Raw genomic sequence first — 60,948 nt, 5'->3', positions numbered from 1 at the left:
AGACGGCAGGAGACAAATTAGGACTGACACACTGATGTGCTGATTGTGCTGACTGATGCTGATGATGTGAAGTGATAGAGAAGTGGGTTTCAGAGTCAAAGCTGCAGGGGAATTGTTAATGCTGAGGCTGCAAAAGAAAGGAGAAGAAATGTTCAGAGCGAGCAGCGGAAGTAGTGTGGAAAAAAAAGGAGAAGGAGGAAGTTACCAAATATAGACATCCTCTTGTTCTCCTTCAGCAGTGTTTATTAATCGCTCCCTTGTCAAAACATGTTTACACATTGCCCTGTAGGAAGCTCAATACTATAGGTGCTCTGATATATAGTCATCCGTCTTTTTACTTTTATTCGAACAGTGTTTTTCTGAAGCGCTCTCCATCTCTCAAGGGCAGAGAAAGGTTGGAAGGAGAGGGTCTCTAGCTTTAATAGAGGTGACGAGGGCAAGGCCATGATGTAGTAGGAGTGAAAAAGCAGGAGGTACTTTTAGCAAGGTACACACACAATCACACACACACACACAAACAAATCCACTCACAAAGCCAGTTAGCCTTGCTTCAACCGAAACAAGACTGCAACAATATTAGACTTTTTTTTCTTACTGAAATTGAATTTTTTTTTTGTTGTTCTTGATTAAGAATGATTTTGGGAAATGTTCAGTATCATCTTGTTGTTTAGCCTCTTATTGAGTCTCGTGGAGGAGGTCAAACTGAGCCTGGGTGCTCTTCAGTGGCCATGTCACTGTCAGACGACTTAAGTGCCAGTTATACCATTTTCCCTAGTTTCCTTGTTTAGTCTGTCAGTAAGCATGTTCCATGTTTTGTATCTGGGAAAGAAACAATAATTATATATGATATATTGGCTTATTTGTTATTTATTTTTACTGTAAACAAAAGAAAAAAGATGTTCTTGAAAGATGCATCATAAAGAAAGAATAAATTCATACCTGTTTTAACAAAAATTTTTCCATGTGGGCGTTTCAATCTATGTCTTGGCTCCTAACTAGCCAAACACCCAAAGCAATCAAAGCACATATACACACCTACCCACACATACATGTGGACACACAGACACAGTTGCCATTGTGTAAGTCCTCCAGGCAGTTGTCCAGCCTTCTCAACTACGAGCTATTCAGCTAAGAAAGGCAGAGAACAGGAAGAGTGGAGATGAAAACAGAGCACGAGCAGTATAAACTTCATCAGTATTCACCAGCATCTCAGGCGCCGGCACACAACACTGTTGCAAGATGCTGACATCAAACAAGGCAAAGCAACAGCAATAACAGTAATTAAATAATAATGATTATTAGATTGAGCCTTGCCTGCAGAAATAAGGTTAGTGTGAAAAAAAATTGTGAAACACTAACACAGCATCAGCTGCGCTATTAATAAATTCAATGTGGTGCTGAGCATGAGCCGTTGTTTCTGACATTATCCTAACACCTGTACTCCAAAGTGCTGTGGACACATGATCACGTCCTCTTACATGTAACGTGAACTGGCAATGAGTTGAAGGATAGGTTTCATTTATTTATTTCAGTATAATACTCACATGTTCATTGAAGGAGTTACAAGTTGCTGTAATTGTTCTCCCTGTCATGTCAAAGCATCAAACTGTTGTTGATATAGTTATGAGAGGATTCTTCTTTACCTGAAAAGGGGAAACTTTAGCTCACTAGTGGCTCTACAGGAAAAGTTAGGGGATCACCAAAGTCATTAGGATTCATCCTCTGGGGACTGTGAACAATCCTTTCAGTAGTTAGAGGACCAGCTCTAGAAAGAAAAGAGACGATCTCTAGAGCCAAACTGCTAACACGGCTAAAAGCTCAGCAGTTAAGTCTTATTTCCAGAAACAACATTCAGGTTCCTTTTTTTGGAGAACAGAAAACAAAGCTTTGATTTTTAAAAACAATTTGTTTTAGGTGCCAAAACAATAAAAAACAGGGATACATGCAACTCACTGGAGTTGCACGTATCCTCCGACACAGCCCTATTCAAGCCAAATTTTGCCAAAAAAATGGAGGTCATTAACAGCTGTGTCAGCTGTTCTACAGCTAAATTATTTAGCTGGGCTGTTTTTGTCCATTTCAAATGACTGCTTATGTTGATAATGAGCTCATTTGTGGCTTTTAATAAGAAGCATTTGTTGCGGTCATTGGACCTTTGTGTCCTGCAGAGTTACTGGGCAGGCAGGTAAATACACGGACACTGTTATTTTGTGGGTAAAAGAAGATTTATACTTTGCTCATGCACAATTTAGTAGGGGAGGCATGAAGCTTCAATAGAAAAAAATCTTTCAACAATTTGTTTATACCAGACATCATTCTGTGCAAACAGAGAGCTGTTACATTCAGAAGTCCCAGACTCACACTGCAAACACACACACACACACACACACACACACACACACACACACACACACACACACACACACACACACATAGAGATCACAATCTGTGGCACAGAGCTCACTCAGTGGAATCACAGCTTGCCATGCCTATATAAGGATGAAACAAGCACATCAGACAGCTCATCCTTCACGTTCTCATTGGTCTCCAAGCTTTTCTGTGGCAGAAAAATTCCATGACGCACCTTCTTCGTAGAGAACATGTAAACTGCGTGGGTCCGATTGGACGACGTCCATGTCACTCAACCACCAGACACAATAGGAATCACTGTGCATGAGGTTGGGAGGTAGGGCGTGAACATGCCTGTGGAAGCTGTGTGTTGAATAGATGAATATTAATGACTCCTAGTTTATTCATGTAAAGGGTAGGGGGTGGTTGGGGGTGGGGGGGGGACAGAGATGGGAGGAGGCTGGTTAGAGCGCGCTTGTTCAAGTGCGTCACTATCTTGTCACAACTTGCCTCCACCTGCTGGGCCCCCATCCCTCTCTCCTTCTCTCCCTCTCACTCACAGAAACACACACATTCGCAAACATGCAAACAATTTCTCACTTTCTCATGCACAGACGCAATTTGCCTGTTCTTTACGTTTTCCTGTTCTCAGTAGTTGAGTTTGTGCAATTTCTCGTCTAACGTCTCTTTCCCTTCTTGCCACCAGGTCTCTGTGCTTCAGCTTTCACACATTCCCTCTTTTTCTTACTCTTCCCTCTTCTTCTCACATCTCTTCACTTTTGTCTGTTCCCTTTTCTTTATCACATGTTAATGTCCACCATGAGCCAACAGGGTCCTCGGATTCATGGATCTTCTCTCACTCATTCATGAAGTTAAATAGAAATGTGTCACTTCTATTTTCCCATTTGTCTGTGCGTCACTAGCTCTGACTAAATTCTTTCTAAGCCCAGTTTTTGATTTCTTTTCAACCATGTTTTCATTTTTAGGTACTTAATTACTTTTAATTCACTTTGTCTGATTGAAATTGTTTCAAAAAAAAAAAAGTCCTTTGTACACACATCTTTTTCATTTTTTCCATGCTTAGAGATATGTGAATATGCCTTGAGATGAGAGGACTGGTTACATACTGTGTACAAGAACAAAGGGACACATGCAACGGGTGGATGTATTATGAGTAACATTATTATACCACTGCCAATAAACATGCATGAACATGTCAGAAAATAAGACCCTCTGTGTAAATACACTGATCAGCCACAACATTAAAACTAGCTGCCTGTTTTAATGTTGTGGCTGATTGGTGCAGATAGTGACTGTACGTATGTGTGTGTCTAACAGAAAGACTGGAAAAGGTGAAAAGCCACTGACGCCAATATGGGGTGAAAACAAAGCTCGCTGTTGACAGAATGAGATGAAAATGAGAATTTCTGTGAAAGAGAGGGACACAGAAAGATGGCAACAGAAGAGGTGTGACGTTTGAGTCATGTACTTGGATCTCTTCGCAGCCGAGAACATTTGGAAGGCTTAAGTGTGCACGCACACACACGTGCGAACTCACCCTCGTTGGCAGTGTTTGCCGTTGCTGGTACGCCTTGAGAGGGGCCCACTGGGAGACAGACGTTCCTCAACTCATCACACAAGTGGGATCCACGCACATGAATGCCTACACATGCACACACCTACAGGCATGCAAACAAAAGATATATTCTTACGTGCACTAGCGACACAGACTCACCACATTTTCTCAGCTAGGTGGCCCCAAAATACCTGCATGTTTTGACATAAACATTTGCATGTCAGTGTGTATTTTGTGTGTTTCTGAGGTGATGAATACGTCACAAACTCTTCTGTGATTCTGTTTCCCCCTTCAAATATATTTTTATAAAATTCCACCCGTTTACAGATGATGTACGCAAGACAAACACCTCACTCAGAGTACCAAACATACGCATATGCAAAGACTTACCAGCACAAACACACAGCAAACAGATGGACACACTCATATACAGTAGTCTCAGATGAATCCTGACATCGTCTGTCTGGTTGTCATTTAAAAGTGTGATGATAAAGAGAGAATAGAGCAGAGTAGAAAAAAATGTGAAGGAGAGAGGGCACAGACTAACTGAGTAGTAGAAAGGAGTGTGAAGGACTGGAAGCAAAATTAAAAGACAGAAGAGAAAGAAAACACTCAGCTGTCATTATGGCTTAAGACAGCAGTGGTCCTACATGCATGATTACATAAGAGGTATGTTACATCCCCTAGGGGAATAAGATAAGAGGACAATACAAAATTATTTATTTTTAGTTGTTGAAGTTGTGCCAAATAAATGAAACCAATTAAACAAAACCAGGCCTGACTGCCCCCTACCTCTGAAAACCAAATCCAAACAAAAGTCCTAGCTTCTCTAAAAAAGGTGACTTAATTAAAACCAATACATTTTCATTCAAATTTGCATATTGCATTCACGTCATTATGACGCATTGCTCCGCCCTACACACACGCTTTTCTGAGTAAAACAAAAGTATTGATATTGGTATTGGTATCAGTAGTACTGGCCCTGTATTTACTTAGTATGGGATCATAGATTTTGCAGTATGGCACACTCCTATTAGTTTCTATGTTTTGTTTCGTAATACATGGCCTGTGATATTATGGTCTGGCTCAATTATCACTGGCCAATCATTAGCCAATCAGAGATGACGACCCACCTGGTTGTTAGAGGAGTGGGACTTAAAAGGCGCAGGTGCAGGCCGGGACGCCGCTAGAAACAGGTGGACAGGGAGACGCTGGTTGTGAGTTTGTTTAAAACTGTGAACTACTGTTGTTCATCAGGTGAAGACCCAGGACTTTGAGTCAAAGTATAACCTGATAAAACCGGACGCTGAGCCGTGTTTTGGAGCTGGTTTCAGCTCGTGGTTCAGCTAAACCACCACGAATTACACCGAGTCCGCCATTACCGCGCCGGTTTGGAGGAGAGGAGAGCGCGTGTGCGCGGAACACAGACTTCCACCGAGTTTCTGAGTGAGTATGAAGACAGTGTGAGCACACTAAGGGAAACAGACCAGGTGTATCAGACCAGGTATATCAGCCCAGATGTATCAGCCTGTGAATCTCCGTATTTCAGATGCTGCAACAGAGGCCTTTCCACCATGTGAGCCACAGACGCCACTTTGTGCTCACGCCCGCGCACACAGCCTCAGTGCAAGTGTCTCCATCGCACCGCTCACCTTGGACAGGCGGTTTGGAAACGGCTTTCTGGATTTTCTACGAAAAGTGAGTACATACAACATTTCAGTCCACGATTTCAGAGTCACAGTTTACGGTGCCATGTTGCGCTGGTGCCACCTGGGGTTATGTTTTAACGTGGAGCTCACCTGGTTCTGTAGTAAATATTTCTTAAGTCTCTGTGGTTTGACATATTTAAATTCTGGACCGTGATGTGGTAAGATAAAGGCTGAATATGACACGCGGGACAGCGCAGCCGCACAGAGATAATTAGGCCTCAGCGGCCTCCTCCGTTCACGTTCGTAAACCCTAAGTTCACCTCCCTCGTGCTCAGGTTATCAGGGGTATGTGGAGAGAGAGAGAGAGAGAGAGAGAGAGAGAGAGAGAGAGAGAGAGAGAGTTTTTACCCACATAAACATTTATTAGTTATATTAGAGTCCAGAACTGCAGGTCAGTGCGCGCGGACTGTGGCTGTCTGGAGCGCACCTGCTTCTTTGGCTCACAGGTGCAGCAGCGGCCTGGGTGAAGGTGAACCTGAGGGCGGTGGTTCGCTCTGAGTGAAGCTCGCACGGTAAAATACCGTCATCAGTTTGATCAGTGTTGATTTTCCGTTTTACTCGTTGAGCAGAATTTAATGAATAAACAATATTTAAAGATTGCGAAACGCTGCTCAGTGAAGAGAACGTGCTGCTGATCTCTAAACCACCTGCAGTCAGTCTGAAAATCTTCATCTTTCAGCTGCACCACAGTCATCCTCACTCACACATCACAGTCTCCAATATGATCAATAACTATAACAGGAATGTTCCATAAGCTCAATCACAGCAGGAGAAATTATAATTCCCTGATCAGTGTGAGGTGTGTGTGTATAAAGCTTCACACAGATGGATTTATATTCAGTGAACTGATGTCCGCAGAGTGTGAGTGTTGGACAGGATCAGTCCACTCTGTGTCTTCACAGGTGAACTGGCTCTGACCTGCAGACTCAGACTGAGCTGTTTCTTCTTCCTCTTCTTCTTTCAGGTCCATAAACAGATCAGCATGAGAAGAAATCAACTAATTGTAAGTGAAGTTTTTATTCTGCTACTGGTGTGTGTGTGTGTGTGTGTGTGTCTCTTACGCACACACACGCACACACGCACACACGCACACATACACACATACACACACACACACACACACACACACACACACACACACACACACACACACACACACACACGGCCACTGTGCCAATCTGTCTCACCCTCTTTTCTTTCTGTCTCACATGCCACCATGCCATAATTATTTGTCCGCCCGACCGTTTGCCCGTCTGTCACTCTCTCTCCCTTGCACACTCACTTGCACTCTAACCCTAACCCTAACCCTTTCAGCATTGTAGCATCGATTTTGACAACGCTGGATGAAGAGGCTATACAAGGTATAAGTTTCAGTTCTTTGATGCTGGGATGTCTGGCCGCCGTGCCATAACTTTTCCTCCTACAGAATTTGTTCCTGTCCATCCAGTATGGCTGCCATCGGCTGTCTCTCTCTCTGTCGGTCGGGCGGTTGTTTGTTTGATTATTGTTTGTTTGATGATTGTTTATTTGATTATTGTTTGCTCGTCGATTTTGACTACGTTGGATGAAGAGGCTATACGAGGTATGCGACTTTCACTTTTTTGATGCTGGGATGTCTGGCCGCCGTGCCATAACTTTTCCTCCTACAGAATTTGTTCCTGTCCATCCTTCCAACCCGGCTGCTGTCCGTCCGTCTTCAATAGGTATGTGGTGTTTGCTCAGCCACCGTGCCATCACTTTACCTTGTCTCGGCTGCTGTGCCAGTCTCTATCCTTCTGTCTCTCTCTGTCTCACATACACACAGACTCACACTCACACCTCTGTCTCTATCCCTCCCTCTAAGCAGCCTGCTGATCTGGGGGCCCAGCATTGGGGCTGTTTAGGGCATGTTGCTCTCTGTATAATATGGTCGATTTTGGCCCCTCTCCATTAGCTTTATGTGGGCTGATTTGGGAACCCTGTGTTGGGTGTGATTTTGCGCCCCCCCCAAAAATGACAAAATGCTTCAAATACGATAAATTAACTTGAACTTGTGACCATAGTCAAAAGTGTGGAAGGACAAATAACACAGGCAGCTGTTTAAAAGAAAAAGGAAAAATAATCAGGCATTTTGATAAGTCAGACCTTCCTTTCAATTTTAGTTTAATGAGAATGAAAGAAATTTTTAGTTTTTATTTGTTTATTTAATTTTTCTTTTTTTTATGTCTCCACATGCGCTTCCCTGTAAATTCTTTCAATCTGTTGATTAACCTTGTTATTTCCTGGTGATAACTTCTCTAAGATCATCATTACTGATTAGGACCAAGACTTTGCTAATGACTTACCTGTATTTTGACTGGTCTAATTGGAATTATTGATAGAACATTGCTATTCTGATCTTGTTGTAAATGTGTTTCTGATTTTGGCTTTCTCAAGCAATTTTTCAGCCCATGGATGATGTTTTCTGAATGCATTTAAAATCTGTATTGGCATCTGAGATACATTGGTGATCACTTTTTTTTTCTTTTTCTAATAGTATTCAGCCTGTGTCCTGATCATAGTTTCACTGCTGTCCATCATCACCACCCAAATTTTGATAGAAGCTTTATTGTACAGGCAGGGTGAGTTGGACTTTGAGCTCAAACACTGACTCGTCTCGCTCTGCCAAGTTTCGTTTCAAGGGGAGACTGGAGTAGGACCTGTCTGGGTTGAAGTAGGTGCAGTGAGGAAAAGTTTAGCAATCGTTAGGTTTTTTTGGCATCGGCACAAAGGGAGGCCTCCCGACAGGGGAATCTTTCCCACCCCTGTGAAGCGCTACGCACGGTAAATCGTGGACAAGATTCACTGCAGTATCAAACGATATGGAGTTATTTGTGTCACGCTTAAGTGTAGGTGGGTTCGTACCTTTTTTTTTCTTCTTCTTCTTCTTTTTTTTTTTTTTTTTTAATTGCGTGGTGGGCAGGGTAAGTGAAGGAAGCCTGGCAGAGAGACGACTCATAGCTCAGACTGTAAAGATGCACCCAGTTTGGGTATATTTGCTTCATTTTCCATCTCGTGGTGATGATGAACGCAGTGACCACTGTGAAAACCTAATAGATGTGTTAAGTCTACCAGGTTGAACAATAATGATATTTTGCTCCTACTGAGCTATGTGCTCTTGACATATGTAAAATGAGACATTGTCATGGGCTGAATTGAAGAGAATGTCTTAAGGACAACAGGTTTTGTCTTGAAGTAGAACTGCTAATCTTTATAAACAAATGTGAACAGAGTGGCAGCCATTTCAGAAGGCAAACCTGAAAAGATGTTTACGGATGGTAGAGAAACCTTTCACTATGTTTTAGAAACCATGTCAAAGACGCTAGAGGGTAAGACACAGTCAAGGCCTCGTTCCAGTGCTTGAAGGAACAGAGTGAGGAAGACATGTTGAAGTTTGGACACACCATAAGTTCTGCTTAAATTATTGTGTAGCTGCTGTAGTTCGATTATGAGTGAACTGAGGCTTTATTCTGTGGCTGAACCTCCAGTGATGGTGTTCCTCTCTTTATCCATGCTGTTTACTTTTACATTGTCTGTTGCACACATTTCTCCCAAATTGTCAGTTTTCTGTCCTTTAGCACCTTTTCATATACTTGTTATTTATTTTAGTTTAGCTTTACATATTTATGTGTATGGGGTTTTTTTATTTTGTTTTCGTAGTTATTATTTTTCTTAAATTTCTTTCTTTGTCATTGTGAATTTATTTAACTTTGTCAGTTGGATGAAGAAAACCTTGTACTCTGTAGTGCTTGCTCATTTGGACTTTTCTGTCTCTGAGCCCAAGACATGGAGCTGTCAGCCTGTTGATAAGATTATTCTGCAAAAGTCTTCTCAGACTGTCTCCATGTACGTCAGGACATTGGACTTGCTAATTACTGCTGAGACTCTGTGGAAGGGTTTGCAACGATCACAAGACCATGGCGGAACATTCTGAGGCGGAGTTCCACAGGCAATACAGAACTGGAATGTGATGAAGTTTTGAGTTAATGTACTGATTGATAGATGACTTTGGAGACTCCCAGCAGACTTTCCACCCTGCAGGGATGGATGCACTGGACTGTTCCACCACAGTCTCTGAAAGTAGCAGACACCAGAGTCAGGGGAAATTAGTCAGAAGAAGTGAGAGAGCGGCAACCAAAGGTAAGATCTGAGGTCATGTTGAAGGTTTGCTTTAGTCTGTTTGCTTTTTACTTATTGCTAATGATTGTTTTTTTTTTTCTCTGAGTCATATGTCCAACCTTAAGGAAGGCTGGAGGGGGAATGTGGCCTGACCTGATCCACCCATACCTGGACATCGCCTAGATCTCCTCTCCTCACCTCACCTCTGAAGGACTGTTGCAGCCAACATCACACAAGTTTGCAAGCTGCTCTTCAAACTACAGGACACGAGCAGAAAGTGAGTCTGCTGCATCTAGGAGGTGGATGGACTGATTTTCGGCGTAGTGAAGCTCAAGTGCTGATTAAATACAGATTGTGACCATTTATTAACTCTGTTAGAGCCAAAGTTTTACCAGCTCTTCACTTTTGATGACTCAAAAGGAGACAGTCTTGCTTTAGTCTGTTTGCTTTTTACTTATTGCTAATGATTGTTTTTTTTCTCCATCTGTTCAAGTCATATGTCCAACCTTAAGGAAGGCTGGAAGGGGAATGTTGTGGCCTGACCTGATCCACCAAGGCCTGGACACCGCCTAGATCTCCGGACCTCACCTCTGAAGGACTGTTGTAGCCCACATCACACAAGTCTGCAAGCTGCTCTTCAAACTACAGGACACAACCAGGAAGTGAGTCTGCTGCATCTACGAGGTGGATGGGCTGATTTTCGGCGTAGTGAAGCTCAAGTGCTGATTAAATACAGACTGTGACCATTTATTAACTCTGTTGTTGGAACAGAAGTTTTACTAGTGCTTCACTTGTGATGCCTGAAGCTCATAGATCACGTGTTGTGAATGAATTTTCCAGCTGTTTTTGTTTTTTTTGTGATATTCAGAAACAAACACAATCTTCTTTCTATGTGTGTCAGAATCAGAGAAACTTTAGTAATCCCTGGAGGGAAATTCTTGAGTTACAGTCAAACTCCCAATAGAAAATGCAACATAGTGTGCAGAAGAGTTGACAGACAGGAGTAAGATATAAACATTTTTTTTTAGATAAATTATAAATAACAAATAGAATTAAAAAAGAACTATAATACCCACCCCTTAGAATATACATATTCCCCAATATGAGAAAAAAAATAAACACGTCTTCATATTTATATTTACATCAGAGGTCTACTGTTTATAGAAGTGATTACTGTTGAGGTAAAAAGGTAGAGTGTGAGCAAGGAGACTGATGACTGGTTTAAATGGAATTATTGATAGAACATTGCTGTTTTGATCTGATGAATTGGTCGTAAATGTGTTTCTGATTTTGGCTTTCTCAAACAGTTATTCAGTCCATGGATGATGTTTTATGAATGGATTTAAAATCTGTATTGGCATCTGAGATACATTTGTGACCACATTTCTTGATATTGAATAAAATCATTGATCAGTAAATGGTGGAGGTACACAGGCAGATCTTATGTAGATCGATTGGGGATCCTCCAAAATAAGAGTTGCTTTTTAATAGTATTCAGCCTGTGTCCTGATCATAGTTTCACTGCTGTCCATCATCACCACCCAAATTTTGACAGAAGCTTTATTGTACAGGCAGGGTGAGTTGGACTTTGAGGTCAAACACTGACTCGTCTCGCTCTGCCAAGTTTCATTCTAAGGGGAGACTGGAGTAGGACCTTTCTGGGTTGAAGTAGGTGCGGTGAGGAAAAGATTTGCGATTCTTACGTTTTTTTTGGCGTCGGCACAAAGGGAGGCCTCCCGACAGGGGAATCTTTCCCACCCCTGTAAAGCGCTACGCACGGTAAATCGTGGACAAGATTCACTGCAGTCGTGGGGTTATTTGGGTCAGGCTTTAGTGTAGGTGGGTTCATACCTTTTTTTTTTTTTGCATGGTGGACAGGGTAAGTGAAGGAAGCCTGGCAGAGAGATGACTCAGATAGCTCAGATGACTGTAAAGATGCACCCAGTTTGGGTATATTTGCTTCATTTTCCATCTCGTGGTGATGATGAACGCAGTGACCACTGTGAAAACCTAATAGATGTGTCAAGTTTATCAGGTTGAACAATAATGGTTAATTTGCTCCTACTGAGCTATGTGCTATTGACATACTTGAAATGAGACATTGTCATGGGCTGAATTGAAGAGAAGGTCTTAAGGAACCTGAACAGAGTGACAGCCATTTCAGAAGGCAAACCTGAAAGGATGTTTACAGATGGTAGAGAAACCTTTCACTATGTTTTAGAAACCACGTCAAAGACACTAGAGGGGAAGACACAGTTAAGGCCTCGTTTCAGTGCTTGAAGGAACAGAGTGAGGAAGACATGTTGAAGTTTGGACACACCATAAGTTCTGCTTAAATGATTCTGTAGCTTGATTATGAGTGAACTGAGGCTTTATTCTGTGGCTGAACCTCCAGTGATGGTGTTCCTCCCTTTATCCATGCTGTTTACTTTTACATTCTGTTGCACACATTTTTCCCAAATTTTCAGTTCTCTGTCTTTTAGCACCTTTTTCATATACTTGTCATGTTATTTATTTTAGTTTGACTTTACATATTTATATTTAAGTTTTTTTCTTTTGTTTTCATAGTTATCCTTTTTCTTAACTTTTTTGTTATTGTGAATGTATTCAACTTTGTAACTTGGATGGAGAAGACCTTGTACTCTGTAGTGCTTGATCATTTCTTTTGTCTTTTTTTTAATTTCTTACTTTACATTTGGACTTTTCTGTCTCTGAGCCCAAGACATGGAGCTGTCAACCTGTTGATGTGATTATTCTGCAAAAGGTGTAAAGTGCAGTAGGAGACAATAGTATCTTCTCAGACTGTCTCCATGTACGTCAGGACATTGGACTTGCTAATTGCTGCTGAGACTCTGTGGAAGGGTTTGCAACGATCACAAGACCACGGCGGAACATTCTGAGGCGGAGTTCCACAGGCGATACAGAACTGGAATGTGATTAAGTTTTGAGTTAATGTACTGATGGATAGATGACTTTGGAGACTTCCAGCAGACTTTCCACCCTGCAGGGATGGATGCACTGGACTGTTCCACCACAGTCTCTGAAAGTAGCAGACACCAGAGTCAGGGGAAATTAGTCAGAGGAAGTGAGAGAGCGGCAACCAAAGGTAAGATCTGAGGTCATGTTGAAGGTTTGCTTTAGTCTGTTTGCTTTTTACTTATTGCTAATGATTGTTTTTTTTCTCTGACTCATATGTCCAACCTTAAGGAAGGCTGGAGGGGGAATGTTGTGGCCTGACCTGATCCACCAAGGCCTGAACACTGCCTTGATCTCTCGACCTCACCTCTAAAGGACTGTTGCAGCCCACATCACACAAGTCTGCAAGATGCTCTTCAAAATACAGGACACAACCAGGAAGTGAGTCTGCTGCATCTAGGAGGTGGATGGACTGATTTTCTGCCTACTGAAGCTCAAGTGCTGATTAAAGACTGTGACCATTTATTAACTCTGTTGTTGGAACAGAAGTTTTACCAGCTCTTCACTTGTGATGCCTCAAGAGGACACAGTCTCAGGAAAGTGCAAACAAAACACAGCTGATTCTGTGATGTTGGCTTTCTCAAGCAGTTATTCAGCCCATGGATGATGTTGCATTTAATGCATTTAAAATCTGTATTGGTATCTGAGATACATTTGTGATCAATTTTTTTGATATTGAGTAAAATTGTTGTTAGATCAGGTACACGGGCAGGTCTGATGTAGATTGATTGGGGATCCTCCAAAGTTTGTTTTTTTTAATAGTATTCAGCCTGTGTCCTGAGCATAGTTGCACTGCTGTCCATCATCACCACCCAAAGTTTGATAAAAGCTTTGTTGTACAGGGAGGGTGAGTTGGACTTTGAGACACACTGGCTTGTCTCGCTCTGCCAAGTTTCGTTCCAAAGGGAGACTGGGTTGACGTAGGTGCGGCGAGGAAACGTTTTGCGAGTCTTACATTTTTTGGCGTCGGCACATAGGGAGGCCTCCCAACAGGGGAATCTTTCCCACCCCTGTAAAGCACTACGTGCGGTCAATCGCGATAAGATTCACTGCAGTATCAAGCAACGTGGGGTTATTTGAGTCAGGTTTAAGTGTCGGTGGGTTCGTACCTTTTTTTTTTTTTTATTGCATGGTGGACAGGGTAAGTGAAGGAAGCCTGGCAGAGAGACGACTCAGATAGCTCAGATGACTGTAAAGATGCACCCAGTTTGGGTATATTTGCTTCATTTTCCATCTAGTGGTGATGATGAACGCAGTGACATGTCAAGTTTACCAGGTTGAACAATAATGATTAATTTGCTCCTATTGAGCTACGTTCTATTGACATACTTGAAGTTGAACACCTGAATCCAAACCCTGGATAAACTGTCTGAACATGTGCTGTATCTGTGTTTTTTAAAAGAAATGGTATCTTCAAAAAAAAAAATTACAGGTTGAAGTCAAAGGATTTCTTTGTCCCTTTACTTGTATGTTTCTCATTTAATTTTGTCACTTGGATGAAGAAAATCTTGTACTTTATAGTGTCTAATTCTTTGTATTTGTCTTTTTTAGTGCTCACATTTTGGCAGTAATTTGGTGTCATTAACAGGATTCAGTTAGCCAGAACTTCTCCATTATATAGTGAATAAGATCAAACTGAGTCAATTCATATGACATAAGATGTGATACTAATATGATTTAGTGTTGTTGTAAGTAGTTATTGTTCATTCAGACTGTTGCTGACTCTGTCTTAAAACTGTATTTTTACCAAGTGTGTGATTTTGAATTGAATTGAATTGAATGAATTTCAAATCTGTATTGGCATCTGAATTATGTTTATGTTTAACAGAAGAAACCATAGCAAATTATTGTTTTAACTTTAGGTTCTTATGATATGGGATATTCTACTGTTTCCAAGGTTACCATTTTCAGTTTGTACTGTGAGGTCGGTATTAGCTGTAATTTTGCTCTCTCCTCATTGTTAGCGGACGCTCTGTGCCACCTCCAGTCTCTGGTTAGTCTGTGTTGAACTGCAATAAGTATGTTCATGATATAACTGAATGTTATGTAATTAGAGACCCAAAGTAATTTGTTCATATTTTATTGAATTTTATTTAAATGACACAGACAGACACACACTACTATTGACATTTCCCATCCTTTATCCTCCCTAACTCCTCTTAAGATCTCCTACTCATTGTTATCCATCTTTTCCTCCTTTTCCTAACCCCGCTGTGCCCCCTTCCCATCTATCTATCCTTTCTGTATCCTTACTCTACCCTCCCTTCCTTCTTTCCTTCCTACAGTGATTTTCCATACTAGCCCATTTTTATCATTCCTCCCCTTTGTGAATCGGACCCTTTTCTAGCCGTCCTATGCTCCTTCTTTTCTTCTTCTCCCACTCTCTCTTTTATCATTCTTTCATTTACAAAGGTCATGAATATATTTTGATTTCTGCTTTACAGTAATAGTACAGACAATGATTGGGACAGCACACCGCACCACTCTGGCGGTTTCCCACAGGGGAATTGTCTAGTTAATTTAGTCTTATTCTTTCTGTCTGTTCCTGTTCTTATATTCTTTTGCACTGTGTAAAGCACTTTGAATTTCATGTAAATGAAATGTTCTGTATAAACAAGTTTGCCTTGTCTTACCGTGGAATGTCTTTGTCCACACTTATAACAGAGACAGGGGGAAGAAGTGCGACCCATCTGTGTTGTGGTCATACATGATTCAAATTTCTAAATCTTCTTATCTGAGTCTGTTTGACAGCAAACAAGCACATTTCACAGAGCGTGGAAGGAAATGACTCCAGAGTCATTTCCAGTGTGTGCGGAGCACTGGACACTCTGCTGAGTCTTGAATAAGGATAAAAAATCTTTCAGCATTGGCACCGGTACTGTCATTAAGTGTGCACTAACATGCACATAGAATACAGTCACCCAGCCTTTTATTAGGAACACCCCTACACTTGCTTCTTCATGCAATCATCCAATCAGCCAATGATGTGGCAGCTTCAGTTAATGCTCACATCAAACACCAGAATGAGAAAATGGGATCTGAGTGACTTTGACTGTGAACTGATTGTTGGTTTGAGTGTTTGTGAAACTGCTGATTTCCTGGGATTTTCACTCTCAACACTTTGTAGAGTTTAACTGTGAATGTAGTCAAAAGCAAAAAGCATCCAGTGAGCAACAGCTCAGAGGAGGTGTGGCTCATGACGTCACCACATCATCTTCCTTTGATCCCCAGGCAACGGCTCTGGCGTCACTACAGCGGCAGCCAGATGATATAAATTAGAAGCCTTCCTTCACTGACTCAACATTTCTGAGAAGGAAGGGACAGCTCTGGTGGGGGTGAGTCGCCGGTTTCTCGGCTACCAACGTGTTTGCTGGAGGCATTCGGTTCATTTTGAGCGTCTGTGAGGTTCATATCCAGGAGAACTTAAATACAGACGTGACCCCCGGCCATCAGACGCTGTCCTCCTCTCTCTCTCCCTGAGAGAAAAAGAGAGAGTTTTTGCTCTCTCTTTCTCTCAGGGAGAGAGAGAGAGAAAGAGCTCCTCTCTCAGTGTTTTTCTCTCTCTCTCTCCCTGGGAGAGATAGAAAGAGTTTTGCTCTCTCTATCTCTCCCAGGGAGAGACAGAGAAAAACACTGAGAGAGAGAGTTTCTCTCTCTTTCTGTGTTTTCTCTCTGGGTCCTCGATCGTCTCTCTCTCAGGTAGAGAGCGCGAGTTGACGCCAGAGTTTCCCTTCTCTCTCCCTCGCTCCCTCGCTATCCAATAGATAGAAAGAGTTGCTCTGTCACTCTTTCTTTCTATTGGATAGAGAGGGAGCGAGAAGGAGAACATGGCCTTTTTCTCTCTTTCTCTGCTTCTCTCTATCTCAGTTTCTCTGCTGTTCTCTCTTTCTCTTCTTTCCACAGAAAGAGAGTTTTTTTCTCTCTCTTTCTGTGTGTGTGTGTGGGTTGGTGGTCCCACACACACACACAACACGCGCACTTTCAGGCCAGTGACATTTCTGAGGAGGAAGGGACAGCTCTGGTGGGGGTGAGTCGCCGGTGCCTCGGCTACCAACGTGTTTGCTGGAGGTGTCTGATGACCCCCGGCCATCAGACGCTGTCCTCCTCTCTCTCTCAGGTAGAGAGCGCGAGTTTCTATCCAATAGATAGAAAGAGAGTTTCTCTCTCTCTCTCTCTCTCTCTCTCTTTCTTTCTATTGGATAGAGAGGGAGCGAGAAGGAGAACATGGCCTTTTTCTTTCTTTCTCTGCTTCTCTCTATCTCAGTTTCTCTGTTCTCTCTTTCTCTTCTTTCCACAGCGAGAAAGAGAGAGTTTTTTTTCTCTCTCTCTTTCTCTCAGTTATTCTCTGTCTGAGAGAAAGAGAGAGTTTTCTCTCTCTCTTTCTGTGTGTGGGTGTGTCCCACACACACACACACGCACTTTGAGACCATTTTGACTTTGGACGGCGCTACATAAATAATAATAAATTGAATTGATGGTTTGAAAATAAAATTTCAAATGATTAAAATAAGAGTTATAATGATATCCTCCATGATCTCTGACCTTCATTTTCATACAGTAGTTCTATGAGTGTAACAAGAAAACATCTTCTTGAATCCACATCAGCAACTTGCCATTGAGGAAACATCAAAATTACAAATAGGTACGTTACAGGCCATGAATGAGGCAAAGTGGTAAATGCAGCTCCAAACATCACAATTGTAAGAATCCAGATGGGTAGAACTCTCTCTGAGAGAAAGAGCACTATGAGACCATTTTGATTTTGGAAGGCGTTATTATTATTATTAGTATTAGTATTAGTAATAATAATAATAATAATAATAATTGATGGTCTGAAAAAACTGGCATTAAAATAAGAGTTACAATGATATTCTCTATGATCTCTGCCCTTAATTTTCATAAATTAGTTCTTTAAGTGTAACTAGAAAACATCTTCAGCAACTTGCCATTAAGGAAACATTAAATTACTTAATTTTAATTCCTCATTCCTCTCCCCTCTGTGAATTGGACCCTTTTCTATCCGTCCTACACTCCCTCTCTTCTTCTCCCACCCTCTCTTTTATCATTCTTTCTTTTACAAAGGTCATGAATATATTTTGGTTTCTGCTTTACAGTAACAGTACAGACAATGTTTTTGTGTCTCAACAATTGAAGCATGTGTGAGCACAGTTGGGGCCACTTTGGAAACTGTGTACAAACCCATTTTACTTCTAGCCCAGTTGAGCCTGAAGTAAGGCCCAGTTAAATCTCTCTTCATGCCCATATGGGAACACACAGGTGGTGCCTACATGGGACTGACAGAACGGACCCACTTAAGCCACACCTAAAACCCAGTCAAAGCTCACTTCAAGCCCAGATGGGGACACACAGGTAGGGCTAACGTGGGTTTCATAGAAGTCACTGACTTGGGCCCCACCTAAAGCCCAATCACATCCTACTTCAAGATGCATAGGTGAGGCCTAAATAGGTGTCAGATAAATTGCCCAGTGGAGTCCCACTTCAAGCTTACATGGGCACACTTATGGGGCCTATATGAGTCTCCTTTAACTCACCCAATTGGGCCACACCTAAATCCCAGTCAGAACCCACTTCAAGCCCATATGGGAAAATACAGGCAGGGCCACCATGGAAACTGTGGACAAACCCACTTAGAACCCATACTGTAGCCCATTTGGGCCTCGCCTGAAGCACAGTCCAATTTTTATTGCCCAGTTGGGCCCCATTAAGGGTCCATTGTGATCCAACTTTGTGCCCATATGGGCAAACGTGGGGCCTAAATAGGTCTTCTGGGTCTTCTTTATTTGCAGCTCAAGTTTAACCCTTATGGGGCCCACATGGAAATGCTGGCTGGGATTCAACAAGGTAGTTATCACCTATTAAGCATTTCCTCCTTTCCTCCTTCTCTGTTTCACTGCAAAGGTCTCTTCACAGCTCACCTCACTCGTTTTTCATTATCACTTCATGCTGAACTCATAGTCAGTGAGCTCGTGGTGAACGTCATATGATTAGAATCAGCTCATTGAAATCTGAAGTCGTAGTTATTCTACCAGAAAATGTCATATTGTATCCTCAACAAGTAGTTGTACAGATCAGAGCTGTTTTAAAGTCCACTTCAAGTCTCCATAAGCAAACTGGAAACCGTAAAAAACAGCTCCACAGGTCATCTGGGCAAGCAGCTTATTGTGACCTGTAGTTACATTTTATTGTTGGGTGGCCTCTAATGGCTGCAGAAGGAGCAAAGGAGGAAGTCAGGTGACTTGTATATTGTTTGAAAGTGTGAGGACTGGGGAGGAGGTTGGGGTGGACCGACGAGCCAACAAAACACAGGACTTTGACACAAGAAACTGCTGTTTGTTTCCTGTTTGAAACCAATAGTTGTTGTCTCTTTTACCCTTGATCATTCCACAACCTTAACCCTGTTTATTATCGTAACCATGGCAATAAAAGTCGTCTAACCTTAAGAAACTACTTATTTTCACTCAAACCAGGATCTTTTTCTAAAGCTAACCAAATCATGATTATTCCACAACTTAAGTTGCGTGTTTGTTCTTTGTTGTTACCATGATGATGAAGGGTTATGAAGAGCTCTTTTGGGTTGGTAGGGACAAATCAACCATTATAATATACAGCCACCCAATGTATATATAGTACATATACACATACATATATCAGTTTCAGTGTCAGGTGTGGGTGTCATGGTGTGACTGTCAGCTTGGTGGTGACAGCAGTGATAGCACTCACATGAAACATGTTTACATTTTTTTTATTCAGTGGAAAGGTCCACATCATTTCCTTACTGAATATGAGTCTATTCTGCACTGTATTTATGTTTTTTTCATTTAATGTGAAAGAGATGACAGTGACGTAGCAACACACAAGGACAGTATTCATATTTTGATTTAAATGTTCTTAGGTCCTGATTGGTTCATGGAAATTTACTAAGCTCTTCTCCACTTCAAACCAGTGAGATGAACAAAGATGGAAAAAAAAAAACTAACACAAAAATCTGCTCTGTGAAATTTTAGCAGAAGAATTCTGTGTTCATAGAAGACTCCACTGCTCATAGAAAGACACTAATGGAAAAATGTCTTTTCTGGTACTTTAAGCTAATACACCTCCGAGATCACCTGACCTCTGGATTGACCAGGACGCCTATCATGAGCTTCAAAACAACAAAAAAAAAAACGCTTGCTTGTCATAGCAGGCTAAACATGGATAGACAGCCTCACTTAAGAAATTCTGAAGGATGGAATTGAACTCTATAACCATTTTAGGATCTGGAGGAAGCAGTGGTTTGTCCCACAGTGTAAATCCACAGTAAATTCGTTTGGCTAATGTTACTAAATGCCAGAGGCCAAAAAGCTCAGAGAAAATATTTCTGGAAACTAGGGGGGTGGGCATGTCCGATCTCTCTATCTCATATAATCATGATACAGCACCAATAAATTAGTCCTCCCACTCCTCTGTGTCCTAATTTCCCTCGCTGCCTCACTGATTAAAACTGTCACAGACTAACTACATCACAAGCTTTAACCATAACCTCTCCATGAAGCCGGCCCTCTACGGATCACTGCCCCCTTCTTTCTTTCTGTCCTCCAGTCCACGTTTTTCAGCCTCACATGGATCCTCTCCACCTGCTCTCTCCTAATCACACCTCTCTCCTGTATCCTGCAGCACAGAATGAAACTTTATGTTCATCCCAACATCTTCCCACCTCTTTGTTTCTCTCTTTCTCTCCAACTCCTCCTCTTTTCTTCTCCTCCTCTGTCATCCATGGGTACGTTCTGTGCTGTTCTACTGGTGATGACTGTCCATATCACTGAGGTGTCAGTTATACTCATCTTTCTGTTGCACTGTTGTTTCTTCATTTTGTCTCTTCACATCTTTGTCATTCTGGATAGACTGTGTATGTGAATAGGTGCTGCTGAGTAGGTGTTTGAAACTATTTAGGTCCGGTAATGGCACAAACCAGTCTCGATCATGAAGACTTTGTAGTGTTCATACAGTCATGTTACTCCTCCCAGAATAACAATCTTAAGTATATTTTTTAATTTTAGCTCATAACTTTAAATATCCTGTTTATATGTGTCTGTATTGCCTCATTCATTTATATCTTGCCTTGCAGAGTAAGTTAACAAACCTTGGTGTCACAGTACTGTACTGTCAGACTCATGGGTGGGTGTGAGTACAGGGGAAACAAAGCACAAATATGACCACAATCAACCACAACCATCAGTGGGAGTAGTTTTACTCTCAGTCAGAGAGGGTAGTAAAACGGCTCTTCAGCCTGAGGTTGTTGCTCTTTAATGTTTTTTTGTGTAAAGCACTTTGAATGGCTTGAGGTTGAAGGTTGAGGTTATGCATTGCTCTTAATTCTCGCAGTGTCTGTTTCCTCTACTGTACAGTCAGGGGGACCTGGACCCTGGTCAGAGCTAATCAGTGTGAAGACACTGATTTGTCTCTACTACAGTAGAGTGTCTACTAAACAATGCATATACAGTTAACGTTCTGATTTTCAGCTTTAGTCTGAAGGTTAAGTTTTTCTTAAGATGGGTGGTTTTGCCTTTGCTCTCTGTTGCTAACAGAACACCCAAGAGTGAGGAGCACTAGAGGAGCCACTATAGAAAGCCACAGGTGGTCTCTGGTGCTGGCCAGAAATTAATGAGCAGTTTCTACTCTTTCTACTCTTATGACTCAAGTTTACACTGGTATGTACTGCCTCCAGGAAATAGCTGTATGGCAGCACTGTGGAGAAATGACAGCTGAATGAGGTAAATATAAACCTGAGTAAGGTCATCATTTTTTTACTGTTATATTTGGTTGCAAACACAAATGTCTACAACACATAAACATCAAAGCAAACACTTGCTATCAGCTAACATCATTTCTATCAGTAAAAATCCCCACTTTAACCAGTTTGATTTCTGTTATTTCTAATCCAATGCACTGGAGTGAAAATAATAAAAACATCACTGTGTATTAAATTCTCTACTTTCTGATTGCTATGTAGATAAATTGACGGTGACTAATGCTCACCAGGAAGCAGAAGAAACAGCAGCAAACACATCTTGACCTGAGGCATGGCGGGGGAACGAGGAAATGACAGACCAGTTCAGAGGCCTTCACACTGTAGCCCACTCAGCACAAACTGAACAGCTTGGTCCTCCCGGGGTTTCGACTCAGTGCAGCGCATCGTAACAAACATAACAAGGGCAGTTGTTTCTCCGCTGTGTAAGTGAGAGAACTGCTGCTACTCTGAAGAAGCTGTGTTCCTGGCATCGATCCAGTTCTCTTTTTTCCTTGCCAGTGAGAGCTGAGAAATTAGCATAAATGACTGAAGTCTTAAACGGCTGCAGAGTTCACTACCTCCTGAATTCCCCCGGGATGTGGCTTTGTTTAGAATTTGGTTTTGGAGTTTGATCAGACAGACACTTTAACAACAACCTTTTTTTCCCCTGTATTTTTGTATTGCTTCAGTTGTATTGTTTTAGCTAAATAAAATTCTTCCCGTTTTTACAGCCCAGCACATTAGAATAGCCTGGACCAGGAGGCTACTGCACCTATTTTTGAGTTTTGACAAACTGTTCTGAAACAGTTTAATCTTCTTTTTCAAAGGCGTGGGTTGCTTAGTCAGATTTTGTTCACATAAATTATGGTGTGTTTACATCCTCTGTGGGAAGGTTTTATGGATGGCAGTACACAATTTGCATGGTTCAAATTTTACTGCATAAAGAAAATGTGTCTCCTGTAACAGCTTTAGCTGTGGATGTCTTTTGAGTTCACTGAGTCACCAGCTAAATTAGGTTAAAAACAAACTCCTGCCACTGCAGTTCTAGGATAAACAAATGAGAAAAAATATCTAAATGTGTCTGGGGGATCACTAGTTATGGATGATCAAAGTGTGGCAAATCAGTCAGAGGCTTAAATGACATCACAGCCTGACAGGAAACTCTCCCGGCTCTGAGAAATCTTCAGTTAGCCTGACCTTGGAATCAATACACACACACGATGAAAAGCAGAAAATATTTTCTCTGGCAAGAACCAAAGGATGATGTAACGACTAACAGAAAACTCTTCGAATCCCAGGTGCTACCACTTCTATCAGTTAGATACCGCGGCTGCATGATGAAGCAGCCTGTTAGGGATGAGCCTTGAATGGTTAATAGCTGGATAATTTACAGTACAAGACCATTTATCTAGTTCACTGCTGTCAGGAGAATAGTTTTTAGTCCTTCCTAAACTACTCTGTCATACCCATTGGTCTTGAATCTATTTTTAATCATGGATTTGCACATGCTAAGGAGAGTACAGTACAGAACTAGAAGCTTAATAAATCAGAATAGCTGTGATAGAAATGATGCTAATCATATCATAGGAAAAGTGAGTGGTAGTAAGTGGGAGGCAGCATGTGCTCATAGTATGTATATTGAAAAAGGGAATAAGAGATGAAGATGAAGAGAGTTTGCGTGGGTGCGTTTGTGTTTGTGGTTCTGTATTATTGAGCAAATATTTTAAAAACTATCCAAGGCTTACCTCATTAGTGAGTTCTGGTTTGACATTATTGAGAGATGTAACTCATATTTATTCATTTTCTTGTTTTATTATCAAATTATGTTTCTGCTTCAGCGGCGTCGGAAAGGAAGTGTTTGTCAGACTGAAGGAACGAGCTCCACTGTTCAGGTAGGTACAGGTAATGATCCCTGAAAAGTGCTCCTGTTGTCAAAGGTTTGGTGGTCCGTCCACTTTTTTTCTCTTATTCTCGTTTTAGGCTTTCATTCATGCCCTCCTCCGCTCCTACATATGTGTCAGTATCATTTCACATACATCACAATCAAAAGACGTCACAGCAGTTAAATATAGAATCCAACTGGTCCCACCCTCATGTCACATTTGGCATGCTTGGTCTTGTCTGATGTACACTGATTCTTTTTGATCTCCACAGACCCTTTGAGAGTTCTCGGACTAGAAGTGAGTCACTCTCCGCCAGTTTCCCTGCCTCCTCCCAGCCCCTCGCCTTCTGCCGTCACTGCCGCAGTCTGTTTTCATTCTGTGGAAATTATGATAGTGAAGTGACTGCATTACATTAATTAAATCCCTTTGTATTTCTCACGGATAAACTGTATCGACTGTGGGTCTTGAGCCAACATAGAGATGGGTGTTGTTTGTGTATTTTATTTACTGTCTCCATTCAAAGCCTGCTTCTGTCACTTGCCTGTTTACGTCTTGAGCAGTTTTCAGTTTAGTGCTGGATTAACAATTTCCCTGAATCATATAGATTTAGTTTCAGGCAGGATAATGAAGAGATTCCTATCAAACACGATATACGTTACGCAGAGACAAGAAAACACACTTTGAAGCGTAGCTTTCATTTGTCCTAGGACCACTGGCTGATGCCTACCTTGTCTTTCACTGAGAACAACTGTTCAGCAGCTTTTTTTGACATATGGAGACTGATAAGAGGGTGTGAGTTGTCTCCAAACATATGCTGGGACTCTTATCTGTAGGGAGCCTCATGGAGAAAAAACCGAGAGAAACTGAGAGAAAGACAATGAACAGCACAAGGGAGCACTATTGCTGAGAGAAGCTGGACTTCAGGGATTACCTCTGTGCTTGTGTCTTCTACAAGCCACATCACATACTTCTTTGTTTGATATGGAGAAAAAAGTACAGAAAAAGGTTGACAAAATACACAACAATGGACATAAATATGGACTTCAAACTATAGTTGTGCGTGAGTTTGAGCCAGAGGACAAAATAGAGGTACAGCGGATATTTTATGAAGGGCTGATGGAGATGGTACCAGACACTGCCTTCAGAGGCTTGAAACATCACCCTGAGAGTCTCCTGCTCTATACTGCTGTGACAGGTAAGAGAAGCTAGATGTTAGATGGAAAGTGGTAATATAAAGAACGCAGATCAGGAACCCTGTGACTGTGACCAACCAGTGGAGATCAGGAGATTGTATTTTCTTTTAAGACACACCTTTAAAACGTTTTAGTTAGACCATTTTTTTTGATTGCTGTAAAAACAGTATTAATTATGGTATTTTCCTTGTATGCAATATTTAATCACATTATACGTGTTTGTTCTGTTCTGTTTGTTCTCTTGCTGTTGGCCTCAACATTGTTCTGTAGCTAAGGATAGAATTGCAGCAAAGGTACCACAAATTCAGATTTTCTTAATGTTCACACATCTGTCCGTACCTTTCCTCCGGCAGTTCTGTGTTCTGTCATTACCATGTGTTGGTGGGTGCTAGGACTCCTCCCAGCAGTTGTGCTGTGTGGGCGCTACTTCTACAGCAGGCGGGTGATCCATGGTCACCTGGAACATGCTATGAGCAGAGACATGGGTGACTTGGAGGGCTTTTACATGAATTCACCAGGTACATGTTGCTTATTTAGTAATTTAATTTAAAATTCATTGGTGGTATGTACTGAAAAATGAGCAGCTCTTACATTTTCTAACTTACAGTGATGATACATTCTGTACCCAAGTAAAGTGTTTCTGATTCTTAATTCCCCTTGTATTTCCTGTTTAAATTAAGCAGGCCAATATATCAGAATGGACCACTGAACATAAGATAAGAATGAACGGTAACATAAACATTACCATGTAAAATTACCATGAATGTTGTGGTTTCAGCTGGAAGTCTTGTCATCTACATTTACAAGTCATCTACAGAAATGCTGGCAGATGATGTAGATGAGAACAAAATTAAAAATGAAATATGCTGTGACCTTACTTGGACAAGGAAGCTTTTGGGTTTTGTAAGAGGATTTTCCATTTTTTGTTGGTTCTATTATTCAACGAAGTTCTGATATACTTATGAAATACAACATCCAGACAGACAAGGATAGAACATTAAAGTCCTGGACTTATTCCATCATTGTCTCTGATGTCCACCAACCTTAAGTGAGATGGAGACAGATATTCAGTGACTTGTACTAAGAAATTTTACAACACAGTAACTAGGACATAGTGCATGTTCTTTGATTGAATGAAGAAAAGATGAATTGTTTTAAATGTAATGACTTGCCTTTCCCTGTTGTATTTTCACATCTTTCATTCTCCCTGTTCATGTTGTGCCTTTGCCCTACACCTCAGACTCTCGTCTGTGGGTAGCAGCGATAGAAGGCAAAGTGGTGGGTGTCGTAGCAGCAGTCGGCCAGCAGAAGTCAGGAGGTGCTGTCGAGCTGCAGCGGATGTGTGTTGACCGGAGCTGTCGGCGGTGTGGAGTTGGGGTTGCACTGGGAAGGAAAGTTCTGGAGTTTGCTGCCGCTCACAGATACTCATCTGTTGTGCTGGGAACCACAGCGTACACACCGGCCGCCCATCAGCTCTACCAGCGTCTGGGTTTCCGATGTGTGGGGGTCACCAATGGGTATGTCACACCTGGTGCGAGATGGTCCTTACTGGAAAGAATTTTCTACAGAGTCCGCCATCACCACTACAGACTGGATGTGCAAAAATAACATGTAATAATCACTTCAAATGGAAAACACAGACCTTAGTGACAGCACAAAGGTCACAAATTTTTGAGAACATCAGGGAAACGACAGAAATGGTTGTCTGTTCAAATACTTATGGTCTCTGTCTGTGTTTAAATAATCTTTTGTGACATGGAAATAAGGACTGTCCTCAAGATGGAGCCTTAGATGGTTGGAAGATGCAGACAACATGGTCTGTGCTCATGAATGAAGTTCAGTTTTATGTCACAGAGTTGTCTTTTTAGCCACAACGTGTAAAATACTACTCCAATAAGATTAAAACAAGCTCACTAGAGTTTATAAGAGGCCTTTTGACAGCAGACTCATGGGAAATTAGCCCATGGACTCACACTGCAAGACAGCTGACCAAAATTTCGGTCATGCTAAAAATCCAACCTATCAGCTGAGAGTCAGATGACTGATCGTTCAGGCAATTAATCAGGCATCATGACCCACCTCGACCAACCTGGCGAAAATTCAACAACACAAAAATTTCTCTGGGGGTCGACCAGTTCGAGGCTTAGAGCGGGTGTGAACCGTACATTGTCTGCCAATAACAAACCATTTATTTTGTTGTTTAGGTTTGAGGACTTGTAGGAATTCTTATTTGAAATGCTGTGTGTACTTTTTTTTAAGATGAGCAACAGATTTTATTTCTGTACCTTTTACTTCAGTTATTATGTAAGCTCTGTATTAACTGTCCCATTTGATATATATATATACGCACTCTTAACTTGCTGGTTTGTCTGGTTGTGCTTGTTGTCTGTACTTGTCCTTTGGTCATGTCTGACCGTGCTTGTTTTCTTTCTGCTGTACTTTGTGCTCTGTTTTGCAAAAGAGATGAAGACTAACCTGATCTTCTTGTGTAAATTAGAGTGGAGAGTCCATTTAAAGAAGTGCATTATCTGAAAACAGAACTCATTAGCATAGCTCTGCACTTATTCTATATGTTAGAATTATATGTTATATGTTTCAAGCCTTTAGGCTGTTTTCCATAAGTGTAACATTCAAATGAACCAAAGATTTTTTTTAACGCTGGGTAAGCAACAATGCAGCTTTCTGTACTCAGGACTCAATGGAGCAGCTGTTTCTGTGTGTTCATAATTCTCTGTCTGGCTCTCTGGCTCTTAACTGACTGTGAAAAAAAAACAGCTGCTTGGATAAGATAATAGAGGGGTGTAACACTTGGGCAGATCTCTCAGGACCTTTCAGATGTGTCATCTCAGCAGCAGTGGGAAAGTGTCATCAGTGTCTTTAGTTTTAATGTAGTTTGCATTTTGTCAGGATGTCATACACAAATCCTTATACAAATAGATAAATGACAATTTACATAGAAACCATGGAGTTAAAGATTTCTACCTTCTTATCCATTAGCCCCCTAACAGCTGTAGGTTACTCAACTATCATTTTACCTTTCAGTTCAACCAACTTTAGTTAAATGTTTTACCCCTTGAGAGTCAGGACCACACTGTAGGTCTATGACTTGTGTATCTGCTATTGTGTATGTTGTAAAATAGGCCCAATTATAGGGTACAGTACTGGGAGCTTGAGAGGCCTGAGCTGGTGCAGGTTTATGTGGACTGATACTTTTATGGAGTACATTAAGTAGAAAAACCTTTTTATGTTGAGGTTTCTAATGGAAGTTATGCTTGATTTTATGTCCTTCCACAGTGTAAAGGTCACTGAAAAGCTTTACTCAGAGTCATTACACAATACCAAATTTAAAAATATCAAATGATCAGCTATGATCAGCTCATTTCAAAACTTTCAAACTCAGCACATCTCTTCAGTGTCATCCAAGACTAACTTTCATGTGTTATACATCCAAAACTACGATAAAAAAAAAAAACCACAGGCAATATTTGTCAAGTCATAGCATCCCTAAATAACAGCTCCACAGAAGCTAGCCACAGCTAACTTCACCAGCAACTGTTGGATGCTTGTTTGTGATCTGTGTGTGTTTCACAAGCAATGGTTTCAGTGAGAGTTCACTTGAAGTTCCTCCCAAACACCTTAATGTTGCTGAGTAAGCTAGCTTGTACCCTGTAACAGCAGAATGTCTTTCTTAAAAAAAAACCTTCACTCAGGACCACGTAGGTGATTCACCAGTACTTTCCCATGGGAGCAAACAAGTCCAAGTCCATTTTTGTCTTGCCAATTTTAATCAATTTAAAACAGAAAAGACATCAAAATTAATATAAATTGGGGTCACATCCTGCCATTGTGGTCCCAAGTTCTCAGTGGGGTTAAAGATCAGGACTTATGGGAGGCCAATGCAGAACTCTCACATTTACATTCCTCAATGCAGCTGTGTTTCCTGGTCTTTGTTTTGTTTTCTGTTCCTCTGTATATCGTGGGTCATATGGAAAATGCTGACTTTCTGTATCATCTACAGCATTTTAAATTCAGGAACCTGACTCGGCATGACCTGTTGAACAGATGACAAGGCACATACTCATTGGAGTTTTGAAATGGTGGCTCCTGCCTGATTGTTCCAGTGCGCCCTGTTACTATATTGTAGAGTTGTGTTTGTGGCCACTGAGGCTATATGCAGCGTGTAACAATGACACTGACGTGAGAGCATAAATCGTCTTGAATTTAATGCTTTATTCAAAGATAAAAACAGCTGCAGCTCTGTGTAGAACTCTCATTACAACAAATGAAACAACTTTACTTCCTATGATCTCAAACACAGTATGGTTTGGTGGCATTTGCCCAGGAGCCACCATGGCCTGAGAGGTGGTAGGTGTTTATTCCATCCAGACACATACATTTATTTCACAAATAAGTTTATCCTGTCTGGTAAAAAAAAAAAAAAAGAAGCGCAGTTATAATAAAAACTGAAAACGTATCTCCAGTTTGATTTCAACCAAACAAACCAACTGATTTTTCCATAACTCACCTCCAATTATGAAGGAGGGAGGCACTTGCTCCACCTACTGACCAACCCCCAGTTTCTGTTCCACAGGCTGCAAATGTCAGGAAACCCTAAAAGGATTTATACTGAGTGTGGTATTACATGAAACTATGTGATGCTTTTGCAGGGTGATGTTAGGTCTGAATTTTTCTCTCTGAGACTGCAAAATACATAATTTCTTCACTTTTCCAATTCTTTGACTGTTATCATCTCTACAAGCACAGGTAACGTTTATTTTATTTGTATCTTACATTTATAGAGTTTAGTTTATTATTATGCAGTTTTGCAAAGTGAAAACTAAACCTAGAACTAACATTTTAATCAGTCAGAGCAGACGAGGTTTCAGCACCTTGACAATGCATGCAGATTTTCCGTCCTTGGAAAAGTAATACAAGCTGTAGTTTTGAGACATCACGAGAAAAACAAAAGGCAAATTAATGAAAGGGGTCAGATTTCATGGGAACATAATATTTCAGAAAATAATATTAATGTTTATTTTCTGTTAAGACTCCAGCTCAGGAAGTGGATGCAAAGATGACGGCAAAGTACAGTTCCCCTATGGTGTCCAACATGGACATGGAAGACGGCAAAATCAGCTATAACCAGCTTTTAGTGGACGAGGACAAGCTCCACTCTTCAGGTAATAAAACAAGAACCTAATTTTTGATTGGGCTGGGTGACATGATGATATATACCCATGAGACAATATTTCTCAACAGTCAGTCCCCCCCACTTCCACAGAGATTTTTTGCAACTTTCAGGGTCCACAACTTTATTGTTTTGGTTCAGTCTCACTGCTCTCATCAACAGAAATAAAAAATAATTAAGATTATGGATTACCACTGTCCACAATGGAGAAAATGTATTAGTTTTTTCAATGGTTTAATAGATTAGTAGTTATTGCAATAGAGTATTTTTGATGAATATATCTGGCCCTTATTCTGTATGTAGAGAGAAAATGATTTGAAAAGCACACAGATGGAACAAATGGGGTTAAACCTGCATTAATTGATTGTTTTAGCTTCTTTGGGGAAACATTATTAGCTGTAAATGCAAGACTACACTTCATCAAATTCAGTTTTCTGTTTCTATTTTCCTTTCTGTCACTTAGTTCGTGCGTTGAGAAACAGCCCTTACAGGATTGCTACAGTTTGCCTCGCACTCCTGTGTGTTCTCCTATTGGCTGTTGCCATAGGTCAGAGTGTCCACTGTGAGTCTACCTCTTTGTTCCTGACAAATATTTTCATGTTATAGAAAGTTGCCAGATGTCATGGTAAAAATACTGATTCACAAAATATTATTCCTCCTCTCTGGCAGACCACAAAGTACAGCAAGACCATAACAACAACCTAACAGCCATAACAGCCAAAGACTTGTTACAACAGCAATTAGATTCAGTGGTCAAACACAAAAATGAGTTACAGGCCAATTATAACTCAGTGATCAATGAGAGAAACAATTTACAGAACAAACTCAATAATGTAACCAGATCAAAAGAGAAGCTGCAGATGAGTTACAATGACTTGATTAAGGATGTGGAACATTTACAGGACAGATACAACTTTTCTAACAGTGAAAAAGACAAGCTAGAAAGCCGTCACCAAAACCTGACGATAGAAAAAGACACCATACAGGCCATGCTCAACACACTTAGAAAGGCAACAGATGAGTTGCGGGCTAGTCACGCGTCCTTGGATCAGGAAAAAAAAGAGCTTGAAATCAGTTGCAGAAATGTGACTGCGGAGAGAGACCTGCTGAAGGTGAAAACTGACACCCTGACTGCTGAGAGAGATAACCTACAGGAGGAAGTTGAGAAACTGAATGCAACAATTCAAGGTAAGTAGAAAGAATTAAGAAACTGACAGAAAGTGTGACTTGATGTGTCCTCACCTGGAAAAATGCTTGAGTTCCTCTTGTCAAAATGACTCTGGAAACAGCTGAAAGCTCCAGTAGACAAACAACAAAATGTAGTCCAAGTCAGTGCCTGTAAACAGTTTTGTGTTTGGTTCTGATCAATGAATATCTCACATTTACAGGTAAGACGTGTCCCACTGGCTGGCAGAAGTTTCAGTGCAGCTGCTATTTCACTTCTGTTGCCACGAAAACCTGGTTGAAGAGCGGAGAAGACTGTCAAAGCAGAGGAGCAGACCTGGCAATCATAACAAGCCAAGATGAAATGGTATGTTCATCATCTGCATGGCTGTAGCTTAAGATGTCACCATATAAATCTGAGGGCATTTTACTTTGTTAAAGACCCACTAATTAACAATGGCTCAGTGGACTGGGTGTAAAGTGAAAGGGGTCGTCCATAGTGAGGAACCCACAAAACATGATTACCTGACACTGCAGTTCCTCTCAGCTCCACAAGGCTTTTTAGCATCTGTCAGCTCACTGTTTTCATTTATGACCAACAGCTTTTACTGTTCTGGTTCACTTCTACCTCCTTCATTGACCCTATAGGCAAATTAGTGAGACACAAAAACTAAAAACAAAAGCAAGGTGTAACTACCTAATGAAAAAAAAAACAACAACATTTTGCTCAAATGGTTAGATTTATAGGCAAAAAATGTAATTCTATAATCAATATTAATCATAATAAAAACAATAATAAATGTGAATCAGATCACATCCTTGATTTGTGGGTTTTTGTCCATTGTTTAAAAATATCTGAAAAGCTTTAGGTGTAATAGTTTGTACTATTTTTCAGACAAAAATAATGTTTGATCCCACCCTTGGTGTTTGATATAAAAACAGCATGTTTACATAAAGGTGACACTACTGGAACTTGAAATTAAAGCTACATTAACTACTTTTTTTTATCACTTGTTGGCAAACTGAGGAGCAAACTGCAATCACAATACTGTAATAAACTTCACATTATATTGTGGAAATGATTAGAAACATTATATAAACACACATGAACGTTCATGTGTGTTTAGAGTTGGAATTCTTGGCAACCACAAATATAAGTCCACTCTCTTTTTGGCTCTGTATATTGTCTCCACCAGTCAGGAAATGTCTGGTTCTTTGGCTGTTAAATGCTCCACTGATCAGATAGTTGTTCGTAATTCATAATGTCATTTCATCCATTGTTAATGTGAAAATATAGTGCAGCTTTAAGCTATCTGTTCCACTATATCATAACATGCTAACAAATAGAAAAATCTGTTTTGTTTTATCTTAATATCTCTTTATTTGTGAAAAATTTGTACTAACTCTGAAATGTATGTTGCTTCCCCCATAGAGCTTCATCAACGGCTTGTATGGGAGTGACAAAGAAGTCTGGATTGGATTGACCGACGAAGGAGTAGAAGGACACTGGAAATGGGTAGACGGGACACCACTGACCACAGCGTAAGAAACTAAAATCTCATCTCTTTGAATACAAAATTAAAACTGGGCAAAGCCGATTTCATCTGCCCAAGGACAGAGCAGTATTTATTCAGATTTTTGATTTCTCTCTTTTTCCTACAGGTTCTGGAGTAAAGGCCAGCCCAACAGCTATGACGGGAGGAACCAGGACTGTGTGGAGTTCTGGCACCGTGCGACAGGAAGAGGTGACTGGAATGATGAGAACTGTAATGTAGAACAAAACTGGATCTGTGAGAAATAGTTTTCCTGTACAGGGAGGGCCAGAGCCAGCTGGTGCTGGATCAGATACAGAAAGATGTAGATTTTTGCTCCAGCTTTGGTTAAAGGAGGGACTGATTTCCATAGATTTCCATAGATATCTTTATGTACTGTAAAAACAGCTCTGTGTAATAGCAATGCAGTGTAATAAGTAATTTGTGCCTCTGATGATAAAACATCCACTAACTGATTTTTCTAAAGAACGGAAAGACGGCTGATGTATAATTCACTGTGTAAGGACACTTTCAGATTGTGTAAAGCTTATTTACTGCTGTGATTAGTTGAGACAATGATTAGTTAATACATTTACTAAGAGCTGTACTCACTGTGTGATCAGGAGGGCACTAACACACACAGTGTAAGTGGTTCACAGTGAATCAGGGGAAATGGTCTCAGCAATACACATACTATATTACTACTGTATTATTAATATCCATTGAATTGAAGCTTTTACTACTGAAATCAACATGTGATAAAACAATGTATTTTATTGTGCTTACAATTCAAGTAATTTAATAAACTCATTTTATGTCCAAAATAAACTGAACTAAATAATCATTTTAGATAATCATTCATGGAAACACATACAATGAACTGATTACAACTAAAATTAATCACTTTGTACAACTTGAGAAATGAGTGACATTCAAAGAGTTCATCAGCATGTTCACATAGTTTGGATTCAGTGTTCACTTGGGACATCGCCATATATATAAGAATTGACCTGGAAGTCCCCCGAGAACTTTTCTGGTCAGTATAGGTGAATAGGCACTGTTGGATTGGAGACTGGAAGAACTGGGTTGGGAGTTGGGACCACAGGAGCTCAGACCGGACCCCCACCACTTGCAGAAGGTAGGCTCTGAATTTTCTGAACTTGATCAATCAGAAAGTCACGTTGCCCTGTCGATCTGTCATGCTCCTCATTTCATGTCTCAGGAGATTTAACTGTTCTTCCTGTTTGCAAATCCTATCTCCTTGGCTTGAAGAGCAGTGCGAAACTCACTCAAGTCCTGTCTGTCCCAAAGGGGAAGACACGACTTAAGTACTCTAACACGTGGGAAGACAATTAGACACAGGTGCAACACATTAGGGTGGGGCAGGTAACACTGGAGAGCAGGAAGTGAATCTGAAATAAGAAAGAAAGTTAGTGCTTTCAAAATTAAACAAGAACACAAAATAAAATGACACAAGAGGGAACAAGTAAACATAATCTGGCTCAAGGGCTTGACACATTGAACAGTACGGAGACATGCAAAAGTTCCATTTTATAGTACATTTATTGAGCCACTTACCATTCTTACATGGCATGTTACTATATAATTATCTTTAATATCACAAATATAAACCACAGTTACAATTTATTTCTGTCCAGAAAAAGCAGAAATTGGTCCACATGGTGAAGTGTCGCTGGGCAAGATACAAAGTGTGCCTCTACTGAAAACCACTTCTCCACAATGTGGTACAATGTAACTGAGTATGTTTAGTACACGTTTAAGATACTTGTACTGTACTTAAGTCTTTGCATTTTCCACTTATCTATACTGCTGCATTTTAGGGGGAAGTATTGTACTTTTACAGTATAGTTACAGATTAATTTACAGATTCATATTTTACAAAACAATTAACAAGCCCTCAAAATGTGACACACCGGTACACAATAAAAAACCAGATGTATATAACGTGGTTCAAATTAGTTCCTCCTTGAATCCACAACAATGAAAATACTGTACTTAACATTAGTACCACTTTTTCATTAGACATGTCATAAAATGGCTCAGTAAAAAGGTAAATAAAAATTAAATTGGATTTAAAAAAATAATAATTTTAAAAGTGTGTTTTCAACTAGGAAACATATAGCCAGCATTTGGAGTTATAAATTCAAATGTTGACTGTTGAATCTATTATTCACAAAAATGATGAACTGGTGCAGCACAAGAAAAGTTGACTTCTACATTCTATTTTCTGCTCATGGACATGGGTGAAGTTGTATTTAAGTGCCAAAAGGATGCTTTAAAAGCTGCAGTTATGTGACTAAATATTCATGTCAATTAGAAGGAAAAGTATTGTTATTAAAACATTCCCTAAACTGCAATTTTACCCTAATAATAATAACTTTTTGATAACTTTTGTTGGATATACAACTGACATATCACTCAACCCTAATATATGGTCATAGATAAGTATTTATTCAGTTTGCAGTTTTGTTGAGCACTTTGACCATCTCCTTTTCTGCTGCTTTTATACCTGTCAAGATTTCTATTCTCACACAGCACATATGCAATTTACAATGTTAAGGGAGTCAGAATTACCAGTAATTCAGGGTCAGCATGAGCCTTTGAACACTTGACAGGGCACATTAGAAATGGCTCGATTGTTCCAGTGCGACCTGTTACTATATGGTAGTATATTGTTGCCACTGAGGCTATATGCAGCGTGTAACAATAACAGTGAAGTGAGAGCAAAAATGATTTTATGCATGAATTTAAGGCTTTATTCAATGATATGTCCACCAAGTTCAAATTAATATTTAAAAAAAAAATAAAAGAAAGAAAGAAAGAAAAACAAAAGGCAAACCTTAGCCTAAACACAGTGTGCATGATGTCCAGCTGAATCAGGAAGTGGGCTTTGGAACAAAACTTGTGAAACTGACCTGACTCAGGCTTTTCCTCAGTTTTTGATGTGAACTGCATGATCAGCATCTTTGTAATTTGTGAAATCTGTTCTTCCTTATAACGTTTCATGTGAGTGTGATTCATGTTGTTCAACTGGCAAATTGTTGCTGCAGCTCTGTGTAGAACTCTCATTACACCAAATGAAAGAACCTTATCTCTATGATCTCAAACACAGTATGGTTTGGTGGTATTCACCCAGGAGCCACCATGGCCTGTGAGGCAGTAGGTGTTTATTCCATCCAGACACATACATTTATTTCACAAATAAGTTCATCCTGTCTGGTAAAAAAATAGTGAAGTACAGTTATAATAAAAACTGAAAACTTATCTCCAGTTTGATTTCAACCAAACAAACCAACATCTGATTTTTCAATTCAATTCAAGACCCAGAGTCTGACACCAGAGCAAGGTGACAGTGGCAAGGATAAACTCCCTTTTAACAAGAAGAAAGTCTTCCATAACTCACCACCAATTAGGAAGGAGGGAGGCACTTGCTCCACCTACTGACCAACCCCCAGGGTCTGTTCCGAAGGCTGCAAATGTGAGGAAACCCTAAAAGGATTTATACTGAGGGTGGCATTACATGAAGCTGTGTGATGCTTTTGCAGGGTGATCTTAGGTCTGAGTTTTACTCTCTGAGACTGCAAAATACATAATTTCTTCACTTTTCTGATTCTTTGACTGTGTTATCATCTCTACAAGCGCAGGTAACGTTTATTTTATTTGTATCTTACATTTATAGAGTTTAGTTTATTATTATGCAGTTTTGCAAAGTGAAAACTAAACCTAGAACTAACATTTTAATCAGTCAGAGCAGACGAGGTTTCAGCACCTTGACTGCTGTAGTTTTGAGACATCACGAGAAAAACAAAAGGAAAATTAATGAAAGGGGTCAGATTTCATGGGAACATGGCTGCAAAACTCAGCAGGTATTTCAGAAAATAATATTAATGTTTATTTTCTGTTAAGACGCCAGCTCAGGAAGTGGATGCAAAGATGACTGCAAAGTACAGTTCCCCTATGGTGTCCAACATGGACATGGAAGACTGCAAAATCAGCTATAAGAAGATTTTAGCAGACGGCGGCAAGCTCCACTTTTCAGGTAATAAAATAAGAACCTAATTTTTAATTGGGCTGGGTGACATGATGATATATACCCATGAGACAATATTTCTCAACAGTCAGTCCCCCCCACTTCCACAGAGATTTGCAACTTTCAGGGTCCACAACTTTATTGTTTTGGTTCAGTCTCACTGCTCTCATCAACAGAAATAAAAAATAATTAAGATTATGGATTACCACTGTCCACAATGGAGAAAATGTATTAGTTTTTTCAATAGTTTAATAGATTAGTAGTTATTGCAATAGAGTATTTTTGATGAATATATCTGGCCCTCATTCTGTATGTAGAGAGAGAATGAGAATGTGATTTTTTTTCAATTTGCAAATAAAATTAAAATCTCAGTAAAAATAACTGAGATTAAAGAAGCTAAGCTATAGTTCTTTCTGAATTACATTTACCATGAGACAACAAAATGGGATATATATTGAGTAATATATCTGTTTTTTTTTTTTTTTCCAATATTCTTCCATTTTATTATGGTCAGAGTGTGCAATGTTACACTGATCAGGACTGTTTAATGGCAATATTGGCCTTATAGAATTGTTGCATTAACGGTATGAAGTATCTTGATTTTTCATTTAATTAACTCTCAGGATTAGTCAACGTCACTCCTGTCTGATTTCATCCATACACATCATTTCAATTTAACTTCAAAATCATCTGGCAAATAAACTCAAAATAATATGAATGGTGGCAGGCTCCAGCCTTGGGGATCTTCAAAATACAAATGAATTATGTGCATTTCTATAATGACAGTAAACCAGCCAGCACTTTTGCTTGAAATGGATCTTCATTGTACTATTTTGTAATAGTAGAATCAGTCCTAACCCTAACCCACGTAACCACAAGTTCCTTATATCACTTCATCAAATTCAGTTTTCTGTTTCTATTTTCCTTTCTGTCACTTAGTTTGTGCGTTGAGAAACAGCCCTTACAGGATTGCTACAGTTTGCCTCGCACTCCTGTGTGTTCTCCTATTGGCTGTTGCCATAGGTCAGAGTGTCCACTGTGAGTCTACCTCTTTGTTCCTGACAAATATTTTCATGTTATAGAAAGCCAGATGTCATGGTAAAAATACTGATTCACAAAATATTATTTCTCCTCTCTGGCAGACCACAAAGTACAGCAAGACCATAACAACAACCTAACAGCCATTAACAAAGAGAAAGAGAAGCTACAGGAGAACCTGAAGACAGTGCAGAAAGAGAAACGGGATATTCAAGCCAGCCGTAATCAGCTAAGGGAAAATTATAACTACTTATCTCAAAAGAGAAACCAATTAGAGACAAATAACAATTTGCTGATTGAGGAAACAAACAAACTGAAGCTTAGCCAAAGTCAGTTACAGACCAATAACGCTGATTTAAACAAAGTGAATGAACAGCTCAGAGCCAGCAATAACCTGCTGGACACTAATAAAAATGCACTGACTAGAGCCAAAGACTTGTTACAACAGCAATTAGATTCAGAGGTCAAAAGTAAAAATGAGTTACAGGCCAATTATAACTCAGTGATTGATGAGAGGAACAATTTACAGAACAAACTCAATAATGTAACCAGATCAAAAGAGAAGCTGCAGATGAGTTACAATGACTTGATTAAGGATGTGGAACATTTACAAGACAGATACAACTTTTCTAACAGTGAAAAAGACAAGCTAGAAAGCCGTCACCAAAACCTGACGATAGAAAAAGACACCATACAGGCCATGCTCAACACACTTAGAAAGGCAACAGATGAGTTGCGGGCTAGTCACGCATCCTTGGATCAGGAAAAAAAAGAGCTTGAAAACAGTTGCAGAAATGTGACTGCAGAGAGAGACCTGCTGAAGGTGAAAACTGACAACCTGACTGCTGAGAGAGATAACCTACAGGAGGAAGTTGAGAAACTGAATGCAACAATTCAAGGTAAGTAGAAAGAATTAAGAAATTGACAGAAAAAACTGAAATCATGTTAAGCTTGTGTGACTTTATTTGTCCTCACCTGGAAAAATGCTTGAGTTCCTCTTGTCAAAATGGCTCTGGAAACGGCTGAAAGCTCCAGTAGAGATGTAAACAAAATGTAGTCCAAGTCAGTGCCTGTAAACAGTTCTGTGTTTGGTTCTTGATCAATGAATATCTCACATTTACAGGTAAGACGTGTCCCACTGGCTGGCAGAAGTTTCAGTACAGCTGCTATTTTACTTCTGTTGCCAAGAAAACCTGGTTGAAGAGCAGAGAAGACTGTCAAAGCAGAGGAGCAGACCTGGCAATCATAACAAGCCAAGATGAAATGGTATGTTCATCATCTGCATGGCTGTAGATTCAGATGTCACCATATAAATCTGAGGGCATTTTACTTTGTTAAAGACCCACTAATTAACAATGGCTCAGTGGACTGGGTGTAAAGTGAAAGGGGTCGTCCATAGTGAGGAACCCACAAAACATGATTACCTGACACTGCAGTTCCTCTCAGCTCCACAAGGCTTTTTAGCATCTGTCAGCTCACTGTTTTCATTTATGACCAACAGCTTTTACTGTTCTGGTTCACTCCTACCTCCTTCAATGACCTGCAGCAAAGTTAGCGACAAGCAGGTGAAAATTTAACATGAGATTCAGTACAGAGATACTTTGCCCAGCAGTTGTTGAAGACCAAAGCAGAGCTAAAAGTAGAACTAATATTAGACTTTGTAATTAGAATTTGTAATAACTCTGAAATGTATGTTGCTTCCCTCATAGAGCTTCATCAATGGCTTGTATGGGAGTGACAAAGAAGTCTGGATTGGATTGACCGATGAAGGAGTAGAATTGCACTGGAAATGGGTAGACGGGACACCACTGACCACAGCGTAAGAAACTAAAATCCCATCTCTTTGAATACAAAATTAAAACTGGGCAAAGCTGATTTCATCTGCCCAAGGACAGAGCAGTATTTATTCAGATTTTTGATTTCTCTCTTTTTCCAACAGGTTCTGGGGTAAAGGCCAGCCCAACAGCTATGACGGGAGGAACCAGGACTGTGTGGAGTTCTGGCACCGTGCGACAGGGAGAGGTGACTGGAATGATGAGAACTGTAATGTAGAACAAAACTGGATCTGTGAGAAATAGTTTTCCTGTACAGGGAGGGCCAGAGCTTTTGCTAGCATCACTGGTCAGTGTCTGGCACTAATGACAATTATGTAGTACAAAAAAGGGACAGTAGGGACAGTGATCTGTAAATAATAGCAATATTAGAGACAGCATTTCAAAAATGAATGAATGTGAGACCATTTACACACAATGACACACAGCATTGCTAACACAACAGCTAAAGCCTGAAATGGACTGCTTTGCAGTGAGTAATGTATTATGAAGTTAAATTTAGCAGAGAACCCAGCTGGTGCTGGATCAGATACAGAAAGATGTAGATTTTTGCTCCAGCTTTGGTTAAAGGAGGGACTGAGATTTCCATAGACATCTGCATATACTGTACAAACAGTTCTGTGTAATAGGAATGTAGTGTAATAAGTAATTTGTGCCTCTGATGATTAAACGTCCACAAACTGATTTTTTTTTAAAGACTGGAAAGATGGCTGATGTATAATTCACAGTGTACCCATATATAAAATATTACACTTTCAGATTGTGTAAAGCTTATTTACTGCTGTGATTACTTGATTCATTGTCATTAGTTAATACATTTCCTAAGAGTTGCTTAATTGTTGCTTTACCAATGTTGTCTATTTTGTACTCAATTATCTCTGCTACTTGTGTGATCAGGAGGGCACTAACACACACAATGTAAGTGGGTCACAGTGATTCAGGGGAAATGGCCCCAGCAATACATATACTATATTACTACTGTATTATTAATATCCAATGAATTGGAGCTTTTAGTACTGAAAGGTTGTGAAAAAGGGTTGTATTTTATTAGGTGTCAAATTCAAGTCATTTTTTAAAAAACATTTTGTGTCCAAAATAAACTGAACTAAATAATAATTTTAGATAATCATTCATGGAAACACATACAATGAACTGATTGCAAATAAAATGAATCATTTTGTTCAACTTGTGAAATGAGTTCAAAGAGTTCATCAGCATGTTCATGTACCCTGGACACTGTACTGGAAGCTACAGATGTTAGATATTATATCCTTCACCTTATCAGGTTGTACAGTATGTTCTCAAGGAACCTATATCATCTTTATCATGTGTATGACATCATGTATATAATTTTGAGAAAACAAACAAAAACATCACAGCATTAATCAGGACAATACATAGAATACAAGAATTGGATATTGTCAAAAGAAAGACAAATGTTAGCATAGGAAAACAAAGGGTGTGGTGTTTGCATGTTACCACTGTGAGAACACATGACTTTCCTTATACATGCGAAGCTAACTTGAAGCCAAATACAGACTCATGTGTTTGAACCGCCAGAACATTAAATAGAACCTGTCAGAGCCAGATGACGTTCAGTCAGCACCAGTCAGCTTCAGTCAGCTTCATTCTCATGAACATATAAAAATGACTGCAGCTTCAAGTAAATGTATTTCAACTGATCTTAACACATATAAACTGTATGGTAAAGAACAATGTCAGCAATAAAAGCAGTGAAGCCGATGTGTGAGATAAGTATGTGCTGAGGAGCTTGTGGTGAACTGAGAAGAAGGAGGTGCAGAATGGAGGTCCTCTGAATGAGTTAAGGTGTAGTCACATTAGCTGGGATCTACATCTACCACCTTACACAACAACACAATATATTGTTTTATAAGAAGGTGCATCTGTTTCCTTAATCTCCCATAGCCAGAGATCGTACTCATTTCTCTCCAGACCGCCCATTTACAATGAATGAAGACTTGATGTGTGAAGTCTGCAGACTGCTGTGAGTGACACCACCTACTCTTAACTGTTAAGATGACCAAAGAGATGTTACATCCCCTGACTCTCACATGTCTGAGGAATAAATGTTATTTTATTAAAGCAGAACGGATCAAACCTTGTCTCAGTATATGTAATTTCATATGGCGACGGTGCTAAACACTGCACCACCATGCCACCCGTAATAACTATTTTCAGGTAAATTTTTACCTGAGGTTCACAGGCAGCAGTGTTGTTATACAATTAAAGACTTTATCTCAAAATAGTAAATGGATCTGTTTGTCAGTTTTCTTAGCTCACGTTCACTCATTCTCTGACATCCTACTTGTATTTGTGGCTCCTTGGTGCTTGAGCCCCATCTGCTCTGTGACTCCATTTCTGGCAGTTACTCTGGGCCTGAGAGGCGAGTTGCAGCTGCTAGTGTTAGGCGGGGGAATTATTCAATTTTAAGATGCATGTGTGTGTCACTTTAACAACACGAACACAGAAAAATAGTACTTAGACATTGGAAAAGAAAATCTAGACATAGAAAAACAGAACTGACCATTAGTTTAAAAAAAAATGAATGAGGTCACCATCATTTGAGTCTTTTGTCTGAGCCTAGTCTGCAAAGGGGAAGACTCAGAGGGGGGTGGGGGGGCAGTTAGACATAGGTGAGACACATGAGGGTGGGGCAGGTAATCACACAGGAGGGAAAAACTGGAGGACAGGAAGTGAATCTGAAAAAGACAGAAGGTTAGTCCTTTCAAAATAAAACAGGAGCACAATATAAAATGACACAAGAGGAAACAAGAATACTGACTCAAGGGCTAGACACACTGAACAGTATGGAGACATGCAAAATATTATTTTATTATATTTTACACTACATTTATTTAGCCATTTAAAAACGTGCAAAACAAGTGCAGCTCATTTACCATGAAAAGAATGACAGAATCTTTTGGGCTCCCATCACCCACTTCCTACATCTAACTGGACTGATGATACAGTTCCAACACAGAACTTTAAAAAATGGACACTATAGTCTGTTACTGTCTGTCACTCATCTTCCATCATCCCGTTGTGCATGCAGTAGGTAGAGCAGGTCATCAGTTCACCTCAGGCTCGATGGTTCAGCAGGCAGCCTGCTGCTCGGTGAATGAAAAGCTAAATGGAAAGTGCTTTGAATAAAAGCTCTATATAAATGCAGTTTTTTCATTTATGTGCATTTAGGTCACAGACACATCAGCGTCCGCAACTTTATTCAGTCAGTGCCTAATTCACACCTCATTCATTACTTACTGAGCAAAGAGCTGAGACTCTTAAGTTCACCATGAGGAACAAAACAAAAATTTCTTCTCAAAAAAATGAGATCATTGTCACCAAATTTGGTGCTTGGTATATCTATGGACTCAGAAAGACACTCACGGTCAGTCACAGCTGGATGGAAGATCCAGCCCACACACACACACACACACACACACACACACACACACACACACACACACACACACACACACTCCCTCACTATGTGTGTGTGTCTCTGTGTATCCCTCTGTCTGTCTATCTAGAATCTCTGCTACCCCACCCACTCAAACAGGTAGGTGGTGAGTTCTCAGTTTGGCCGTACTGTTGTGTGGGAGCAGCTCCATGTACATTCACACTAAGAAAGGTACAACAAAGAGTCTCAGCCTCACTTTAATACTATTATACTTTAACACACAATATGATTGATGTACTGTGTCAAGACAACATTGTGTTAGAGCCTAAATATAAATGGAATTACATCCTAATTATTTCCTAGGAAAACAGCCCATTTAGGCCCTGATTACACATCTGCGTCATGCAAACAGCTGAAATAGAGTTTTTTTGTTTTGTTTTGTTTTTAACAAAATGTCAACCTGAGACTCATTATTCTTTTTTAGTATGGTAGAAATGTTGGTAGAAAGAAAGTAAAAGTCTGTGGGCCCTATTTTCCTTTGCCTGTCTTAGTATCCTCTGCAGAGCACAAGGTGCTCTCTGCTGCTACTTTGGTGAAAAGGAGCAAACTGAAAACTTGGAACAAATGTGCTTCAAGAATAGAATAAGTATACACAGAAATAAGCTGTTTCAGTTAAATACCCTCCTGCCAACTGGTGTGTTTAAATCTGAATCAAAAAGCAAACTGTGATGTGAGGAACACAGATAAAGTGTCTGCATTTACAATATAAAAGAATGAGTAATCACCACACCCCATGATCTATAATACACTTCACCCAGCACTTGTGCTCTTTGCTCACATACATGGGCCAAAAACAGCATTTGCACCCACAGTTTGTGCACTCAAGACCCACTGCTTTGTCCTGATTGTTGAACTTCTTGCATTCTTTTAAGATACACTTTTATGTTTTGTTTAAGATCCATAAAATCGACATTTGTAAGTAGACAAACCTACAAATCAAATTCTGTATTTTATTGACACTGAACTAAAATAACCACACTTCTGATCCGCAGCAGACAGTCATGTGAAGTGATTCAAAGTTACGCAACAAGGAGATTTCGTAATTCTTCATAAACCAGATAGGTTTTACAGTTCTCATATCTGTGTGTCATTCTATCGTCTGTGGAACTTGGACTTGAAGACACACACACACACACACACACACACACACACACACACACACACACACACACTGAATTTCAAACAGAAAACTGAGAGTGATGGTGTACATGCAGTGAGGTCCAAACATCTGAGACCACTTCTGATCTCAGCACTTTGGGACCCCACTGTACGACATCCTTATACATTTTCACATGTTATTTCATCACCATCTTTGTTCACTTACAGCCTTTTGCTGCCTGAACTAGTTACATATTATACTCGTAGGGTGAGGTCAGTAACATTGCCTTCGTGGTATTATGCAATCTAAAACATTCCTTTTCTTCTTCTTTCAGCTAACTCTCTGCCTCCTAACTCCACATGTTCAGCTCATTTTGAGTTTTCACCAGGTGCTTCTTTCAGGTAGGATATATATATTATTATTTTTTATTCCACTTCAGATTTTCACATTTCTCTCTTAGCCATTAAGTATTTTGAATGATAACTTTATTAACTTTATATTAGTCTGTCAATACAGGTGACATTGTCTTTAGTCTTAATATACACTGCCACTATTAAAATCCCTGTCCACAAGCAACTTTTTTGGGCTGAAACCCCTCTTATTATTTAGATCCTACTTGTCCTTTAACATAGGCAGCCCAGACACAGATAATTACAAATAGTAGTCTTTTTTTTCAAATTGATTTAAATAAACCCACAACAAATTTTGAGTACACTGTGTAGCCTTTTTTTCATGAAGAACCCCATTTGTAAGTGTGATTTACTGGTTCTAGTCAACTGAAGTGCCAGACATGATGCTGAACAATTCCGCAAAACTCAACATTACGATTGCTGGCAACGTTTTTTGTACATCTAATACTAATGTTTTAAAATTTCTCACTTTCCACAGTGACTGTGAATGAGTGCCTCTGCTAAGCAATCCTGCTGTGAGCTTTGTGCCAAGCATTTTCGTTTTAAAACTTCTTATTTCCCTTGTATTGCAGTTTTTGAGTACACAGACGACTCATAACAGAAATTTATAATGTTCCCTGTCAAACTTTGCCTTTACCGAAAACCACTCCAACCAACAGAATTTTTGTCAGTGCACTCTATTTAAACTAATTTTAGTTTTGGAAACTTTATAACTGGAATCTGTAGGTTGGAACGTATCTCTAAAGGTCCAATGGCTGCATGATCCAAAGGATGGAGTAAAGTAACTGACTCTTCAGTCAAAAAAGTGATGGATTCTTTAAAGGAGAACGATGCAAAGTAAGGATCACTAATTTATTTTTTAAAGTCAGCTGAATGTTGATCAGCAGCTAGCCTTTTGCACTTCAGCTCTGTACTTTGTGCCATTTCTATGTGCCAATTCAACATCACATAATAAGTGCACTGTCAGGTCAGCAGAGTAATTTCACTTTTCAACACTTTTCAGGTTGAATGTGAAGGGTCTTTTGTCTAAATTCCACGTTAAAGCATCATCAGAAATGTCTGCTGGCTCAAAGGACAAGGGGAAACGGTAAGATCTTTCAGCAAATTTCATGAAATGCAAACCTGATAAAGAAATTAAAAAAGCTGATAATGAGTGAAAAGACATTAATTGGGGCATTTTTTTTCAAAGAAAGGTGCATTTGAAAAAAAACCCCATTATAAGAAATTAAAGTTGTGGGCAATTATTTACAAAAATGATGAACTGGTGTGGCACAAGAAAGGTTGACTTCTACCTTCTTCTACCATTCTGCTCATGGACATGGGTGAAATTGTATTTAAGTGCCAAAGGATGTCATAAAAAACGTCATAGTATAGTATGGCGTTTTTTTCGGGCAAAAAAAGTCAAAAATTTTTTTGGCCTCAAAATGTCAGAGGAAAATTTGCAATTTTATGACTAAATATCATGTTAATTAGAAGGAAAAGTGATGTTATGAAAACAAAAAAAGTCATACTTTTTTTGGCCGATTTTGAAGCCTTACTATAGTATGACCTTTTTTATGACATTTTGAGGTCAAAAAAATTTTTGACTTTTTTTGGCCGATTTTGACGCCTTACTATACTATGACATTTTTAGGTCAAAAAAAATGTTGACTTTTTTTGGCTGATTTTGATGCCTTACGATACTATGACATTTTTTATGACATTTTGAGGTCAAAAAAATTTTTTGACTTTTTTTTTTACTGATTTTGACGCCTTACTATACTATGACCATTTTTATGACATTTTGAGGCCGTTTTAAAGTATGACTTTTTTGGCCGATTTTGACGCCTTACTGTACTATGATGTTTTTTATGACATTTTAAGGAAAAATTTTTTTTTTCTTTTTTTGGCCGATTTTGAGGCCGTTTTAAAGTATGACTTTTTTTGGCCGATTTTGACGCCTTACTATACTATGACCATTTTTAAGACATTTTGAGGCCCAAAAAAAGTATGACTTATTTTGGCCGATTTTGACGCCTTACTATACTATGACGTTTTTTATGACATTTTGAGGCCGTTTTAAAGTATGACTTTTTTTGGCCGATTTTGACGCCTTACTATACTATGACCATTTGTATGACATTTTGAGGCCAAAAAAAGTATGACTTATTTTGGCCGATTTTGACGCTTTACTATACGATGACCATTTTTATGACATTTTGAGGCCGTTTTAAAGTATCGCTTTTTTTGGCCGATTTTGACGCCTTACTATACTATGACCATTTTTATGACATTTTGAGGCCGGAAAGAAGTATGACTTTTTTTGGCCGATTTTGACGCCTTACTAAACTATGAACATTTTTATGACATTTTGACGCCGCTTTAAAGTATGGCTTTTTTTGGCCGATTGGGACGCCTTACTATACTATGACGTTTTTTATGACATTTTGAGGCCAAAAAAATTTTTGACATTTTTTGCCCGAAAAAAACGGCATACTATACTATGACGTTTTTTATGACATTTTGAGGCCAAAAAAATTTTGACATTTTTTGCCCGAAAAAAACGCCATATTATACTATGACGTTTTTTATGACTTTTTGAGGTCAAAAAAAATTTTGACTTTTTTTGGCCGAAAAAAACGCCTTACTATACTATGACGTTTTTTATGACTTTTTGAGGTCAAAAAAATTTTTGACTTTTTTTGCCCGAAAAAAACGCCATACTATACTATGACGTTTTTTATGATATTTTGAGGCCAAAAAAAATTTTGAGTTTTTTTTGCCGATTTTGACTCCATACTATACTATGACGTTTTTTATGATATTTTGAGGCCAAAAAAAATTTTGACATTTTTTGCCCGAAAAAAACGCCATACTATACTATGACTTTTTTATGACATTTTGAGGCCAAAAAAATTTTTGACTTTTTTTGCCGGAACAAAACGCCATACTATACTATGACGTTTTTTATGATATTTTGAGGCCAAAAAAATTTTGACATTTTTTGCCCGAACAAAACGCCATACTATACTATGACGTTTTTTATGACATTTTGAGGCCAAAAAAAATGTTGACATTTTTTGCCCGAAAAAAACGGCATACTATACTATGACGTTTTTTATGACATTTTGAGGCCAAAAAAAATGTTGACATTTTTTGCCCGAAAAAAACGGCATACTATACTATGACGTTTTTTATGACATTTTGAGGCCAAAAAAATTTTTGACATTTTTTGCCCGAAAAAAACGCCATACTATACTATGACGTTTTTTATGACATTTTGAGGCCAAAAAAATTTTGACATTTTTTCCCCGAAAAAAACGCCATACTATACTATGACGTTTTTTATGACATTTTGAGGCCAAAAAAAATTTTGACATTTTTTGCCGATTTTGACTCCATACCATACTATGACGTTTTTTATGATAGTTTGAGGCCAAAAAAAATTTTGACTTTTTTTGCCCGAAAAAAACGCCATACTATACTATGACGTTTTTTATGATATTTTGAGGCCAAAAAAATTTTGACATTTTTTGCCCGAAAAAAACGGCATACTATACTATGACGTTTTTTATGACATTTTGAGGCCAAAAAAATTTTTGACATTTTTTGCCCGAAAAAAACGCCATACTATACTATGACGTTTTTTATGACATTTTGAGGCCAAAAAAATTTTGACATTTTTTCCCCGAAAAAAACGCCATACTGTACTATGACGTTTTTTATGACATTTTGAGGCCAAAAAACATTTTGACTTTTTTTGCCGATTTTGACTCCATACCATACTATGACGTTTTTTATGATAGTTTGAGGCCAAAAAAAATGTTGACTTTTTTTGCCCGAAAAAAACGCCATACTATACTATGACGTTTTTTATGATATTTTGAGGCCAAAAAAAATTTTGAGTTTTTTTTGCCGATTTTGACTCCATACTATACTATGACGTTTTTTATGATATTTTGAGGCCAAAAAAATTTTGACATTTTTTGCCCGAAAAAAACGCCATACTATACTATGACTTTTTTATGACATTTTGAGGCCAAAAAAATTTTTGACTTTTTTTGCCCGAAAAAAACGCCATACTATACTATGACGTTTTTTATATTTTGAGGCCAAAAAAATTTTGACATTTTTTGCCCGAAAAAAACGCCATACTATACTATGACGTTTTTTATGACATTTTGAGGCCAAAAAAAATGTTGACATTTTTTGCCCGAAAAAAACGCCATACTATACTATGACGTTTTTTATGACATTTTGAGGCCAAAAAAAATGTTGACATTTTTTGCCCGAAAAAAACGGCATACTATACTATGACGTTTTTTATGACATTTTGAGGCCAAAAAAATTTTTGACATTTTTTGCCCGAAAAAAACGCCATACTATACTATGACGTTTTTTATGACATTTTGAGGCCAAAAAAATTTTGACATTTTTTCCCCGAAAAAAACGCCATACTATACTATGACGTTTTTTATGACATTTTGAGGCCAAAAAACATTTTGACTTTTTTTGCCGATTTTGACTCCATACCATACTATGACGTTTTTTATGATAGTTTGAGGCCAAAAAAAATTTTGACTTTTTTTGCCCGAAAAAAACGCCATACTATACTATGACGTTTTTTATGATATTTTGAGGCCAAAAAAAATTTTGAGTTTTTTTTGCCGATTTTGACTCCATACTATACTATGACGTTTTTTATGATATTTTGAGGCCAAAAAAATTTTGACATTTTTTGCCCGAAAAAAACGCCATACTATACTATGACTTTTTTATGACATTTTGAGGCCAAAAAAATTTTTGACTTTTTTTGCCGGAACAAAACGCCATACTATACTATGACGTTTTTTATGATATTTTGAGGCCAAAAAAATTTTGACATTTTTTGCCCGAAAAAAAACGCCATACTATACTATGACGTTTTTTATGACATTTTGAGGCCAAAAAAAATGTTGACATTTTTTGCCCGAAAAAAACGGCATACTATACTATGACGTTTTTTATGACATTTTGAGGCCAAAAAAATTTTTGACATTTTTTGCCCGAAAAAAACGGCATACTATACTATGACGTTTTTTATGACATTTTGAGGCCAAAAAAATTTTGACATTTTTTGCCCGAAAAAAACGCCATATTATACTATGACGTTTTTTATGACTTTTTGAGGTCAAAAAAAATTTTGACTTTTTTTGGCCGAAAAAAACGCCTTACTATACTATGACGTTTTTTATGACTTTTTGAGGCCAAAAAAATTTTTGACTTTTTTTGCCCGAAAAAAACGCCATACTATACTATGACGTTTTTTATGATATTTTGAGGCCAAAAAAAATTTTGAGTTTTTTTTGCCGATTTTGACTCCATACTATACTATGACGTTTTTTATGATATTTTGAGGCCAAAAAAAATTTTGACATTTTTTGCCCGAAAAAAACGCCATACTATACTATGACTTTTTTATGACATTTTGAGGCCAAAAAAAATTTTGACTTTTTTTGCCGGAACAAAACGCCATACTATACTATGACGTTTTTTATGATATTTTGAGGCCAAAAAAATTTTGACATTTTTTGCCCGAACAAAACGCCATACTATACTATGACGTTTTTTATGACATTTTGAGGCCAAAAAAAATGTTGACATTTTTTGCCCGAAAAAAACGGCATACTATACTATGACGTTTTTTATGACATTTTGAGGCCAAAAAAAATGTTGACATTTTTTGCCCGAAAAAAACGCCATACTATACTATGACGTTTTTTATGACATTTTGAGGCCAAAAAAATTTTGACATTTTTTCCCCGAAAAAAACGCCATACTATACTATGACGTTTTTTATGACATTTTGAGGCCAAAAAACATTTTGACTTTTTTTGCCGATTTTGACTCCATACCATACTATGACGTTTTTTATGATAGTTTGAGGCCAAAAAAAATGTTGACTTTTTTTGCCCGAAAAAAACGCCATACTATACTATGACGTTTTTTATGACATTTTGAGGCCAAAAAAATTTTTGACTTTTTTTTGCCGATTTTGACTCCATACTATACTATGACGTTTTTTATGATATTTTGAGGCCAAAAAAATTTTGACATTTTTTGCCCGAAAAAAACGCCATACTATACTATGACGTTTTTTATGACATTTTGAGGCCAAAAAAAATTTTTTGACTTTTTTTGCCCGAAAAAAACGCCATACTATACTATGACGTTTTTTATGATATTTTGAGGCCAAAAAAATTTTGACATTTTTTGCCCGAAAAAAACGCCATACTATACTATGACGTTTTTTATGACATTTTGAGGCCAAAAAAAATTTTGACATTTTTTGCCCGAAAAAAACGCCATACTATACTATGACGTTTTTTATGACATTTTGAGGCCAAAAAAAATTTTGACTTTTTTTGCCCGAAAAAAACGGCATACTATACTATGACGTTTTTTATGACATTTTGAGGTCAAAAAAAATTTTGAGTTTTTTTTGCCGATTTTGACTCCATACTATACTATGACGTTTTTTATGACATTTTGAGGCCAAAAAAATTTTTGACTTTTTTTGCCCGAAAAAAACGCCATACTATACTATGACGTTTTTTATGATATTTTGAGGCCAAAAAAAATTTTGAGTTTTTTTTGCCGATTTTGACTCCATACTATACTATGACGTTTTTTATGATATTTTGAGGCCAAAAAAAATTTTGACATTTTTTGCCCGAAAAAAACGCCATACTATACTATGACTTTTTTATGACATTTTGAGGCCAAAAAAAATTTTGACTTTTTTTGCCGGAACAAAACGCCATACTATACTATGACGTTTTTTATGATATTTTGAGGCCAAAAAAATTTTGACATTTTTTGCCCGAAAAAAACGGCATACTATACTATGACGTTTTTTATGACATTTTGAGGCCAAAAAATTTTTTGACATTTTTTGCCCGAAAAAAACGCCATACTATACTATGACGTTTTTTATGACATTTTGAGGCCAAAAAAATTTTGACATTTTTTCCCCGAAAAAAACGCCATACTATACTATGATGTTTTTTATGACATTTTGAGGCCAAAAAACATTTTGACTTTTTTTGCTGATTTTGACTCCATACCATACTATGACGTTTTTTATGACAGTTTGAGGCCAAAAAAAATGTTGACTTTTTTTGCCCGAAAAAAACGCCATACTATACTATGACGTTTTTTATGATATTTTGAGGCCAAAAAAAATTTTGAGTTTTTTTTGCCGATTTTGACTCCATACTATACTATGACGTTTTTTATGATATTTTGAGGCCAAAAAAATTTTGACATTTTTTGCCCGAAAAAAACGCCATACTATACTATGACTTTTTTATGACATTTTGAGGCCAAAAAAATTTTTGACTTTTTTTGCCCGAAAAAAACGCCATACTATACTATGACGTTTTTTATGATATTTTGAGGCCAAAAAAATTTTGACATTTTTTGCCCGAAAAAAACGCCATACTATACTATGACGTTTTTTATGACATTTTGAGGCCAAAAAAAATGTTGACATTTTTTGCCCGAAAAAAACGCCATACTATACTATGACGTTTTTTATGATAGTTTGAGGCCAAAAAAAATTTTGACTTTTTTTGCCCGAAAAAAACGCCATACTATACTATGACGTTTTTTATGATATTTTGAGGCCAAAAAAAATTTTGAGTTTTTTTTGCCGATTTTCACTCCATACTATACTATGACGTTTTTTATGATATTTTGAGGCCAAAAAAATTTTGACATTTTTTGCCCGAAAAAAACGCCATACTATACTATGACTTTTTTATGACATTTTGAGGCCAAAAAAAATTTTGACTTTTTTTGCCCGAAAAAAACGCCATACTATACTATGACGTTTTTTATGACATTTTGAGGCCAAAAAAATTTTGACATTTTTTGCCCGAAAAAAACGCCATATTATACTATGACGTTTTTTATGACTTTTTGAGGTCAAAAAAAATTTTGACTTTTTTTGGCAGAAAAAAACGCCTTACTATACTATGACGTTTTTTATGACTTTTTGAGGTCAAAAAAAATTTTGACATTTTTTGCCCGAAAAAAACGCCATACTATACTATGACGTTTTTTATGATATTTTGAGGCCAAAAAAAATTTTGAGTTTTTTTTGCCGATTTTGACTCCATACTATACTATGACGTTTTTTATGATATTTTGAGGTCAAAAAAAATGTTGACATTTTTTGCCCGAAAAAAACGGCATACTATACTATGACGTTTTTTATGACATTTTGAGGCCAAAAAAATTTTTGACATTTTTTGCCGGAAAAAAAACGCCATACTATACTATGACGTTTTTTATGACATTTTGAGGCCAAAAAAATTTTGACATTTTTTCCCCGAAAAAAAACGCCATACTATACTATGACGTTTTTTATGACATTTTGAGGCCAAAAAACATTTTGACTTTTTTTGCCGATTTTGACTCCATACCATACTATGACGTTTTTTATGATAGTTTGAGGCCAAAAAAAATGTTGACTTTTTTTGCCCGAAAAAAACGCCATACTATACTATGACGTTTTTTATGATATTTTGAGGCCAAAAAAAATTTTGAGTTTTTTTTGCCGATTTTGACTCCATACTATACTATGACGTTTTTTATGATATTTTGAGGCCAAAAAAATTTTGACATTTTTTGCCCGAAAAAAACGCCATACTATACTATGACTTTTTTTATGATATTTTGAGGCCAAAAAAATTTTTGACTTTTTTTGCCGGAACAAAACGCCATACTATACTATGACGTTTTTTATGATATTTTGAGGCCAAAAAAATTTTGACATTTTTTGCCCGAAAAAAACGCCATACTATACTATGACGTTTTTTTATGACATTTTGAGGCCAAAAAAAATGTTGACATTTTTTGCCCGAAAAAAACGCCATACTATACTATGACGTTTTTTATGACATTTTGAGGCCAAAAAAAATGTTGACATTTTTTGCCCGAAAAAAACGGCATACTATACTATGACGTTTTTTATGACATTTTGAGGCCAAAAAAATTTTTGACATTTTTTGCCCGAAAAAAACGCCATACTATACTATGACGTTTTTTATGACTTTTTGAGGTCAAAAAAAATTTTGACTTTTTTTCGCCGAAAAAAACGCCTTACTATACTATGACGTTTTTTATGACTTTTTGAGGTCAAAAAAATTTTTGACTTTTTTTGCCCGAAAAAAACGCCATACTATACTATGACGTTTTTTATGATATTTTGAGGCCAAAAAAAATTTTGAGTTTTTTTTTGCCGATTTTGACTCCATACTATACTATGACGTTTTTTATGACATTTTGAGGCCAAAAAACACTTTGACTTTTTTTGCCGATTTTGACTCCATACCATACTATGACGTTTTTTATGACAGTTTGAGGCCAAAAAAAATGTTGACTTTTTTTGCCCGAAAAAAACGCCATACTATACTATGACGTTTTTTATGACATTTTGAGGCCCAAAAAAATTTTGACATTTTTTGCCCGAAAAAAACGGCATACTATACTATGACGTTTTTATGACATTTTGAGGCCAAAAAAAATTTTGACTTTTTTTGCCCGAAAAAAACGCCATACTATACTATGACGTTTTTTATGATATTTTGAGGCCAAAAAAAATTTTGAGTTTTTTTTGCCGATTTTGACTCCATACTATACTATGACGTTTTTTATGACATTTTGAGGCCAAAAAAAATGTTGACATTTTTTGCCCGAAAAAAACGCCATACTATACTATGACGTTTTTTATGACATTTTGAGGCCAAAAAAATTTTTGACTTTTTTTGCCCGAAAAAAACGCCATGCTATACTATGACGTTTTTTATGATATTTTGAGGCCAAAAAAATTTTGACATTTTTTGCCCGAAAAAAACGCCATACTATACTATGACGTTTTTTATGACATTTTGAGGCCAAAAAAAAATTTTTTGACTTTTTTTGCCCGAAAAAAACGGCATACTATACTATGACGTTTTTTATGACATTTTGAGGCCAAAAAAATTTTTGACATTTTTTGCCCGAAAAAAACGCCATACTATACTATGACGTTTTTTATGACATTTTGAGGCCAAAAAAAATTTTGACATTTTTTCCCCGAAAAAAAACGCCATACTATACTATGACGTTTTTTATGACATTTTGAGGCCAAAAAACATTTTGACTTTTTTTGCCGATTTTGACTCCATACCATACTATGACGTTTTTTATGATAGTTTGAGGCCAAAAAAAATTTTGACTTTTTTTGCCCGAAAAAAAACGCCATACTATACTATGACGTTTTTTATGATATTTTGAGGCCAAAAAAAAATTTTGAGTTTTTTTTTGCCGATTTTCACTCCATACTATACTATGACGTTTTTTATGACATTTTGAGGCCAAAAAAATTTTTGACATTTTTTGCCCGAAAAAAACGGCATACTATACTATGACGTTTTTTATGACATTTTGAGGCCAAAAAAATTTTGACATTTTTTGCCCGAAAAAAACGCCATATTATACTATGACGTTTTTTATGACTTTTTGAGGTCAAAAAAAATTTTGACTTTTTTTGGCAGAAAAAAAACGCCTTACTATACTATGACGTTTTTTATGACTTTTTGAGGTCAAAAAAAATTTTGACTTTTTTTGCCCGAAAAAAAACGCCATACTATACTATGACGTTTTTTATGATATTTTGAGGCCAAAAAAAATTTTGAGTTTTTTTTTGCCGATTTTGACTCCATACTATACTATGACGTTTTTTATGATATTTTGAGGCCAAAAAAAATTTTGACATTTTTTGCCCGAAAAAAACGCCATACTATACTATGACTTTTTTATGACATTTTGAGGCCAAAAAAAATTTTGACTTTTTTTGCCGGAACAAAACGCCATACTATACTATGACGTTTTTTATGATATTTTGAGGCCAAAAAAAATTTTGAGTTTTTTTTGCCGATTTTGACTCCATACTATACTATGACGTTTTTTATGATAATTTGAGGCCAAAAAAATTTTTGAGTTTTTTTTTGCCGATTTTGACTCCATACTATACTATGACGTTTTTTATGACATTTTGAGGCCAAAAAAATTTTGACATTTTTTGCCCGAAAAAAACGCCATACTATACTATGACGTTTTTTATGACATTTTGAGGCCAAAAAAAATTTTGACTTTTTTTGCCGATTTTGACTCCATACCATACTATGACGTTTTTTATGATAGTTTGAGGCCAAAAAAATTTTTGACTTTTTTTGCCCGAAAAAAACGCCATACTATACTATGACGTTTTTTATGATATTTTGAGGCCAAAAAAAATTTTAAGTTTTTTTTGCCGATTTTGACTCCATACTATACTATGACGTTTTTTATGATATTTTGAGGCCAAAAAAATTTTGACATTTTTTGCCCGAAAAAAACGCCATACTATACTATGACGTTTTTTATGACATTTTGAGGCCAAAAAAATTTTTGACTTTTTTTGCCCGGAACAAAACGCCATACTATACTATGACGTTTTTTATGACATTTTGAGGCCAAAAAAATTTTTGACATTTTTTGCCCGAAAAAAACGCCATACTATACTATGACGTTTTTTATGACATTTTGAGGCCAAAAACATTTTTGATTTTTTTTGCTCGAAAAAAAACGCCATACTATACTATGACGTTTTTTATGACATTTTGAGGCCAAAAAAAATTTTGACTTTTTTTGCCGATTTTGACTCCATACCATACTATGACGTTTTTTATGATAGTTTGAGGCCAAAAAAAATGTTGACTTTTTTTGCCCGAAAAAAATGCCATACTATACTATGACGTTTTTTATGACATTTTGAGGTCAAAAAAAATTTTGAGTTTTTTTTGCCGATTTTGACTCCATACTATACTATGACGTTTTTTATGATATTTTGAGGCCAAAAAAATTTTGACATTTTTTGCCCGAAAAAAACGCCATACTATACTATGACGTTTTTTATGACATTTTGAGGCCATAAAAATTTTTTTGACTTTTTTTTGCTCGAAAAAAACGCCATACTATACTATGACGTTTTTTATGACATTTTGAGGCCAAAAAAATTTTGACTTTTTTTGATTGAAAAAAACGCCATACTGTACTATGACGTTTTTTATGACATTTTGAGGCCAAAAAAATTTTGACATTTTTGCCCGAAAAAAACGCCATACTATACTATGACGTTTTTTTATGACATTTTGAGGCCAAAAAAAATTTTGACTTTTTTTGCCCGAAAAAAACAGCATACTATACTATGACGTTTTTTATGACATTTTGAGGCCAAAAAAAATTTTGAGTTTTTTTTGCCGATTTTGACTCCATACTATACTATGACGTTTTTTATGACATTTTGAGGCCAAAAAAATTTTGACATTTTTTGCCCGAAAAAAACGCCATACTATACTATGACGTTTTTTATGACATTTTGAGGCCAAAAAAATGTTGACATTTTTTGCCCGAAAAAAACGCCATACTATACTATGACGTTTTTTATGACATTTTGAGGCCAAAAAAAATTTTGACATTTTTTGCCCTAAAAAAACGCCATACTATACTATGACGTTTTTTATGACATTTTGAGGCCAAAAAAATGTTGACATTTTTTGCCCGAAAAAAACGCCATACTATACTATGACGTTTTTTATATTTTGAGGCCCAAAAAAATTTTGAGTTTTTTTTGCCGATTTTGACTCCATACTATACTATAACGTTTTTTATGATATTTTGAGGCCAAAAAAATTTTTGACATTTTTTGCCCGAAAAAAAACGCCATACTATACTATGACGTTTTTTATGACATTTTGAGGCCAAAAAAAATGTTGACTTTATTTGCCCGAAAAAAATGCCATACTATACTACGACGTTTTTTACATTTTGAGGCCAAAAAAAATTTTGACTTTTTTTGCCTGAAAAAAATGCCATACTATACTATGACGTTTTTTATGACATTTTGAGGCCAAAAAAAATTTTGACATTTTTTGCCCGAAAAAAAACGCCATACTATACTATGACGTTTTTTATGACATTTTGAGGCCAAAAAAATTTTGACTTTTTTTGATTGAAAAAAAACGCCATACTGTACTATGACGTTTTTTATGACATTTTGAGGCCAAAAAAATTTTGACATTTTTTGCCCGAAAAAAACGCCATACTATACTATGACGTTTTTTATGACATTTTGAGGCCAAAAAAAATTTTGACTTTTTTTGCCCGAAAAAAACAGCATACTATACTATGACGTTTTTTATGACATTTTGAGGTCAAAAAAAATTTTGAGTTTTTTTGCCGATTTTGACTCCATACTATACTATGACGTTTTTTATGACATTTTGAGGCCAAAAAAAATTTTGACTTTTTTTGCCCGAAAAAAACGCCATACTATACTATGACGTTTTTTATGACATTTTGAGGCCATAAAAAATTTTGACTTTTTTTGCCCGAAAAAACGCCATACTATACTATGACGTTTCTTATGACATTTTGAGGTCAAAAAAAATTTTGAGTTTTTTTGCCGATTTTGACTCCATACTATACTATGACGTTTTTTATGAGGACAAAAAAAATTTTGAGTTTTTTTTGCCGATTTTGACTCCATACTATACTATGACGTTTTTTATGACATTTTGAGGCCATAAAAAATTTTGAGTTTTTTTGCCCGAAAAAAAACAGCATACTATACTATGACGTTTTTTATGACATTTTGAGGTCAAAAAAAATTTTGAGTTTTTTTTGCCGATTTTGACTCCATACTATACTATGACGTTTTTTATGACATTTTGAGGCCAAAAAAAATTTTGACTTTTTTTGCCCGAAAAAAACGCCATACTATACTATGACGTTTTTTATGACATTTTGAGGCCAAAAAAAATTTTGACTTTTTTTGCCCGAAAAAAACGCCATACTATACTATGACGTTTTTTATATTTTGAGGCCAAAAAAAATTTTGAGTTTTTTTTGCCGATTTTGACTCCATACTATACTATGACGTTTTTTATGACATTTTGAGGCCAAAAAAATTTTGACATTTTTTGCCCGAAAAAAACGCCATACTATACTATGATGTTTTTTATGACATTTTGAGGCCAAAAAACATTTTGACTTTTTTTGCTGATTTTGACTCCATACCATACTATGACGTTTTTTATGACAGTTTGAGGCCAAAAAAAATGTTGACTTTTTTTGCCCGAAAAAAACGCCATACTATACTATGACGTTTTTTATGATATTTTGAGGCCAAAAAAAATTTTGAGTTTTTTTTGCCGATTTTGACTCCATACTATACTATGACGTTTTTTATGATATTTTGAGGCCAAAAAAATTTTGACATTTTTTGCCCGAAAAAAACGCCATACTATACTATGACTTTTTTATGACATTTTGAGGCCAAAAAAATTTTTGACTTTTTTTGCCCGAAAAAAACGCCATACTATACTATGACGTTTTTTATGATATTTTGAGGCCAAAAAAATTTTGACATTTTTTGCCCGAAAAAAAACGCCATACTATACTATGACGTTTTTTATGACATTTTGAGGCCAAAAAAAATGTTGACATTTTTTGCCCGAAAAAAACGCCATACTATACTATGACGTTTTTTATGATAGTTTGAGGCCAAAAAAAATTTTGACTTTTTTTGCCCGAAAAAAACGCCATACTATACTATGACGTTTTTTATGATATTTTGAGGCCAAAAAAAATTTTGAGTTTTTTTTGCCGATTTTCACTCCATACTATACTATGACGTTTTTTATGATATTTTGAGGCCAAAAAAATTTTGACATTTTTTGCCCGAAAAAAACGCCATACTATACTATGACTTTTTTATGACATTTTGAGGCCAAAAAAAATTTTGACTTTTTTTGCCCGAAAAAAACGCCATACTATACTATGACGTTTTTTATGACATTTTGAGGCCAAAAAAATTTTGACATTTTTTGCCCGAAAAAAACGCCATATTATACTATGACGTTTTTTATGACTTTTTGAGGTCAAAAAAAATTTTGACTTTTTTTGGCAGAAAAAAACGCCTTACTATACTATGACGTTTTTTATGACTTTTTGAGGTCAAAAAAAATTTTGACATTTTTTGCCCGAAAAAAAACGCCATACTATACTATGACGTTTTTTATGATATTTTGAGGCCAAAAAAAATTTTGAGTTTTTTTTGCCGATTTTGACTCCATACTATACTATGACGTTTTTTATGATATTTTGAGGTCAAAAAAAATGTTGACATTTTTTGCCCGAAAAAAACGGCATACTATACTATGACGTTTTTTATGACATTTTGAGGCCAAAAAAATTTTTGACATTTTTTGCCGGAAAAAAACGCCATACTATACTATGACGTTTTTTATGACATTTTGAGGCCAAAAAAATTTTGACATTTTTTCCCCGAAAAAAACGCCATACTATACTATGACGTTTTTTATGACATTTTGAGGCCAAAAAACATTTTGACTTTTTTTGCCGATTTTGACTCCATACCATACTATGACGTTTTTTATGATAGTTTGAGGCCAAAAAAAATGTTGACTTTTTTTGCCCGAAAAAAACGCCATACTATACTATGACGTTTTTTATGATATTTTGAGGCCAAAAAAAATTTTGAGTTTTTTTTGCCGATTTTGACTCCATACTATACTATGACGTTTTTTATGATATTTTGAGGCCAAAAAAATTTTGACATTTTTTGCCCGAAAAAAACGCCATACTATACTATGACTTTTTTTATGATATTTTGAGGCCAAAAAAATTTTTGACTTTTTTTGCCGGAACAAAACGCCATACTATACTATGACGTTTTTTATGATATTTTGAGGCCAAAAAAATTTTGACATTTTTTGCCCGAAAAAAACGCCATACTATACTATGACGTTTTTTTATGACATTTTGAGGCCAAAAAAAATGTTGACATTTTTTGCCCGAAAAAAACGCCATACTATACTATGACGTTTTTTATGACATTTTGAGGCCAAAAAAAATGTTGACATTTTTTGCCCGAAAAAAACGGCATACTATACTATGACGTTTTTTATGACATTTTGAGGCCAAAAAAATTTTTGACATTTTTTGCCCGAAAAAAACGCCATACTATACTATGACGTTTTTTATGACTTTTTGAGGTCAAAAAAAATTTTGACTTTTTTTCGCCGAAAAAAACGCCTTACTATACTATGACGTTTTTTATGACTTTTTGAGGTCAAAAAAATTTTTGACTTTTTTTGCCCGAAAAAAACGCCATACTATACTATGACGTTTTTTATGATATTTTGAGGCCAAAAAAAATTTTGAGTTTTTTTTGCCGATTTTGACTCCATACTATACTATGACGTTTTTTATGACATTTTGAGGCCAAAAAACATTTTGACTTTTTTTGCCGATTTTGACTCCATACCATACTATGACGTTTTTTATGACAGTTTGAGGCCAAAAAAAATGTTGACTTTTTTTGCCCGAAAAAAACGCCATACTATACTATGACGTTTTTTATGACATTTTGAGGCCCAAAAAAATTTTGACATTTTTTGCCCGAAAAAA

The 60,948-nt window shown here is 37.5% G+C and overlaps 3 protein-coding genes across 4 annotated transcripts; all 3 read left to right on the top strand.

Annotated features, from left to right (window-relative positions):
* Nucleotides 1-24,399: 24,399 nt before the first annotated feature.
* Nucleotides 24,400-26,219, top strand: LOC121180990 (N-acetylaspartate synthetase-like). The gene is made up of 3 exons (XM_041036723.1): nucleotides 24,400-24,613; nucleotides 24,965-25,129; nucleotides 25,852-26,219. The coding sequence occupies exons 1-3, from the start codon at nucleotides 24,400-24,402 to the stop codon at nucleotides 26,217-26,219; spliced, it is 747 nt and encodes a 248-aa protein (XP_040892657.1).
* A 769-nt stretch (nucleotides 26,220-26,988) lies between these two features.
* Nucleotides 26,989-33,337, top strand: LOC121180594 (asialoglycoprotein receptor 1-like). 2 transcript variants are annotated; one of them, XM_041036149.1, is made up of 7 exons: nucleotides 26,989-27,046; nucleotides 29,658-29,791; nucleotides 30,263-30,361; nucleotides 30,469-30,987; nucleotides 31,188-31,330; nucleotides 32,396-32,505; nucleotides 32,626-33,337. In XM_041036149.1, the coding sequence occupies exons 2-7, from the start codon at nucleotides 29,686-29,688 to the stop codon at nucleotides 32,762-32,764; spliced, it is 1,116 nt and encodes a 371-aa protein (XP_040892083.1). In that variant the 5' UTR covers nucleotides 26,989-27,046; nucleotides 29,658-29,685; the 3' UTR covers nucleotides 32,765-33,337. The 2 variants fall into 2 exon arrangements, with proteins under 2 accessions (XP_040892083.1, XP_040892082.1); XM_041036148.1 differs by lacking the exon at nucleotides 26,989-27,046 and adding an exon at nucleotides 29,174-29,375 and having other exon boundaries at nucleotides 29,659-29,791.
* A 2,662-nt stretch (nucleotides 33,338-35,999) lies between these two features.
* On the top strand, nucleotides 36,000-40,174 carry LOC121180593 (CD209 antigen-like). Its single transcript, XM_041036147.1, has 7 exons — nucleotides 36,000-36,160; nucleotides 36,423-36,555; nucleotides 37,486-37,584; nucleotides 37,689-38,483; nucleotides 38,708-38,850; nucleotides 39,294-39,403; nucleotides 39,524-40,174. Exons 2-7 carry the CDS (start codon nucleotides 36,450-36,452, stop codon nucleotides 39,660-39,662), a joined length of 1,392 nt encoding a protein of 463 aa, XP_040892081.1. The 5' UTR covers nucleotides 36,000-36,160; nucleotides 36,423-36,449; the 3' UTR covers nucleotides 39,663-40,174.
* The last annotated feature ends 20,774 nt before the right edge of the window (nucleotides 40,175-60,948 follow it).

This window comes from Toxotes jaculatrix, chromosome 4 (genome assembly GCF_017976425.1).
Source record: "Toxotes jaculatrix isolate fToxJac2 chromosome 4, fToxJac2.pri, whole genome shotgun sequence".
NCBI classification, from domain to species: Eukaryota; Metazoa; Chordata; class Actinopteri; family Toxotidae; genus Toxotes; species Toxotes jaculatrix.
This window is presented reverse-complemented; position numbering and strand designations above follow the sequence as displayed.

Coding starts and splice junctions, on each gene's coding strand:
- LOC121180990 (XM_041036723.1), top strand. CDS start 24,400: ATGGAGAAAAAAGTACAGAAAAAGGTTGACAAAATACACAACAATGGA. Junction 24,614..24,964: donor GCTCTATACTGCTGTGACAG/GTAAGAGAAGCT, acceptor TTCCTCCGGCAG/TTCTGTGTTCTGTCATTACC. Junction 25,130..25,851: donor CTTTTACATGAATTCACCAG/GTACATGTTGCT, acceptor CCTACACCTCAG/ACTCTCGTCTGTGGGTAGCA.
- LOC121180594 (XM_041036149.1), top strand. CDS start 29,686: ATGACGGCAAAGTACAGTTCCCCTATGGTGTCCAACATGGACATGGAA. Junction 30,988..31,187: donor ACTGAATGCAACAATTCAAG/GTAAGTAGAAAG, acceptor TCACATTTACAG/GTAAGACGTGTCCCACTGGC. Junction 32,506..32,625: donor GGGACACCACTGACCACAGC/GTAAGAAACTAA, acceptor TTTTTCCTACAG/GTTCTGGAGTAAAGGCCAGC.
- LOC121180593 (XM_041036147.1), top strand. CDS start 36,450: ATGACTGCAAAGTACAGTTCCCCTATGGTGTCCAACATGGACATGGAA. Junction 36,556..37,485: donor CGGCAAGCTCCACTTTTCAG/GTAATAAAATAA, acceptor TCTGTCACTTAG/TTTGTGCGTTGAGAAACAGC. Junction 38,484..38,707: donor ACTGAATGCAACAATTCAAG/GTAAGTAGAAAG, acceptor TCACATTTACAG/GTAAGACGTGTCCCACTGGC.